Source organism: Podarcis muralis, chromosome Z (assembly GCF_964188315.1).
Source record: "Podarcis muralis chromosome Z, rPodMur119.hap1.1, whole genome shotgun sequence".
Classification (NCBI taxonomy): domain Eukaryota; kingdom Metazoa; phylum Chordata; class Lepidosauria; order Squamata; family Lacertidae; genus Podarcis; species Podarcis muralis.
Window position 1 is genome coordinate 44979538 of NC_135673.1, and position 72089 is coordinate 45051626.

The window sequence follows — 72089 nt, forward strand, 5'->3', positions numbered from 1 at the left end:
CAATGGTAATTCACACACAAAAATTGTTAGACAATTAATGCATTAAAATCCTTGGTCTCTGTTCAACCTGCAAAATGATTGTATTGAATTTCTTGATGAATTGTATGATGTATAGTGAGAAATACAGTTATTTACTATGGAGCTGTTAGCTTGGCATTTAAGGTGAATAATCATGTGTTGTTGTTCTCATCAGAGTATATATAATATAGCCTTGATCTCATTATCTTCGTGCCTACATTTTACTGCCACACAGTATTGCTTAAAATAGCTGTTGTCTCAGAGGAGCCGAAATTCTTGGAATCACAGGTGAAAATCAGCTCTGTGCAAGTCAAAAGCTTCCTATGATTCCATCACCATTGAACCAATAAATGGGTACTAGTCTAGATTCTTTCTGTTTGGGATAGAAGCTTTGCATTTGGATTTGAAATGGTTAGATCTGATTTATATCTCTTTTTTCATCACGAGAGCTGCAGGTAGGTTAGAATGCAATATGTGCAGTTCATTTTCCGTTAGAGCAGAATTAAGTTTCCTAATCATGTTTCAAAGGATCCGCAGATGCTTCCAGACAGAGGGTTTATTGTTAGTTCAGTGGAATATATATATATATATATATTGCAGTGCCCACACAACACTGTTGGCATCAAATTGTCAGCCCGCATTTTCCTCCATTTAATCCACATTTATACCCTTTTAGAAAAAAGAAATATCCAATACATTTAAAAAACACTGTTGCCCATGATGGATTTATGGGTAGGCAAACTAAGGCCCGGGGACAGATCCGGCCCAATCGCCTTCTCAATCCGGCCTGTGGACGGTCCATGAATCAGCGTGTTTTTACAAGAGTAGAATGTCTCCTTTTATTTAAAATGCATCTCTGGGTTATTTGTGGGGCACAGGAATTTGTTCTTCTTCTTTTTTCCCGCAAAATATAGTCTGCCCCCCCCCCCAAGGTCTGAGGGACAGTGGACCTGCCCCCTGCTGAAAAAGTTTGCTCACCCCGATTTATGGTATCTCAGTGGTTCTGTTTGGAAATCAATCTTCCAACTGGATGTGCCCTGAGTTAAGTAAACATTGTTTAGGCTGGAAATAGTGGACATAGGAATAAATAAATAAAAGAATTAGCAATGTTCCTGCACAGGGAAATATTTCTCCCTATCCTGCTTCTAGCATTTTTCATGCAATTGTTCAGGGCTTCTTCAATCCTGGTTTGTGAAGCTGTGAACTCCTCCCCTCTCCCTTGTGCTTTGCACTCCCATCGCACACCACCTTTGCTAGTTGGATCCTGGTTTATATTAGGCCACAACATCCCATTACTTTTGAACCAGGAAATTCTAGCATAATGTTGATTAAGAAACCATGAAAACAGGCCAGGATGTTTTACACAAACACGTATTATTTCGTTAAGCTGGGATGCTGAAATAGAAAGGGGTCATTTGAATTTTGAGCAAAGCCTTATTGGGGAAAGCACCTCACAATCCAATCTATGTTTACTCATTCCAACAGTTTTCAAGGTAGTGTGTCTGGCTCCATCTCCTTTTAACTTCAGGTGGCTGGTTAAGACACAACTTTTCTGGCAGGACTCTCGAGGAGAAAAGTCCTGATTAGATCAATCATAGAATCACAGAATTGTAGAGCGGGAAGGGACCACGAGGGTCATCTAATCCAGCCCCCTGCCCAAGGTGGGGCTCAAACTCACCACCCTGAGATTAAGCGTCTCACGCTCTACCGGCTGAGCTATCCCAGGCCCAATGTATTTGTTCTTTCATGGGCTGTATGATTTTATGGATTTCTTCTTTTTTTTATTTGGTCCTCTTGTGAACTGCCCTGTGGTTACACACCATGGGTAGCATATAAATCATTTAAATAAACAAGTAGAGAGGTTGCTGCTCCCAGGAACATATAGATATGCAGGATTGAAGGAGTGCATCTGATGGGATAAGAGGATTGGTCTTTTTGTGGACTGACAACTAGTTTAGAGACGAGTGGGACACAGAACTTTATACTTATCAGCAGTGGCGTAGCGTGGGGGGTGCAGGGGGGGCCGGCCACACCGGGCGCAACATCTGGGGTTAGGGCAAATCCACAGGTTAGGGGGCGCAAATCCACGGGTTAGGGGGCGCAAATTACTTGCCTTGCCCCGGGTGCTGACAACCCACGCTACGCCACTGCTTATCAGGGCATTGTTAGCAGCAGTGGGTCGTGAGGAGGGGTGCATGGATGCAGAATTGTCAAGCCCATCAGGTTGGGAATGGAGCGTGACAAGGTGGCAGCAAGGTTAGGGGGGCTCCAGATAGATAGCAGCCCCACAGATGCATGCTGCTGACTCCAGAGCTCCCCCAAACTCACCACAGTGCCACGCCACCCCATCCCAATATTCACAGTGCTGCTGCCAGTAGGATGGCGGTACGTCAGCCCCAGGATGTTTCAAGGGATGTGATTCACAAATAATATACTAGGTAATAAGCTGGCCTGCAAGCCAGAAGTTCCCTGTCCTTGGACTAAGAATATAAGAAGGACCTGCTGGATCAAGACAAGGGCCCATCTAGTCCAGCATCCTGTTCTCAGAGTAGCCAACTAGATGCCTATGGGAAGCCAAAAAGCAGACCCTGAATGCAACAACGTTTCCCCCCTTTGTGATTCCCAGCAGGTGGTATTCGGAGGTCTGATCCTGGAGGTCCATGCTTAGGTTCTTAGAAGCACTGCCTGCCATTATAGCTGGACCAGGAGCTTGTTCCTGGTGAGCAGGAGCAGGATTAGCTCATCCACCGTAGCCTCTGTTTCTGAAATTTGCTGAAACCAGAGCAAGAAAGCTGAGGGGTTCAGTCCGCCGAAGCAGGCCATATTCTCCTTCTTCTGCAGTTGGTCAAGGTTACTGTTTGGTTTCTTCTCTCCTGACATATTATCAATTATCTTGCCAGGAGACAGCTCCTCTGGACCTTCCAGATTTTTCTTATAAAATAGGAAACCAACTTTAATTAAACCATCAGTAACTGGACCTAATTATTCTCGACAGTATTTAATTAATGTTTTCATAGGTACCTCACGCAATTAAGATTCCTTTAATAAGACCTTCTGTGACATTAAAATATATGACCTTTATCTTACTTATCGAGCCCACTTTGACAATCCAGATTTGTCATTTTCCCTAAAAGGTGCGGTTTGACTAAATAGAACCAGCCGTGAAATTAATCTGGCAAATTAGACTTGTTTGTTTCTTTTTTTTCCCTCTTCTCAAAGCCTAATCAGCGAACCCTTTTAATTAGCAGTGGTAGTACAACTGTACCACACTATGGTTCTAATTGTTAGCTTTAATAAGGGGGGGGAAGTATATCTATAGGCACCAAAGGATTGTGTGTGTGTGTGTGTGTGTGTGAGTGCATGTTCACACATGTGACAAAAAGTGATAGCCAGCAATATTTTATTAACCATGGTGACAGACTCAATCTTTAAGATATGGAAAATAATGGACTGTCCTATTAACAATATCTGGCAATCGTTTGAAATTTGATGGTGTTCTAAGAGCTTTTGTTTTCTCTGCTAATTGAATCGTTAACTTCTTCACAAAGTTGAAGCTGGTTCCTGTGTGCTCATGTATATCATCCAGGGTCTGTTCGTGATTTAGCGGTTGATGACTTGCACTGGGACTTGTAGACCACCTCCAGTCGTATCTGCACTGGGAAAACTTTTTCAACCCAGCTCCTGGGCAACCCTTTGAGGGCCAGTGGTGAGCAGGGCCAGAGCCAAAAGTGGATGGAGCAATGAATGTAACGTTTACAGTAGATTAGATGCTATGCACACACCCCTCTCTATCCTGCATCTGGACAAGTAAGATGCATTATCAGAAATCAATGACACATTCCAGCCAGGGAAATTCCAGCCTGGGAAATAGGAGACTGCAGGGAGATATGATAGGCACCTTCAGATATCTCAAGGGTTGCCACATGGAAGATGGAGCAAGTTTGTTTTCTCCTGCTCTGGATGGTAGGACTCCAACCAATGGATTCAAATTACAAGAAAGGAGAATCCAACTAAACCTCAGAAATAACTTTCTGACAGTAAGTGCTATTAGACAGTGGAACGGTCTCCCTTGGGAGGTGGCGGACTCTCCTTCATTGGAGATTTTAAAGCGCAGGTTGGATGGCCATTTGTCATTGACATTTTAGCTGAGAGTCCTGCATTGCAGAGGGTTGGACTAGATGACCCTTAGGGTCCCATCCAACTCTACAGTTCTATGATTCTGTGAAATGCACTTGCAAGTGTGAAGCCAGTGAGGATATGTGGCCTGGGGAATCCTGGGTAGTGCAGCTTGTTAAGGATGCTAAGAGTTGTTAGGAGACCAGAGCTACAGTTCCCAGACTTCCCTGGGAAAAGGCATTAACTGTTAAACCACTCTGGGAATTGTAGCTCTGTGAGGGGAATGGGGTATCCTAGCAACCCTTAAAATAATACAATTCCCAGGATTGTTGATGGTGGTGGGAGTGGGGTGGGGATAAAGTACAATACTGCTTTAAATTCAGATGGGGATAAGAAGGCAAATAACCACCTAAAACTGGAACACAAATCCATTGATTTACCAGAGGTTATTTTTACAGGTAGGTAGCCGTGTTGGTCTGCCGTAGTTGAAACAAAATTAAAAAAAATCCTTCCAGTAGCACCTTAGAGACCAACTAAGTTTGTTATTGGTATGAGCTTTCGTGTGCATGCACACTTCTTAAAATACACTGAAACAGAAGTCACCAAACCCTTATATATAGTGAGAGGGTGGAGGGGTATTACTCAGAAGGGTGGTGGGAATGGGTGATTGGCTGATAGGTGTGGTAAAGCTGTTGACGACTGTTAATGACTGCAATTGTTCTTACAGGAAAAAGCAAGGGGTGAGATGGCTAAAAATTTGTTGTTTAGTCGTTTAGTCGTGTCCGACTCTTCGTGACCCCATAGACCAGAGCACGCCAGGCACTTCTGTCTTCCACTGCCTCCCGCAGTTTGGTCAGACTCATGTTTGTAGCTTCGAGAACACCGTCCAACCATCTCGTCCTCTGTCGTCCCCTTCTCCTTGTGCCCTCCCTCTTTCCCAACATCAGGGTCTTTTCCAGGGAGTCTTCTCTTCTCATGAGGTGGCCAAAGTATTGGAGTCTCAGCTTCAGGATCTGTCCTTCCAGTGAGCACTCAGGGCTGATTTCCTTCAGAATGGAGAGGTTTGATCTTCTTGCAGTCCATGGGACTCTCAAGAGTCTCCTCCAGCACCATAATTCAAAAGCATCAATTCTTTGGCGATCAGCCTTCTTTATGGTCCAGCTCTCACTTCCATACATCACTACTGGGAAAACCATGGCTTTAACTATACGGACCTTTGTTGGCTAAAAATAGCTTTATCCATTGTCTGTTATTCAGACCAGGTCTCTCCATGGTTTTAAGTTTGGTAATAAGTTGCAATTCAGCAACTTCTCTTTACAGTCTATTTCTGAAATTCTGAGCCAAGTCAGCCCTGGTGGGCAGGGGGGAGGGGGACTATAGTCCAACAACATCCAAGGGGCCACAAGTTACCTATCCCTGTGTAGTAGTAGATTTTTTGGACTACAGCTGTTGGCCATGCTGGCTGGGGCTAATAGGAGTTGTGGTCTGACAAAATTTGGAGAGCACAAAATTGGCTGCTGAATATAGACAGATAGACCCAAGTCAGACCTAGGGTCCAAATGCAGCCCCCAACCCTCACAAATCCTGTTTCATATTTTCAAATCCATGTGAAGGCTACCAGCTTGTGAATCTGCTCAAAGAGTAGGCTTCCCTGTTGCCCCCTGTTGCAATAACACATACAGAGAGATACTTGTTGAGGAAAAATAACAAATTGTTTATTATAGGAAATGCATGATTTGGACTAGATATATTTTTTTACTTCTGTGTTGAGCCAGATTTGCTGGAGAAAACACAGGTGGCCCTTTTTGTGTGTTCAGACCCAGAGACCTCCCCCCTAAATAAATTCACACTTGACTCAAATTTTAGTTTTGGTTTTTGGCAGAATTTAGGCCACAACTTTATTGATTACAGAAGGTGACTGGTTGCATAGGCTCTGGTTCGACTAGCTCCCTGCACCCTTGCAGGCAGCACTGACCCAGGGCACCAGCATAGGTCAGCCAAGGGTGAACACCTGGGCAGGCGAAAAGCCGGGAACAGACTATGTTCACCACCCAGATGCCCCCCTGGACTCAGGCACGGGCACAACCCCCACTCAGGGGTTGACCAAACCAGCTGAGTCCCTGGATTCCTTTAACATAGGGATGGTGAGACCACTCTCCCATCCCTATCACCTGAACCAGTGCCTATCTGATTTGCTACGCGGCAGACGATTTGCTACGCGGCAGGCAAAACCCAAATGGCAACAGCCAATCAGCCAGATGGGGAAATTCCTGCCATGCCCCAGTCCCAACAACAGTCGACACATGACCGCATAGCAAGGGCAGTCACAAAATGCCCTAAAATTATGGAGAGGTGGATGGGTGTTCCGATGCACAAACCGAAAGAGGAAGCTCTGGGTCACGTGCATGGGTATATATTGGTCCCTCGATCCGTTTAGGCTGCACCCCATTGGCCAGATTGAACCCAACATTGAGGGACCTACCAATCAGGTGTTGTGACTAACCAATCCAACCCACCCACAACACAGGAGGTCAGTCTCCAGGTCTCACCGCGACACATGCCCTCTTATAGGGGGGGCACGATTTGCCCCTTTCCAAGATGTCCTTGTGGCTTTAGGTCCAATAGAGAAGTCTGAGAGGGGTGCAGAAGCTAGAGAGAATTCTGCAATCTGAGAATAACAGTCTTAATATCAAAGTACATGCCAGCACAAAGGGCAAAGGGACAGAGATGGTTTAGAAATCTGGGGGTTTCCTATTGTATATGCAAACCCTTTACTGCACCCCTATTTCCAAATAATATATTCCTTGAGTGTTTTTGCCTGGCTGCAATGTGTCCTTGAAGTCTGATCAGTGGCGTAGCGTGGGTTGTCAGCACCCGGGGCAAGGCAAGTAATTTGCGCCCCCTAACCCGTGGATTTGCGCCCCCTAACCTGTGGATTTGCCCTAACCCCAGATGTTGCGCCCGGTGTGGCCGCCCCCCCTGCACCCCCCACGCTACGCCACTGAGTCTGATTATGCCTCTTCTTGCCTGAATGTACAAACTAACCTACAGCAGAAAGGTAAAATTTACATTTAGTGCTCCAACCACTCTTGGCTCTACCCCTACTCACCAATAGCATGTGACCCTCAGAAGGTGGTCCTAAATCTGAATAAGATTCCCCACCTCTGAGATATTGGACGGATACTTCTAGTTTCTTAAACCACAGCCTTCTGTTAAGTCCACCTTAGGAAACTCTTAATTTCAGCAGTTACAAACCATGGTTTGCAATCATTAGGTCTAAAGTGTGCATAAAAGCAAATATTATGGGGTTCAAGAATTTAAAATAAAAGTGCATTTCAGGTTTCAGAAGTTTGCAGGCATGAAACAAATTTAGGAATAAAACCCAGTGTGGGGGGGGGGGGCTACTCAGTCATGACTTGCTTGCAGTTCACAGGCCAAGGTTAAAGGGATTACAGAGAGGTTCGTGTCAACAGCATCTGCTAGTTAGCTTGCTGAATGCTGGGTTAATGAGTGAGGTTGTCACAGCATCCCAGAGAGACCTCCTGCCTTAGGCAGGTGCTTAAGATGCTATTAATTGAGGTTGACTGAAGGGGAGGTAGCTGCTATTCCTTTGCATTTGAAGCCTTGCATAGAAACTCTCTGCAGACCAAGAGAGGTAACTCCCTGCCATCAGTATGACATGGTTCATACCTTATATGCCTTGCTTATAGGGTTGCAACCTTTATATCTTGTCATGTGCCTTTGACAGTTGTAAGCATAGATTGTGCTCTTGCCACATCTGTGTGTGTCTGCACACACAAAGATTCAGTACAGTGGTACCTTGGGATACAGACGCTTCAGGTTACAGACTCCGCTAACCCAGAAATAGTGCTTCGGGTTAAGAACTTTGCTTCAGGATGAGAACAGAAATCGTGCGGCCACGGCGGCAGCAGGAGGCCCCATTAGCTAAAGTGGTACCTCAGGTTAAGAACAGTTTCAGGTTAAAAATGGGCCTCCAGAACGAATTATGTTCTTAACCCGAGGTACCACTGTATCAGGAATATATTCCTAATACTGAATCTTTGTATTCCATACTCTTTATATTTTGGGATCTGGTTTTTTTGGGGGGGGGGTTATACTTAAAAAACAATTTAAAAATATTATTTTATTCTGAAAATCTGAATCTCTCAAACAAACTTAACATGCCCAACATGATTATTAAAAATAAGATGCTAGATTCCCCCCTCATCCACCTCTAAATAGAAAAAAAAATAAAAAATAAAGCAGCAGCTCCACAAAATTCAAATGTAGCAGTGGAGGAAGAATAGTGCAATGATTAGAGTGCTGGGCTAGGGGGACCTGGGAGACCAGGGTTCAAATTCTCACGCAGCCACCCAACTCACTAGGTGACCTCGGACCAATCACTATCCCTCAGCCTAACCTACCTTGCATGACTGTTCCGAGGATAAAAATGGGGAGAGGAAGAACCTTGTATGCCACCTTGAACTCCTTGCAGAAAAGGTGGAATGGAAATGTAAACAATATGGATAAATATGCATATAGTGCCAAACAATAATAATGAGCAAAACAAAAAGCAGCAGCTCATGGAATGGGAATATAAGAAGAGCTGGATCAGGCCAGTGGCCCACCTAGTCCAGCATCCTGTTCTCACAGTGGCCAACTAGATGCTTGCGGGAAAGCAGCAAGCAGGACTTGAGTGCAACACCACTCTGCCCATCTTTGGATCCAAGTAACTGGTCTTCAGAGGCATGATGCCTCTGACAGCAGTCAGAGAACATAGCCATCATAGCTAGTAGCCATTAATAGCTCTATCGTCTACTAATTTGTCTAATCCTCTTTTTAAGTCATCCAAATGTTTTCCTAAAAAGCTGGAGAAGACACCAAATGCATACAGCATCAGGCAGCTCTCCCTGGGGGGTGGGGGCATTCCATAAAGCTTATGACTCCACAGAAAAGGCTCCCGGCAGACAGCAGTCCAAATTAGAGCCAGCAAGGGCAAGCAGAGTAAGACCTGAGATGCTGAATGGAACACATGAATGGAGCACATCTTTGGGAGCAGCTAGCCTTTTAGGTCCCATTTAGAGCTGGGCCAGTCAACAAAGTGCCCTCTAGATGTTCTAATCTAGGCTACAATTCTCATTAGTCCCAGTTAGGCCAATGGTAGAGGATGAATGGAGTTGCAGTTCAATGGCATCAGGAAGGCACCATGTTGGCTACCCTTGATTAAGAGGTTTAAAGTTAAGAAGCAGCAGTGAGCCCAGTAGCAAACAACTATGTAAATATGCTTCATTCAACTAGTCCTGTCCCAGCCTGTACCTAGCGAATGCATTGTGTACCAGCTGGAGTTTCTGGATGCTTTTCAAGCCAAGCTCAGAGGCTCCTGGGAAGTGAAATAACCATGCCCAGGTCTGATATCTATGCATCTACTGAAGTGGTGATACCATTAACAATTGTGTGGGACACTGGCCTCCAAGACTCAAAGGCCCGGGATCCACCTTCAGCAATGGGATTTCAAAGCATACATACCAGTTTTCATAGGAATGTAGAAAGGTGGCTTACACAGAGTCAGACAGCCAGTCCAGGTAAGTCGGTATTATCTACAGCGACCAGCAGCAGCTGTCAAGGGTTTAACAAACTTTACTTTGAGAAATAGACACTGTACATGTTTGCTCATGACTAATGGTGCTCTGAACAGTGCAGTGTGCAAAATGTTCCTCTCGCTGCACAGACTGTTTCTGCCATGGTATTCTGTCTGTTTCTGTATATGCGTTTCCTGCATCGGAAGGATGGAGGTGTGACTCCTGGAACTAATCAAGTCCTGTTGAGGCAGAGGCAGCACTTACGTCAAGACATCTGCAATCCCATCCAAGGAAAATGAGCAGAAATTGAGAAAAATGGGAGGTCTAGCTCATTGCAATTATCTTCTGCTCTATCATATATATTTTGTTCTTATTAGCACTGCAGACAAAAGGCAGGCTGCCTATTTTATTAAAATGAAGCTGAGTAAAGTATTTCCAAAAAGAAAAAGGGAAATGGTAACAGAAAAGAATTACTAGATTCTTGTTGTATTTTCTCTGGCAATGATAAAGATGAAGATGATATTGATTCTAATAATAATAATAACTCTCTCTTTTGGCACTTGAGATGTATATTTTTAGAACCCATGTTATTTATGTGATTTTATGTTGTCTTAAACTGCTTTATAATGTTGTGTTTTAATTGTTCTAACCCACTTGGGACCTCGGTGTGAAGGATGAGTGAACAACAAGAACAACTAATAATAATAAAAATAATGAGGAGGAGGAGGATAATAATCTGATGATGATTATCATAATTCTAATAAGTTATTATGCTGGTTGTACTGCCATCAATATAATAATAATACTAATAACCTTTTCCTTCCCTGGGGCAACGAGGCTTAAGCGGAAGAACTGCCAAGTAAAAACTGGTTAATGACTGTCAACACTCTGGCAATGGATTTGCGAACCACCCAGATCTTGGGAGACTTTGGAGACTGCTCCACCAGTCACCTTGGCAACCTGCAGCTGAGAGAGTTGCACCTTGAGGTCATCTAGCTCCTTCAACAGTTCTTCTTTCTTCTTCCTTCATATGTAAGTCATGGGCTTTGATCTTGGCCATGGTGTCCACAGTCCCAGGCTACCAACGCGAAAAGCTTGCTGATTCTTAATTCACCACCTTGGAGCAGCAAAGCTGAAAGAGAATGAAGAGGACAAAGATCTAGATACGTAGAACAAAAGGTCCAGGAACAGAGAACTTCTCTTTCCCTCATTCCCTCTCCCTTGGAGCAGTGGTGTGGATTGGGCAGAGAGGAAGAGGCAAGCAAATGAGCAGTGGTGGTGTAAATGAGAAGGTAGGGCTCCTTAGGGAAGGGGTTTCAGTGAGTGCATCATGCCTCACCCTGACCCACCAAAATGATGAATCCCTGTAGCTAATACTGCTGCCTTCCATACCTACCAGGCAAAACAAATAAACAAACCAGCAAAGCAGTTAGAGGAGCTAATCCTTTTGCTTTTGGGTCAAGAAAAGAGAAGAGAGCTCCACACAAAGTCTAGTCAAGTGGGTTGGAAGAATAATTGTTGGTGGTGGGATGTTTACACAGTAAAGGAAATGTAACTAGCAACACAACATACAGTCCAGCTCTCTCAGTGTACCAGGAATTCTCCCTAAGTTCTGCTCCATCTAAAACTACTACAACAACAATGCACTGATACTGGAGTGGTGAACTTTTTCTGCCAGAGGGCCACATCCCCATCTGGGTAACCTCCCAGGGGCCATGCACCAGTGGTGGGTGGGGCCAGAGGCAAAAGTGGGTGGGACAATGAATATAAATCTTGGCTTTGTACTGTAGGGTAGTTTCTACAAGCATTCACATACACTCCTCTCTGCCTTCCATTCAGAGAAGCAAGAAGCATGGACAGAGTTCCAGCCATGCAGGAGCACTCAAGGAGGGTACAGGGGTGTGTTCTGGGAAGGGGTTTGTGGCCTGAGGAGAATCCTGAGGGACAAATGGGGAAGCCTAAAGGGTCCACCACACCCCTGGACAAAAATGTCTCAATCTTAGCAAATAGATGCTTTTAAAAAATACAATTGCTTTTTTAAAAGATGCAGGTGTCAAGCACCATTTCTTTTAAAGTAAGGCAGAGGTTTTCAATCTCTTTGGGTCTACGACTCCCTTGACCAACTACATTCTTCCTGAGGCACCCTTGTGGGGCTCAGGAACCCAGCCACCCCTTGTCTGCAGAGCCAGCAGCCTCTCACCCATTTTCAAACCCCCTCCCTTGTAGAGTGTTCCCTCAGCCTCCTCTCCTCTCCCCTCTCCTTGGGAGTCCTCTGGGCAGCTGCTGTCACCACCCATGGTCTCTGAGCTGCCCCCCGTGCCCCAAAGAGAGGTACCTCCTCACACTGCCCCACAGTGGCCTGGGAAGCAATCCCCTGGCCAGTGCCAGAGGCACCATTCCCCTGGGGAGCTTGTAGCCAGGGCTGCCGCAACAAACAGCTGTGCAAGCCTTTGGGAGGCAGAAACACAAGAGGACGCAAGAGGAAGGATGGAAGCAAAGAGGGACAGAGGCCAGTGTTGCCCGTGGCACTCCTGACCATCATTCAAGGCACCTCAGGGTGCCATAGCACAATGCTTGAAAACCACTGTTTTAAGGCATTTCATTCTTTTCTCGCTCTCATAGGAGGTGGGAAGACCTCTTCTAAGACCTCTGGAAGGCATAAATGCATCATCCAAAAGGATGACTCCCCCACCCTTTTAGAAGTGGGTTTTCTCCCCATGTAAACATTCCCTGGCTTTAATGAATGTATTAATCAATTAATGGTCTAGATATCGCATGATCAGCTGACTAAAGTGGGGGCAAGAAAGCTCAGATACTGGGAGCACAGCACAAATGTGCAGACTCCCAGACCATCCTATTGAGGCCCTCTCCAGGTCACGGCATTCACCATCCCTGTTCACACCATCTTCAAGTGCTTTCCCTTGGCAGAAAAGTGCCCTCAAACCATCGTGGTGCCTTTTTCCTGTCTGAATGGAGGAGGGAGAGGTGGTGATAAGAGACAGGTGGCAGGATGTGGGGAAACTACTAACTCTTGCATGATGGGAACACAATCTACTGCACAGAGGAAAGAGTCACATCTGTTGCTCCACGCCCTTTCCCCTCTGGCCCCACCCACATATGAAAATGTGGCGCTTGGATTGAAATTTATTCTCTGCTCCTGGACTGAAGCTATGAGCAGGTGTTCTTCCTCTTGTACCATCATATGAGGAAGGAGAGCAGAGAGTAATCCACAGGCTGCAACTCAGCCTTGTCCCAGGTGTTAGGAAGAATACGGTATATTCCCTCCCCATACAATTTAGAATGCTGAACTTCCAGACCTCTACAAGCAGGGGAGGGCTGTAGTTCTGCAATAGAGAACCTGCCTTGCATGCAGAAGGTCTCCAGGTAGTGCTAGGGGAGTCCTGTCTGAAGCCGTGGGAACCAGCTGCCCGTTGGCAAAAACAATACTGAGCTGGAAGGACTATTGGTTTGACCATGGGCAGATTCCTACGTTGCTAAGTAGACAAGGGTCCCTGCTGCAGACAGGCAGCTCTAAAAACACAAAAAGGCTGAAAGGCCAGCAGCAGTGATGTGAGGAAGCAGGCAAAGCCAGGGAGGACAGTACTGCAAGCCACTTTGCATGCCTGGAAGGGGAAAAACCTGAAGTGGGTGCAAAATTTTTTAACCTGGGTTTCATAGGCTTTGTTGACCCATATTAACCTGAGCACCAAGACCAAGTTTGCACATCACTAGTTCTAGCTAGTCACTAGCTAGCGGGACCAGTGATCAGGAATGATGGGAGTTGTAGTCCAACAACAGCTGGTGACAAAAGCTTGAGAAACACTGGGCTAGAGCATTGAACTAAGACTGGAAGACCAAGGATTGAATCCCTGCTCAGTCATGAACATTGCTGGATGACTTTGGGCCAGTCAGCCTGACCTACCTCACAGGGTTGTTGTGAGAGGAAAGGTGGACTATAAATGCAGAAAATAAAATAAAATAACAAACATTTTCCAAAGCATTGATTTTGCTTTCTGTTTCCTTTCTGTTTCTCAATGCAGGTAGTAAAACAGGCTTGTAGAAGGAGCAGGATAACTTGGTGATGAAGCAAGAGAGGGAGATAGAGGGAATGCAAGGGATTAGGGGGCTTAATGTACTAGCAAGAAGCTGATCAATAGTGACAATTCTCACAGTGCTTAATCAAACATTAAAGGCAAGTGGCAAGGCAGACAGTCAGTGGCTCTGGTTCCTGAACAATAAAAGCAAACAGACTGTCTTGTCAGGACATGTCAATTTATGGCAGGCTCCCTCGATGCCTCTCACTGAACGGAGTTTGGCTTATACAGGCAGCGAAGGGGCCAGGCAGCAGGATGACTTCAACGGGGCTTTGAGAAAATCCTTATGCCTTTCCAAAAATTACTCATTTTAAGTGTCTTTCTGGGAATTACAGCTGGCCAGCTACTTGCTGTGACACCTCCTTCTTGCTTGTTCCCAGGTGAGCTGTGAAAACAAGAAGATTATTGAACTGTGGCCACCAGCCTTCATTCCCGACTGATGGGCCATTTGTCAAGCAAATCGGCTCCAAGACCTATCAGTGTACTTCCGAATACTATTCTGTGGGAAGCATTTAAGAATCTAAGAAGATCCTGGCTGCAGGATCAGGCCAGTGGCCAATCTAGTCCAGAATCTTGTTCTCACAGTGGCCAAACACCACCACCTTCATGTTAACCTGTTTCAGTATTTTAACTTCTGTATGTTTGAAAGGTGGGTTGTAGATTTTCCTTATTTTACTGTTTCTTTAAAATCACTTTGAGGGTTGTTGTTGAATTACAATAAAGCAATATACAATGTTTAGCAAATAACTAAACAAACAAATAATCAAATGTTCTATAAAACCCAGACATAGGCCTTATCAGCATTATATATTTTAAGCAGTATCATACTGCTCTTACTGTTTGCACCGCAACACTTTAGGACCCTTATAGGATGTTACTTTTCACAGCTGGAATTCAACATCGTGCAATTAAAGTGGACCCGGAGCTCTTGCACAACAAACCATCTTCCCCTATTGTTCAACGTAATGTTGCATAACCTCCCCACAAACCTATCTGCAAACTTTGTACAGACAAATAAAAGCAAATGCTCAGTGAACAGGACATCTGGACGTGGCGTTGGACAAGGATGGGGGCTCCATTGTTGGACTCCAATTCCCATCAGCCCCAGCCAGCATGGCCAATGGGAGTTGGAGTCCAAATACCATCAGCAGTATTATATTTGTGACATTTTTTTTTTATCCCATCCTTCCTCCAAGGAACTCAAGATGGCTTACCTAATTCTGTGAGATAGGTTAGGGAGAAAGAGAAAGAAAGAGTACCAAGATCAGTCAATGAGCTTCGTGGCCATCTGGAGCGTTTGGATTGACTGACCAGAAGTGTATATTGGATGAGGATCTTCAATCAGAAATAAAAGGATCCTCAGTTTTGTCCTGTCTTGAGAAACCAAACTTAAAGCAAGTTAAGGCAAGAGAATTTTAGCCATGCCAAAAGGAAAATAAATAAATGATGGCTGGGTTCCTCCTATCTGCATAACAACTGAATGCAAATATGAGCTTAATGGGTGCATACATAAACAAATAACTAATGGCTCATTTCGTTATTTCCAGGTGTTAAAACTCTGTATGGGCGGCAAATTCATATGCAAAGTATGATTTCATTAGCATGTTTTATGCATTACCCCTGGGGACATCTACAGGTAGAGGAATGAGGGGAACAGGAATCTGCTTTTCTTTCTCCACTCTTTTTATCCTAAATGGGTTTTTAGGGATAAATCAAGTGCAGTTAGAAGTATATTTAAGGTTGAAATCAAAAGCACACTTTTTAGAGAGAAGGTCCCAATCAATTGCACAGGCTTTCTGTTGAGTATTTGTTGGGGAAATATTGGAACAGGTGTCCCCCACAATACCCAAGGGTCCAGCTTGGATGGCCAAAATAAGCCTGACCTCAGTTTCTTTATTAAACTTTATTATCTTTATTAAACCCATTGCAATGCAGTTTGGCCTCGCCCCAAGTAAGGGAGTTACAACAGCATTATTTATGCACTTTTCAAGCAAAGACAATTCTCAGCTTGCTCAGCACTCATACACATTTCGTTCTATAATTTCAATAATTTCCCTGCCACATGTATAGGACTGGGCTGTAGGCATACTTTAAAAAGCCTAGGAGATTTGCTTTCTGCTCCCAAATGAGAAAGAAAGAAAGAAAGAAAGAAAGAAAGAAAGAAAGAAAGAAAGAAAGAAAGAAAGAGAAAGAAAGAAAGAAAGAAAGAAAGAAAGAAAGAAAGAAAGAAAGAAAAAAAACTGCATTTGTAAATGGGTCATTCCGCGCCAAATCACCTGGTGCCATGTGCTCTCATGACTCAGATTTTCTTCTGAAAAAAATTATGTGTAGATACCTATGATATAACCTCAAAGAATATTTTAAGATTTTTTTGGTCCAAAATTGGGCACAGGAGAATTTTTTGAAAATTTCATTTTTTGCGTGATTTAGGCTAATGCAATTTCTGTGTCAGTGTAGAAAAAAAACCTCCTGTTTTGCTTATTTTTCAACTGATTGGGCTTATTTTGGTATCAAAATAAAGCTAATTGTGGTCTCTTTCCAAATAAGGTATAAAAATGGCATTAAGTGCCAAACAAAATGGTCACTGACCATTCAAAGTGAATTTTTGTCATTTTATTCCCGGTAGATTCAATAAGCCATAGCATGCAAACCACAACTAACACATGTTTCATACTTGTTTTGTAGAATGGGCTAACCATGTACTTGTTATGTTTTAAAAATAAGGAGAGTGTTTTTTGCGGTTATAAAATAAATTGATTTTGAAATATTTTTTTACACAAAAAAAATTACCTTTTTGGGGCAGATTTAACGTCTCTTTGGGCCAGAAATAACTCACACATTCATGAGAATAGTTAAAGTGTACCCTCTTATGTTACAATGTAATCTGAAGTAATTTTAATATTAAGTTTTATTGATTATTTAATAAAAACAAAATACGTCTCAGAGCCCTTGTTCATTTTATTGTGTAAAACACTTCTGCAATGATATGGTTAAAGCTATTTTGTTTCCCATACATATAATATGGCCAATGATGCTGTGTGTGTGAAACTGGATTTTACAATTTAATATCCAACCAAATAAAGCAATGTAACATCATATAAACAAAAAAGAACACACACACACACACACACACACACACACACACACAATGACTTCCCTCAACTTTCCCTTCCGGTTCTTGAAATATTTATTACTTCTGCTTAATTTTTTTCTTATTTTTCTTATTTTATACCTCAATATACTTAAATTCTTACCATTTTTATACCAAATTTTCTTTCGTAATTACATCTTGCACTCAATTACATTCCATATTATTATTTCTTGACCTTTAAACTTATTTTCTTACTTGTAAGTGTTTAATCAAACCCTGCTAGTGAGTCCACTTCTTTACAGTATTTCTGTAAATACATCATAAAGGGTTCCCATGCTTTTTTAAAATCTTCATTGCCATTATTTCTGATTCTTTCTGTAAGTTTTGCCATTTCTGCATATTCCATAAGTTTGGCTTGCCATTCTTCTTTCCTTGGTAGCTCGTCCTCTTTCCATTTTGGGGCTAGGAGAGTCCTAGCCACTGTTGTAGCATACATTACAACTTCTTCCGCTCTTTTAGTAATTCCTGTCCTATTACACTTAGCAGAAATGCTTCTGGTTTTTTAACAAAAGTTATTTTAAACTTCTTCTTCAATTCATTATACAGTGGAACCTCTACTTATGTGCACCTCTTGTTACATATCCTTCGGGATACGCACACAGCAAACCCAGAAGTATACAGTGGTACCTCGGGTTACAGACACTTCAGGTTACAAACTCCGCTAACCCAGAAATAGTACCTCGGGTTAAGAACTTTGCTTCAGGATGAAAACAGAAATCGTGCAGCAGTGGCGCGGCAGCAGCAGGAGGCCCCATTAGCTAAAGTGGTGCTTCAGGTTAAGAACAATTTCAGGTTAAGAATGGACCTCTGGAACAAATTAAGTACTTAACCCGAGGTACCACTGTATTTCTGGGTGTCGCTCGCTCACATGCATTTGCATCTACACACAGAACAGGCACCCCCAGTTGTGAAAACCTCAGGATCCAACCGGAGCTCCAGAACGGATCCCTTCTGCAACCAGAGGCACCACTGTGTATCATTTCCCAGAAATTTCTGATTATTTTACAATTCCACCACATGTGATAAAGCGTACCTTCTTTCTCTTTACACTTCTAGCATTTATTGGCACTAGTTCTATACATTTTTTCAAGCTTAACAGGAGTTAAATACAATCGGTACATCATTTTCATATAATTTTCTTTCAGAGGTGTGCAAGCAGTAAATTTTAAATTGACGTTCCATAATTTCCCCCAATCTTTCATTTGTATAATGTGTCCTAAATCTTGTGCCCATTTAATCACTACACATTTAACCTCTTCATCTTTGGTTTCCCATTCTAACAATAAATTATACAATTTCTTCACTATTTTAGTGTTACCCTCTACAATTTCTCTTTGAAATCTACATAGAATATAGCTAAATTCTTTCTTTTTACGGTAACTTCTTTAAAAACCTCATTTACTTGAAAATATTGCAACCAAGCATTAACATGATCTTGAATCTCTTCAAAATATTTCAATCTTAATTTCCTTTCTATTTCTATTAAAAGATCTCTATATGTAAGCCATTTTTCTCTCCGGTTTATTTTTTTAATTGATGTTGCTTCCATTGGTGACAACTGCCACAGATCTTTGGTTCTAATAAATTGGTCTTGTCTACTCAACCCACAGAGACTCTCTTCACATGCAGAGGAAGTCCATCACTGAGGGTGTGAGACCCATTCGGCTGCCCTCACCTGGTTTACCTGGCAAGTCAAAGCCATTTCCCAGGGTGAGGCCGCTGTCACATGCTGCCAACATCTAGGAGCCCCAGGTGAGAGCTGAGTGCAGGGTGGGGACCAAAGGTGGACAAACTACCCCAGAAGGATCACAAGTGCACAATGTGTCCCCCACCAGAGATTCTATCCTTCCCCAACACCCCATACACACCATACGTATAATAGAAAAGACTTTGCAAAGCTGGTACCCTCCAAATGTTTTGGATTACATAGGAACATAGGAAGCTGCCTCAGATCAAGTTAGACCATCGGTCCATTGAGCTCAGTTTTGTCTAAACTGACCATAACTGCGTCTGGTCTTAACCAGACCCCCTTTCTCCCTTTTTGAACCTGCCTCACATTCTTCAACCCCCCCCCCCCCCCACTTCCTTTTGTTCTCTTTTTGTATTGCATTTCCAAAACTGGATTGCAAACCTTGGCTGAGATGTAAAGGGCTTTCCACAAACACACCACTCTTAATATCGTGAGGGGGAAGTCTTTCAAAAGCAGTCCACGATATGCTGTAGGATTGAAGGTCTGTTGCTAAGCAAACAAACAGGAAAAAGTACCAAACATATTTGCACAGACACCTTGAGCATGATAAAATATCTACTTAAATCCATGTACATACAGTTAATTACAAAATTTGTTCCGGAAATTATACATTTCTTCTTTTTTTGGTATTTGGTCTATTCACTTCTAGAATGAGAAATACATCCATTATTTTATCTATCAATTCATCAATAGCACTTGTCTTTGGTAAATTATAGGTGCATTTTCTATCATATTTTGCACTGGCATTGCCACAGTGCTCCCTCTTCTGGCATCACTCAGTATCTTCTTCCTTTACCAAGGCTATGTAAAATTAGCTAAAAATGAAGCAAGGTCCTTGTCCTATCCCTTGCTGCTTTTCAAGTCACGTTCTTACCTTGCTGTACAGGCCAGAGAAGTGGTGGGAATGTCATCATCTGATGCACATTACCTATCTCCCTGCCCTGAGCTTCAGTTCACTGAAGCTGTCTTCTGAGCATGTGCAATGGCTGTCTCAAATGTACACACCTCAGCTTAACTGCAGCTTCTTCTTTTTCAAATTGGGAACTTGCATCAAACAGCAGGATTTCTCAAGTAGCTGAAGGATAGGTATGGCTTGAGACTAGTGGCATGTGTACTCAGCTTCTTCAAACACCAGTGGTGAGAGCATGCTAGAGTCAGCAAGCAATTATGTGCATACAACCCTAGCTGACAGTTCACCAGACAATTAAAGGGCTTCATAGGGGATGAACCATAGTGCACTGTATGTAGAAAGTCACAGGTTCAATCCCAGGAGTCTCCAGGAAGGGCTGGGAATAGTTCTTGCCTCAAACCCTGGAGCATCTCTGCCTGAGTAGAAAATTCTGAGCTAGGTAGACCAATAGTCTGACTTGGTATAAGATATCTTCCTGTGTTGGAACATGTGTTATACCAAGTTGGACCATTGGTCCAGATAGCTCAGGATTGTCTGCACTGATGACAGCAGCTCTCCAGGGTTTCAGATGGGAGACATTCACAGCTCCATCTGGAAGTGCTAGGGAAAACATGCGAAACAGACACTCTGCCACTGAGCCACAGCCCTTCTCCTCACACAAGCAATTAATATGCACCAGATGTGTGTATCTGAAGAAGTGTGCATGCACACGAAAGCTCATACCAAGAACTAACTTAGTTGGTCTTTAAGGTGCTACTGGAAGGAATTTTTTTTGTTCAGATGTGCAATGTCAGAGGAACACGGGAAGCTGTATTACACAGAGTCAGACCCTTCATCCATCTAGGCCAATATTGTCTACACTGCCAAAGAGTGACTCTCCAGAGTTTCAAACCAGGTCCCTCCCAGTCCTGAGGGCTTCTATAAGCAAAGCAGATGCCACTGACTAAGACTTCCCCTAGAAAGTCACCACCCGCTTTTTTTGCTTTTTACTTTTGTATGTGTTAGATAGAGAGTAGTTTGTTCTTTTTATATTCTATTTGCACAATTATGTATTTTTCGTTTCTTTTGTGTTTGTTCTCCCCCCCTCGCATTTGTATCTTGTATATTGCTAATAAAACTAAAAAAAGTCATGATGCATTTTATTACAAATGAAAAAGAGTCATTGAAACCAGAAGCGTACATACTTTTTTTTAAAAAAACAATTTTTTATTAAAGATTTTCTTGGTTTACAAAAGTACATGCCTTTTTTTCAAGTTGTACAGTCTTTTCTACAGATCAGTTGCATTTGTTATGAGACATTAGTGTTCAGTAAAGTATAAGGTCAGGAAGAAGGGGGGGGTGAAATTTATATTTTTTACAGTGTACGTGTGGGGTTTTGTGTCAGCTTCAACTAGATATGTTCTCTTTCTATTTGCTTGTTACATTCCCTTGGTAGTGAGAGAGGTTGAGAGCTCAGGGTGTTGCTGGTTGTCTGTGGTTGACTGCAATGGGGTTTGTTTGCATTTGGTGGTGGTGGGGCTTATTGGGTCAGGTAAACCAGATTAATTCAATATGCAGTTGACGGGTTCTTATTGTTGTCATGTTGGGTTGTGTATGTGATAAAGAGGGGCCATACTGGGGTGAAGGCATCCAAGAACTGTACATACTCAATCACTTTGCAGTTGTTTTCTTGGCCTTGAGTTTTTCTACGTCGTGCGTTTGTGTGACCCACATTTGATCTTCAGCTATTTTTTGAGACGAAACATTGGGACTAAACAGCTAACCTCTGCTGTTTTGCCCAACTCTCTACAAGCAAGCGGCAGTTTGAGGAAGATTTGACCACAATGTCCAGAGGAGATAAAAGACCCTCAAAGGCAAACATATATTATGGGCAATGTGATTTTCTTTGGACCATATCAGTGAGGTCTTCTCATCTGGGCATCCCAGGACCTCCACACACACTGCCTCAGGCTTGAGCCACAGGAGAGATAACTTCAGTGCTGCTAACGCAACAGTTTGACTTGAAACTACCACTACCCCTGCAAGACACACTCCATTGCCTCTGGAGACACAGATTGGTGCCAACAATTGTGGTCGTTGTTTCATTGAAGATGAAATGCAGGTGACAAATGAAAAAATTTAAACCACTCCTTAGAGCTTCCTTAGAGCTTCAGCTTGCCAGATACGGAAATGAGGCGTATGGGATGTGATTTGCCCAGGGCTATACAGTGGTATCTTGGTTTACAAACTTAATTCATTCCAGAAGTCCATTCTTTTTTTCTTTTTTTTTATGTTTATAATGATATAATTTATTTTTTATTTTTTTATAAATATTTTATTAAGTTTTCTTTCAGATATTCAGAAATTTACAGAATAAAAAGTAGAAAGTAAAAGTAAGAAAAAGAAAGTATTCATAAATTCCAACTTTCCAAAATACTTTGACAATTCCAATTGGACTTCCCCACATCTTCCGAATTCTGCGTTCTTTGCAATTGTAACATCAGCAATTTGTTACCTTATTTCATGTCTTACTGTATCTTTCAAATACTATGTTTCCACATTTAAAATACTGTATCTCAGTTATTTGTACCCTATAAATAAACATAGTATGGTTACTTCATGTTGTCTACCTCATCTTTCTTATAGCTTAATTTCCAATTCACCTATTCAAGTTGCTGAAGCAAAAATTTCCAAATCGTACACATTCTTAACATTCATACAACTTATAATGTTTTTGCAAATAGTCCTTAAATTTTTTCCAGTCCTCCTCCATTATTTCTTCTCCCAAATCGCGGATTCTGCCAGTCATTTCAGCCAGTTCCATATAGTCCATCAACTGCGTCTGCCATTCTTCCAGCGTGGGTAAATCTGGTGTCTTCCAGTGCTTTGCAATGAGAATTCTTGCTGCTGTAGTAGCATACATAAACAAAGTTCTATCCTTCTTTAACACTTTCTGGTCCACCATGCCCAGGAGGAAGGCCTCTGGTTTCTTGGGAAAGGTATACCTAAATACCTTTTTTAGCTCATTGTGTATCATTTCCCAGAAGGCCTTCACTTTTGGGCAGGTCCACCAGAGGTGAAAGAATGTCCCTTCAGCCTCCTTACATTTCCAGCATTTATTGTCAGACAAATGGTATATCTTAGCAAGCTTGACTGGGGTCATGTACCACCGGTATATCATTTTCATAATGTTTTCCTTCAAGGCATTACATGCCGTGAATTTCATTCCGGTGTTCCATAACCTTTCCCAGTCCTCAAACATAATGTTATGCCCAATGTCCTGCGCCCACTTTATCATGGCAGATTTTACTGTCTCATCCTGTGTATTCCATTTAAGCAGCAAGTTGTACATTCTAGAAAATATCTTAGTCTTTGGTTCTAACAATTCCGTATCTAATTTCGATTTTTCCACCTGGAAACCAACTTTTTTATCTATTTTAAACACCTCTTGAATTTGAGCATAATGTAACCAGTCTTGCACCTTATTTTTTAATTTCTCCTGGCTCTGCAGCCTCCAATTGTCTCCAATTTTTTCAATTATTTCCCAATATTTCGGCCAGTAGGCCTCCATGTTGGGTCTTTTTTGAGCCTTGGCCTCCATCGGTGATAGCCACCTCGGGGTCTCCAGAAGTCCATTCTTAAACCAAAGCATTCTTAAACCAAGGTGTGCTTTCCCATAGCAGCGGAGGACTGAATTTATACTCAACAGGAAGTAGAACATGTTCTGCTTCCAAGGCAAAGTTCACAAACCAAAACACCTACTTTGGGGTTTGCAGCATTCTTAATCCAAGTTGTTCATAAACTAAACTGTTCTTAAACCAAGGTACCACTGTATAGGGTGGGACACGGGTGCTGCTGCGAGTTAAACCACAGAGCCTAGGACTTGCCAATCAGAAGGTCGGCGGTTTGAATACCTGTGACGGGGTGAGCTCCCGTCGCTCAGTTGCTGCTCCTGCCAACCTAGCAGTTCGAAAGCACATCAAAGTGCAAGTAGATAAATAGGTACGGCTCCAGCGGGAAGGTAAACGGTGTTTCCGTGTGCTGCTCTGGTTCGCCAGAAGCGGCTTAGTCATGCTGGCCACCTGACCCAGAAGCTGTACGCCGGCTCCCTTGGCCAATAAAGCGAGATGAGCACCGCAACCCCAGAGTCGGCCACGACAGGACCTAATGGTCAGGGGTCCCTTTACCTTTACCACTGTATAGCAAAGCCAAGCAGAAGCTGTATTTCACGCAGGGAAACCAAGATATAGGTGGAACTGTGTCCAAGTCACCTGAATTCCAATCCAAGTCCCAACACAGCTCACTTTGCTGCTGATTCTGCAGCATTGTCTCCCCCACTTCTAGGTACACCAAGACCAATGGCAACTTTGAAACTGTATGTTACACGTTTATTCAGTACTCTGGAAATGACAGGTTTGCCCTCTCACCACCAGCTACCTGTGGCTCACTCTGGGACAAGCTGTTAAAACAGAGAGTAGAAAACACCTAACTGCTGTAATCAGTCCTAATCTGTTTGTAAGCTGAAGTGTTTGACTGTACTTTCACATTGTATATACATGGAATTTTTCTTTGGAGGTTGGGTAACGTTCAGATTGTTTGCTATAGGCATTATTTGAAACTGGAAAAGAAAGCAATTTAAAAATTATTCTACAACAAGAATGGCAATGTATGATATATTATTATTATTATTATTATTATTATTATTATTAATTTCACAGCATTCATTCATTTAATTTTTTAGTTAATTTCTATCTGAAGGAGCCTGGGGTGGAAAACAGATACGCAATTTAAAAGCAAACCAAATGCACTTTGAAACTCATATTCTAAAAATAATGACAGTGAAAAACTTCTAAAAGCAATTTCAGCTGGAAACATACTTCCATCCAATGATGTCAGGGTTGCCAGGAACAGAATTCTTCAGGCACAAGATGCCCAGGAATGTTTTCAAATTCACCCTGAAATTTAATATTGATAGAGAAAGGTGCACCTCCCCAGGGAGGCCATTCCACAACTGGGGAGCCACCACTGACAAGGCCCATGACCCGACTTTCGCCTTGCTAACTTTTCAGCTTGCAATTCCAGAATCTGGAGATTCCCCAGGCTTGAATCAGGAAAGCCTTTACTGTCCCCCTGAGTGATTACCTCTATACAGGAACCCAGCAGGGCTTCCTTCTGGATAAATGCAGAGGAATATGCTGTTGGTTGTGTATCTGGAAGTCCCTAATGTGAACCTCTACTCTGCTATGAATAGCTGCCCTGAGGATTTCAGGATTATTAATAAACAATGTCAGTCCTAAACCCATGAAGCAAAAGAAAAGAAAAGCAATTTTCTCCAGCCATTAATGGCTCCTCATCATCCTGGGGAAAAGTGACAAGTGGGGTGCCACAGGGTTATGTTCAGGGCCCATTGTTGTTCAACATCTTTATAAACAACTTGGACAAAGAAATGGAAGCGATGTTCATCAAATTTGTAGATGACACCAAACAGGAACAAAAAAAATTCCTTCCAGTAGCACCTTAAAGACCAACTAAGTTAGTTCTTGGTATGAGCTTTCGTGTGCATGCACACTTCTTCAGATACCTTCAGTGTATCTGAAGAAGTGTGCATGCACACGAAAGCTCATACCAAGAACTAACTTAGTTGGTCTTTAAGGTGCTACTGGAAGGAATTTTTTTTTGTTTTGACTATGGCAGACCAACACGGCTACCTATCTGTAACCAAACAGGAAGAGGTAGCTAATGCTGCAGAAGACAGAATCAGGATTCAAAATGAATTTAACAGATTGGAGAACTGGGTCCAAGCTAACAAAATTAATTTCAGTAGGGACAAAAGTCAGGTTCTGCACTTAGGAAGGAAGAGCCAGATGCACAAATATAAGATGGGGAACACCTGGCTTGCCAGAAGTGCATGTGAAAAGGAACTAGGGGTCTTAGTGGAGCTTAATATGTGTCAACAGTATGGTGGTGGTGCAGCAACAGCAGCAGCAGCAGCAAAAAAAAGCTAATCCGATTCTAGGTTGCATCAACAGAGGTATTGTGTCCAGATCAAGGGAAGTAATAGTATGACTCTGTTCTGACCTGCCCAAACCACACCTGGAGTACTGTGTCCAGTTCTGGGCACCACAATTTAAGAAAGGATACTGACAAACTAGAAGGTGTGCAGAAGAGAGCAACCAAGATGATCAAGGATCTGGAAACGAAGCCTTATGACAAATGGTTGAAGGGGCTGGTTATGTTTAGTCTGGAAAAAAGGAGACTGAGAAGAGATATCATATCTCAATGATATATCACATGGAAGAGAAGACAAACTTGTTTTCTTCTGCTCTGGAGGGAAGGACTCGAACCATTGGATTCAAGGTACAAGAAAGGAGATTCTGACTAACACCAGGAAGAACTTTCTGAGCTATTTGACAGTGAAGCATTCTGCCTTGGGAAGTGGCTCTTTTGCTGTATGCAACCCATCTAAGAAACCCAGGCATGGAACCTCTGTTCCCCATCACCGCCACAAGATAACAAAAAGTAAGAGGAGCAGCAGAGACCATCTGGTTGAATGCTCCAGCCTAGGTTTTTAATGGCGCAACAGTTTATACCAGGCTGTGTTCTTTCTCTCTCCAAACCCACCCACCCGGTTCAACCACCCCATCCTTCTGTGAAATGAACAGCTGTAATTGAAAAGGAAAGTCTCTTCCCCAGTTTATAGGGAGAGGTGCTGTTAAGAGCTGTAGCCATCTCATTCGCTTCCTATTGCAGGGGCAGGCTTCTATTGTCTGTCTTTTAGAGCTAATTTCTTCCCTGATCAAAAGGCCCACATCACTGAAAAGGTAGTAATGACTATTCATTTGCTTGCAACCTCCATTCTGTGGGCTGCCTCATGCTTTATTTAGAGAACTGCTTTTCCCCACCACCATCACAACCACACTTTTCTCTCTTTTGCTTAAAAAGAAAAGGAGGCAGGAGTTCGTTTATAGCCTCTCTAATGTCAATTAAAGTAGGCTATATTATTTCTCCCTTAGAGAACCCTTTACAGGATCTCAGTTTGCTATGATGTTGGGGGAGGCTCACTTGGGAAACAATACATAATCCACTGTTCCCCACCCACAGTATGTGGACTGACATGTATTGAGAGGGGAATATGTCATGAATGAAGAGAGTTCACTTACAACCCACCGGCAAGTTAGATCTGTACAATTAGCAATTTCTGATTTCACTAATAATAATCAGAAATAATAATAATAATAATAATAATAATAATAATAATAATAATAACAACAACAACAACGAGGTGAGTCTTTATTGCTAGGAAATATTGTGGGTTGTTCAGTGCAAAAACAAAATAGAAATCGTGGGGGGGGGGGTGAGCTTTCCCATAAAAGGGTTCTTATAAATTATGGGTGGATAATGTTTTGGAAGGGGGGGTTGTTTAGAAGGGGGGAAAGCTGCATGTCTCTTCTTGCTTTATTCTGATCTGAAGAGAAAACAGTAATTTATCAGTATGGCAACAATCAAAAGTAAGCGAACCATTTGGAAGGAAAGCAATGTCACAGGAGTGGGGGAAGCAATCACTCGAAATCACTTTGAGTTTTGAATGCATAGGCACACAAATTGTGTAGCAAAAATGGACAGCACAGAAATGAAAGTTGAGTTCCATTTGCACACAGGGAAAATGGCATTGCATTGCACTTACTTCAGATATAAAAATAATAATTAAAAACACACAAAAACAGGTGACAAGTTTCTTTTATGTACAATTCCCAACCAAAGGTAATTTATTTATCCAGAAATGTTCAGTGGCATTTATTTCTATACTAGGCTCTACCTGTAGGTGAACTCAACCATGCCATGGCATTTGGACAAAAGTTCCCTCTGCTTCAGTTTAACGTGTTTTTCATTGCCAGCAGCCAAATTAGTTACACCAACAAATAATTGGCCAGTGGGTGGAGGGAGAGCACTAGGGTTGCCAGATTTCTAAATGGCCCTTATAGCTATGCCTCTAGCAGCAGTTTAATGGCAAGTGGTAAAAGGCATTGCCGTGCTGTACAAAGGTTTGGCACATTGATTTCTGCAGATCAAACTAGGGCAAGCCTGTCAGGTTTTCTTTCTGAACAGTTGGCATTCTAAGCGATGGAGTCTTATTTAGCACTGCCCTGTTTGGCCTGATTTTTTTTCCTATTTAATATTTATTTATAAAATTCCTGGACATCTGAGGGAGAAACTAATGAAGGCAGGGACATGTTAACTCAACATTTATTGTAACTCTGTGTGAGTTGTGGTTCTTCAGGGCTATGGAGCATTGCTAGATGACAAATAAAAACTTTGTGGGTGGGTGGAGTGATATGGGCAATGTTTTTTTTTTTGTGCAAGCTGGAAGGTGCTTTGCAAATAAATAATAAAATTTAATTATTTTCTGTACACTGTAGAGGGATTTGTTCACACAAACACTTGGGTATATATGTATATAGTCAATTTTTTAAAAAGCATCTAAATAAATATAAAGGCTCCCAGATCAGCTTACGTACAATCAGTTCAAACAAGACTGTCTCTGCTCATAGACTTACAATCTTAAAAAAGCAACAACACAAAAGGGAAAAGTAACAGGGACAGAAAAAGCAAACTGAGGCATAGAAAAAGCTCAGGGGATAGAAGTGCCTGTTGAAACTAGTCTTTAAACTGAAATGAAAGTATGAAGTATGCAGCTGGAGATTCAAACAATCGCAGAATTGCAGAGTAGGAAGGCATGCGGAGGGTCATCTAGCCCAACTCCTGCAATGCAGGAATCTCAACTAAAGCATCATGACAGTTGGCAATCCAGCCTCTGCTAACAAAGTCGTCCACTGCTGAACAGCTCTTGCTGTCAGAAAGCTCTTCCTGATGTTTAGTCAGAATCTCCTTTTTTGTACCAATCTTTCATATGACACTCCTTAAGATATTTGAAGATGGCTATCATATCTCAGTGTCCTCTTTGCCAAGCTAAACATACCCAGCTCCTTCAACTGTTCCTCATAAGGCTTGGTTTTCAGACCCTTGATCTTATTGGTTGCTCTCTTCTGCATACATTCCAGCTTGTCAATATCCTTCTTAAATTGTGGTGCTCAGAACTGGACACAGTACTCCAGGTGTGCTCTGGCTAAGTCAGAACAGAGTGGTACTACTGCTTCCCTTGATCTGGACACTGGACTTTTACTAATGCAGCCTAGAATAGCACTAGCTTTTTCATTCAGTGTACTCATGTTAAGTCTGTAGTCTACTCTACAAAGTCCCATCGATCTATTTCACATATGCTAGTGGCAAGCCAGGTGTCCCCATCTTATATTTGTGCAGCTGGTACTTCCTGCCTAAGTGTAGGACGTTACATTTGTCCATATCGAAATTCATTATCTTACTTTTTGCCAAATTCTCCAATCTGTTAAGGTCATCTTGAATCCCAATTCTATCTTATTCAGCATTAGCTGCCTCTTCTAGTTTGGTGTCATCTGCAAATTTAATGAACTTCCTCTCAACTCCTTCATCCAAGTTATTTATAAAGATGTTAAACAATGCTGGGCCCAGGACAGAACCTTGCAGCACCCCACCTGTCACTTTTTCCCAGGATGATGAGAAACCATTAGTGAGCACTATTTAGGTTCGGTCAGTCGGCCAGCTAAAAATCCACCTAACAGGCAGCACATACCTAGGCTCCATCGCACCCTTAGCAAGGAGCTATATTGGCACACCCCACCCATCACTTCTAGAGCAGTGGAGGAGTGGTGTCAGAGTCTGCAGAGGGTGGTTGATGTCAGGGACTGATGATGATGAATAGGAGTGATTGGTTGCAGAGTCTGTGACAGGGAGCAGTTCAGGCTCTGAGACTGGAGGGAGGGCTGTATGTCAAGGGACTGCTGAAGAATCCACAGAGTCTTTCTCTCCTGCTATGACAAGCTCCCCTTCCCCAAGTCTCCAAGTAATGAGTAATGAGAACAGCAGAGTAATGAGAACAGCAGAACATGGGCTAGAGGTGCCCAATACAGTTTGAGGCCTGCTTAGGAAACATCCAGGAGAGGAGGAGCCTTTAGAGAGGATGGGAGGCAGGGACCTTTAGTTCTGGCAACTGTTCCATAGGGGCAAGACCTACTGGGAAGTGTTTGTTTCCTTGAATAGTTAACTTCACTGATAATGGAGATCTGGTTCCTTTATTGCTGATCTGCATCTGACTCAAGACCTGACAGGCAGGCTCCTAGACACCCCAAAGCAGAGTGGAAAGGTGCAGTTTTTGTCGCCGACCCGCTCCTGGCCTGCACCCTTGGAAGGGGTCAACCTGACCAACACCTAAGTATGCCCCTGCTAACAGGAATCTCTCATTGGTCTGTCTTAGTTTTGTTGTTGCTGCTGCTTCTGTTATTGCTGTTGGCTGGATCTAGATGAGTAGCAGAGGATATTTTATTTATTAGTTATCTTTCCTCTTTTTCCCGTGTGTGTGAGATAAATATGTATTTCAGGAGACTAATATCACTATCCGTGTTTAGAAGGTTGTATAACCTTCTAGAACAATTATGTTATCCAAGGATGCTAAGGCAGACTTGGGTCATCCTTTCCTTTTATGTTTCCCTCTTAACAAGAAAATCACTTGGTGCTTCGTGCCTGAGCCCAACTGAATGAGTCACATAATTTTGCTTGTTCAACCTACCCAAACAATCAGAAGGCAGGACTTTTGCTGATTATGAGTCAGTGAATGAATGAATGCATGGAAGGAGTCTGTAAAATGTATGAAGAACATGTGAAGAGAATGCATCCCAACAGCCCTTCAATTACGTATGATATTAGCTAGTTATTTGATTTCATTGATGACTTGACTGACCTCAGCTGCCTTGTTTATTGTGTTGATACTCAGACATGCCAGCCATACAATAAAGACGGGATAAAGGAGAAGACCTATGTCCTTCTCCACAGACAAGCTCAGCAAGCAAGCAAATAGACACAGTGGTTAAGGGGGTTTTGAGGGAAGGGTTTTTACAACAGGGTGTACAGCGTTCTGTAGTGAAAGTTTTGTATTGTAGACTTCTGTTTATTCTTGTTAGTCTGTATTTGAGACAAAATCTGTTAGAATTCCAAGGGACTTTCTCAGTTTAAATCTCAAAGAAGAAAGGATATGCCTTCTGCAGGTATTTTAGTTTAATTGTCTTTGCTTAGATAGTTCTACATTTGTTCCTCACTCCCGGGATTTTTCAGTTCTGCTTTACCACAGTCCCTGTATGTATCCCTCTCTGAGGGTTTTTCCAATGTTATTTCTTGGAGGCAGTCACGGTGAAGAATTAAATGAATATGAAAGAAAGAAAGAGAATCACTCTCAGGCTGTTTAAGTAAACGAGAAAATAAAGTTTACTCACATTAAACGTCTTGCCAGGATTCAGTGGTGAAATTCAGGCAGGCAATAATCCTTAAAAGTTACAAAAGTCCAGTTCAAAATGAGTGAACTCTCTGGATGAGAGCTCACAGACAACTTGCTCCATTGCAGGTGGGAGAAGTGTACAGTGGCAGGAAGGAAGAGGTTAGGGATTAAACCATTGTATTTTTTCTGCCACCAAGTTTGGGGATATGGCATCACAGAGTCTCCTCTCTACAAGTTCTGAAATTCCATGGTGCCATTGCTCGTTTTTGACTGTCAAGCAATCATGCATTTGGCTGCAGATCTTCCCACATGTTTGAGTTTGGGAGATTATTTTCCCCTCCTAAAAATCTTGAGGACACACTCAATGTTTCACCTTTGTTGTCCCACCTCCAGTCCGAGGAACCTTCAGGAGGGAGCAGTGGCCATGGGCATTATGTGGATGTATGAGCTTAAGAGTCATGAGAGTGGAGAGTATGTGTGTATGAACTTAACAGTGCTGATTTTTAGTTTTTGGATGCTATTTTGTCAATGTTGCTAATATAGTTTTATAGATTTAAAATGTGTTGATTTGTCGGTTATATAATATAACTTCTGCTTTAATTCTGATTAATTTTTTTGTTTAGTTGCTGCATAGTTGTTGTTGTTTGTTTATTATTATTATTATTGTTATTATTATTATTATTATTATTATTATTATTATTATTATTATTATTAGCCCACCCATCTGGCTGGGTTTCCCTAGCCACTCTGGCAGCTCACAGCATACAGTGGTACCTTGGTTCTTGAACTTAATCCATTCTGGGAGTCCATTTGACTCCTGGAACCGTTCGAAAACCAAGGTGTGGCTTCTGAGTGGCTGCAGGAGCTTCCCTGCACTCAATCAGAAGACTCAGAAGCCACATCAGATGTTCAGTTTCCAAACAATGTTCACAAACCAGAACAGAACTTATGGGTTTGCGGCATTCGGGAGCCGATTGGTTTCACAACAAGCCGTTCGGGAACCAAGGTACCACTGTATATCAGAACATACTAAAACATCAAACATTAAAAACTTCTCAATAGTTAACAGTGTTTTATATAGTAATGGTTTCACATATGTTGTATTTGTGATATTCTATATGATTTATACTGTATTTGTATAAATACAGTATAAATACATAAATTTGTATAAAGTTCTATTATGTTCTATCATGTTATTGTTGTTTCTGAGCTGCTTTGGGATTCATTTGAATGAAAATCACCAAAAATATATATTAAATCTAATCAATAGCAAACAGAACGTTCATGCCTGCCCCTGCTAACATCAGTGCAGGGAAGGGAGTTCTAGTTTATCAGCTGAGTAAGAAACAGATGTAAGTCCTGTTCATAGGTTCTGATTTTGGGTGTCTTCTCTGCTCCTCATTTCAGAAACGACAACAACCACAACCCTGCCCACCCAGAATACCACGGCTATCCCACTGCAAGCTCCTTGAGGTCAGGGACTTAGTTTCATTTTTCCTTCCTTAATGACCATGTGTAAAAGGATAAATGACAATCATGTTACTTCACATTTAGTTTGGTGGTCTAGAAATGGAGCAGAATTACGTGCTGGAGTGGGCTTGCTTTAGGTCAACCAAGAAGAGCTGTGCTGGGTTAGCCCAATGGGCTGTATAGACCAGCATCCTGCTCTCACAGTGGCCAGTGAGAAGCCTTTGGGAAACCCACAAACTTCCCAAGAGCACTTTCCCCCTCCTGTGGTTTCCATCAACTGGTATTCAGAAGCATTGTACTGCCTCCGACCCAGGAAGCAGAGCAGAGCCATTGTGGCCGAGTAGCCATTGGTAGCCCTATCCCCAAATAGCCATCCAGGATGGAGGCCTCCGCTGCCTTATGTGGGAACAACCCCTGCGTTGCAGGGAATTGGACTAGATGACCCTCTGGGGGTCCCTCCCAACTCTGCAAGCCTATGATTCTAACTAGTTCCACAGTTTTACTATGTGCTGCTACATGAAGCATTTTGTTTTACCCATCCTGAATATTCCAAAATTCAGCTTCTCTGGAAGTTCACCAGGTCTAGTGACATGAGAGAGGCAGGATAAACTTTTCTGTATTATTATTATTATTATTATTATCATCATTTGAATTTGAATTTATATACCAGCCTATACCGGGAGGTCTCAGGGCAGCTCACAGAATAGAATCAAAATATAAAACCACAAAATACACAATCAAAATAAAAACAACAACCCAATAACCCCTCCCCACAACCCACATTTTAAAAAGGCATAGGATGTCAAATCCACCACTTTATCCACTGGAAAAGACCTTCCCTGAAACCCTGAAGTGATTAGTCTCTGCCAACCTGTGTAGACCTTGCTAAGCTAGATGGACCAATGTTCTGACTGACTATAAAGCCGTTTGCTTATATTATTGTGCGTTCTACGTTGCTGTGTGCTGATCTTGACTTCCCTGGAACTCACTCCCTAAGAACTAAATGGAACGAAACACATCGAGGTGTACTTCTGCGCTACACTGAGCGCGCGCACGTTCAGGAAGGGGTTAACTTCTCAGGCTTTGCTCATCGACCCTCCCCCCCCCCCAAGGGAAGAGTCACCTAGCACAGATATGGGTGGGTTGAGCTGCAGAATGGATCGATTAAACATTCACGGCTGCATCTTCCGTTGAATAATAGCGGGTGGGGTGGGGTGTGGCTTGTTCTGTAGTGGCCTTACACGGGAGTAAGTTCCTCTGTGTTCGGTGGGGCTCATCTCTGAGTGGCAACCGAGGAGAGGAGAGGCTGCGAGAAGGTGTTTCCGATTTACCTGCTATCAGTTCGTAGCTGCGAGAAGAAAAATTATTTTGTGAATGAATATCGGCTGAAATTAGGAAATTAGAGAGAGAGAATAAAATTTTCAGAAAGCATGTCAAATGTTTTGCGTTGTTGTGAAAAGGGTGTTTAAAATAATGAGTTGTTGTTGTTGCTGCTGCTGCTGCTGTTAATTAAACTATGAGGATGATATCATAGCAGTTCCCAGAACGGGTTACAACATAAAATAAAATATTAAAACTTGTAGAACAATTTACAATCAGAATACGGCGCAAAAAGGAGCAACTAAACTTTGCAAAAAGCCATGAAAGAATCACCTTAATCCTATCTATTTAGAAGCATTTAAAAAAACGAAAGCTGGGAACTTGCTGAGAACTAGAGGGGCTCCTCTCCTCACGAGCTTTCTTGCCCTCCCCGATTCAGCCTCCCCCCCCAAAAAAAAAATACACCAACTAATTTGAAAGTACTGTATTAATTGGTAGACACCTTCGGGATGTTTTAAAGCGTGGATAACTTCTCTGTGGGATTTAAATCAGGATCAATATAAGGTTGCAGTTTCATGAGCATTGATTTGGAAATAAAACCCACTGGTCTGAACCCAGTGGGGGATTTACTTCCGAATTAGTATGAAGACGGTGGGTCTGCCTCCCTACCTCCAGTTCATTCAGCTGATGTGGCTGTTGCTATATTATTATGCTTAACAGCATCACTTGGAATGTAAACAGGGACGTGTGAATCCTGCCCAATCCATACGAAGGAAGAGGGAGCAGAAACGTGTGCAACTACTCATGGGCGTAGCCAAGGGTGGGCAGGGAGGGGCAGCTGCCCCCCCCCCATCAATCAATAGAAATCAATAAAAATGCATAGCTAACTGAGGTTCTGTTCCCTCCCCCCCCCCCCAGGACTCCACCAACAAAAATCCTGGCTACGCCCATGACATCACTTTGGAGAAATGTACCTAAATGCAATAAAATAATTTGAAGGAGGAGAATAATAATAATGGTGGTTCTTTATTCAGATCAGAGAATTTTGTGCTTCAGAATCCGAAAGTTGCCGACTAATTTCAGTTGGGATCTTTCAACTTGTTAAAAAAAAACCTTGTCGGGATGCAAGGAGAGTCAGCTTCCCTAGGCTGATGACTAGCAGTAAAAAAGAGACCGCTCGTGATAAAATCCCCTCTCCTGGGATGGGGGTGCAGGGATCTTTTGCTACCCTTGTTTTATTTTCTTGGAACACAGTAGTCTACTGGTCCATTGGGCTCAGTACCGTCGGCCAAGAAATTCATACCTATCCATTCCTAAGGAAATCAGCCCTGAGTGCTCACTGGAAGGACAGATCCTGACGCTGAGGCTCCAAGACTTTGGCCACCTCATGAGAAGAGAAGACTCCCTGGAAAAGACCCTGATGTTGGGAAAGATGGAGGGCACAAGGAGAAGGGGACGACAGAGGTCGAGATGATTGGACAGTGTTCTCAAAAATACCAACATGAGTTTGACCAAACTGCGGGAGGCAGTGGAAGACAGGAGTGCCTGGCGTGCTCTGGTCCAGAGGGTCACGAAAAGTCGGACACACTAAGCAACAACAACCTTCGGCCATGGCTAACTGTGGCTTTCCAGGATGTTAGGCAGGAGTCGCTCACCCAGCCCTCCCTGGAACTGGCGGGGATCGATCTTGAGACCCTCTGTATGCAATGCAGATGCTCCGCCACTGAGCTACGGCTCTTCCCCGTTGCTTTCCCTGTTCGCTTTCCTCGGCCATCTGGAACACCAGAGTTGTGAATGGTTTGGGAAATGTGAGGGTTTGCGGCGGGGTGGGGGTGGGCGGCGCGGAGTGTGAGATCAGAGATGGGGAGGGAGGCTCCCCCTGCTCTGTAGCTTCCCGATGCCGGGGAGGCGCTCTTTCCCCACACAACCGTCGTATTCTGGGCATAACTCTAGAGCCTGTTCCGTCTGTGACCATGCAGCCGCCTGGCTAACAGAACAGCCCCGCGAGGGCTGCGCCTCGACCATGTGCATTTCCTAACAGCAAGGCCAATTTTTTGTTTGTTGGGTGGGTTGTAAACTGCTTTGGGGAGGGTTTACAATCAAGCGGTATATAAATTTTATGAAATAAATAAATTATATAGACATGGGCATAGCCAGGCTTTTATGGGGGGGCAGAACATCAGATTTGTGTTGATTTGTATTGATTTTGATTGATTGAGGGGGCAGCTGCCCCCGTCCCCGTCCCCCGCTAGGCCCATGTATACAGATCGCTGAAATATATATTCAATAAAATGTAAATGTAAAATATGTCAGATGTTTCCATAAACCTCCAGTAAAATTATTAATAGTCAGTAACTGTGGCGAGGGAGAGGAGATCCCCACACTGGACGAAGAGAATCAGCACTTCTCAGAATGTAAGCAGTTGCAACAATGTTTGCTTTCCTCTGCCCTCCTCCTTCATTTTTCCTTTTGTGTCATGTCTGTCAGATCGTGAGCCTATGAGCAGAGTTTCTCCTATACTTAATGTTCAGCGCTTAATAAACGTAAAGTGGCTTATAAACGATTATAACAACGGTTATTTCCACGAGCGTAAAAGCAGGAGCCGTGAATGGAGACTATCTTATCCTCTGGATCCTCTACTCTTTATGCGGAAGTAAATGAATGGCCTTTGCTTCTAGGAAAAGTTTGGAATGAGACTGATTAATCGATTTGTGGTGTTACTTGTTAATTCCGTACTGGGATTGCAGATCCTTGCGGATCCTTGATCCGCCACTCTCAAAACAGGACCCTGTCTTTCAAGCGCTCCATGGCAAACAGAAATCATTTGGCAAAACAAAAAAAAATTCCTTCCAGTAGCACCTTAAAGACCAACTAAGTTAGTTCTTGGTATGAGCTTTCGTGTGCATGCACACTTCTTCAGATACACCTTCAGATACACTTCTTCAGATGTGTATCTTCTTCAGATACACCTTCAGATACACTTCTTCAGATGTGTATCTGAAGAAGTGTGCATGCACACGAAAGCTCATACCAAGAACTAACTTAGTTGGTCTTTAAGGTGCTACTGGAGGGAATTTTTTTTGTGTTGACTATGGCAGACCAACACGGCTACCTATCTGTAACAGAAATCATTTGGGTGAAGCTTTCCTCTTGACTCCAGCTCTATAGGCTTGGGTCGAGCGAGGTGAACCTGGTGGACTTGTGCCTGTTTATGAGTTTCTTCATTCATTTAGCAATATTTTTTATTATTACGTAACCAAGCATTAATTAATTATACAAACGTTGAAAGATAGGTGTCTTTAAAGTGTCTAGGACTGTCTTCAAGAAAAGCTTTAAGAAAGGCTTCAGGAAACCGCAGGAAGAGGTCAGATGCAACAGCCGGAGGCATTCCGAAGTTATCTCACATTTGTTAAGCAAGTCTGCATTTTCAATCCGCATGGGAGCGAGTTTATTTGCTGTCTATACTGGAGAGCTATTCCCTTGACCCAACTCTTCCCATTCACAGGCGTGTGCCCTGTGTTTGCTAGTCTCCTGTCCTGTGTCAGTTCTAACTACCCATTTTCCCACTTACCTCCATGTGAGTAGCAGGTCTTACATAGTGCTTACCCACCCAGAAGTGCTCGGGAAAACACACGAAGGAAAATCCATATCCCACTAAACCGAGTGACAGCTTTGCAACTAATGCAGGGCCGCTCAGAATACTATTACTATTTTTTTAAAAAAATAACAATATCAATAATAATAAAGGAGGCTTTTCCAGGGGGGCTTTACTCCCCCTTCCTCTCCCCCTTCCACCCATTTTTTTGTTGACGCTTTGAGATGGGGGGGAGGGAGGAAGCCGTTTTTTTGCCCTAAAACTCTCTGCTTTCTTAACTGGATAAGGGACATTCAGCCCTGGAGCTTACTACTGCTGCAGTTGACCGGAATAGGACTACTCTAAAGTTAGTGGCTCCTTGTCTGGCTCTCGCTAAACGTGCCCCACTAGGAGAGAAAAAAAGGGGGACTTGCGTTGGCAAGTTGCACAACGGAACGATTTGCTTAGCCAAGAAGAAGATCTTCCGTCCAAGTTGGGGTTGTGGGGAGGAGAGAAGCGAAGCGACGCTGTGCCTTTAAGGTTTGTGCGCTCAGCCTGAAATGGTGTGGGCCTCGCAGGTGTGTGCGCGGGGGGTGGGTGTGAGAGAAGAGAAAAGGGGAGGCCCCCTTGATTGACAGTCCCAGCGAACTGGTCCTTCCAGCCGCCCCCACAAAAGTTTCTTTTCTCCGTCAGCCAGCGCTGCTGGGTGGTTGCCATGAAAACGGATTCTCCCCCCCCCCCGCACTCCCCCGCGCCAAAAAGAGAAATTGAGAGTGTGTGTGCGCGCGGGGGGGCGCCCCTCCCCCAAGCAGCCGAGTGGAAAAACTGAATTGGGGAGATACATTCAGAAAGCGGTATAAGGTGGGACAGATATGTGGGCAGCAGCAAACTTTGGTTTGTTTTGCCCCGCCTCCCCCAGCCCCCCCCCCTCACCAAGGTCCCTCTGTTACTTTCCAGGGGAGAGAGAGAGACCGTGGTCTCATTGCTGCTTGTTTATCCCCAAGGGGAAGAGGGAGGCGGGCCTTTTTCTCATGAGATTTGGGAAACTCAGGAACTGTTCTGTCCCGTCCCGTCCCCCCCCCCAATCACACATACACGCTCTTCTTTCTCTCCCACCCCAAATGCTTTATTGCTCCCGCGTCCCAGGAGGCGGCTCATTCAGCCTTCTTCCTTCCAAGAAACCCACTCTCCAGTATTCCCTCCTTCAGTTTTCCAAAGTTTGTTCTCTGTACCATCATGCAGCACACAGTGCATCCGCCTCTGCCAGTTTGCTCTGCGTTTCTCCCCAAGGATGCCAACTTTTCCCCCTGGCAGGGTTCCTGTGCGGCTCCCTCTAATTCAGTTGCATTTTCTTCTCTCTGTCTTTTTTTTTTTCTTTTTGGAAACTCAGAATGGAAAGTGGTTTTTCCTTCTTCGTTCCTACCATCCTTCCTCTCCACTGAAAAATGGAAGAGGGAGAGGGAAAAACAAACTCGCAAGCTCGAATTGGCGGCAAGGTTACTTGAGTAAGCCCCTCGGCTGAATTCTAGCATCGCAGTAATAATACGTTCGCTCGTAAGCAAGACTCTGCTTATTAAACTCGAGTCCTTACTCCGAAGTTAAATGTTGCTCCCCTGTCCAAGAGGGTGTTTTAGGGATACCTACACAGGAAAAAGTACTTGGCGTCTGCAGTGAGTGTGCACAGGATCCGAGCTGCAGAACACACACACACACCGGTTTTCTTCTCAAATTGTGTGTGTGCGTGCGTGTGCATGCATGCCTGTGAAAACGGGGTGGAAAGGGGAAATAGTGCTTGGGTATATCTTTTTTTAAAAAAAACTTTATTCAGTTACCCACTCAATATTCCCGATGGAGGAAGAAAAGGACTGGCATTGGTATCCCACAGCTATAAATGCCCACATTGGGGGGGGTGAGGCGAGAGGGGGGCATAGAGGAAAAATGAACCCTCTAAAAGTTGCAACTTTGGACGGGGCGCGCGGGTGAGTGGGAAGAAGGGAGGGGAGCAGCTTGGGAACCTGGTCAATTCCCCCTGCGTCAGGGGCCTGTCGAGGTCTGCGCTCTGATTGGCCGGCGGCTTCTCATTTATAGGCCGTCAATCAAATGGCCCGCAGAGAAAAGCTACAGCGGATAGGGCCGGAGAGCTTGGTGAGCTGGCAGCAGTTGGAGAAGAGAGCCGTCCGAAGAAAGAGCAGATCCGAAGAGGGGCTCGTTCCGCTGCCGGAGAAGTTAGTAGCCAGGGTCTCCGAGACTCTTTTTGAACTTAAAAGTCTTTTCCCCTGCCCTCCTCCTCTTTCTTCTTGTAAGTCTAATATATTTCTTTTCCCACCCGGCAGCCAAGCTGGCGCATCTCCTGCCTGCCCCAGCCATGTACAGCATACTAGAGAGCGAGTTGAAGGCGCCCCAGCCTAACCCCGGAGGAGGTTCGGCCGGGAACGGCGCTCCGGGAGGCAACGGCAAGGGTGGCGGCGGCGGAGGAGGAGGAGGAGGAGGAGGAACCGGAGCCACGGACCAGGACCGGGTCAAGCGGCCGATGAACGCGTTCATGGTGTGGTCGCGGGGCCAGCGGCGCAAGATGGCTCAGGAAAACCCCAAGATGCACAACTCTGAGATCTCCAAGCGCCTGGGCGCGGACTGGAAGCTGCTGAGCGACGCGGAAAAGCGCCCCTTCATCGACGAGGCCAAGCGGCTCCGCGCCGTCCACATGAAGGAATACCCGGATTATAAATACCGGCCACGTCGGAAGACCAAGACGCTGCTCAAGAAGGACAAGTACTCTCTGCCGGGCAACCTGCTGGCCCCGGGAAGCGCCGGCGGAGGCGGCGTCAGCAGCCCCGTCGGGGTCGGGCAGCGCCTGGACTCCTACGCGCACATGAACGGCTGGCCCAACGGCGCCTACGCCTCGCTGATGCCCGAGCAACTGGGCTACAGCCAGCACCCGGCCATGAGCAACGCGCAGCTTCAGCCCATGCACCGCTACGATGTGAGCGGCCTCCAGTACAGCCCCATCATGTCCAGCGCTCAACCCTACATGAGCGCGGCAGCCTCCACTTACACCATGTCTCCAGTTGCTGCGGCGGCGGCGGCTGCCGCTTACGGCCAGCAACCGTCGGGGCACTCGATGAGCTTGGGGACGATGGGTTCCGTGGTGAAATCTGAGCCCAGCTCGCCGCCACCGGCCATCACCTCGCACTCCCAGCGGGCCTGCCTTGGAGATTTGAGGGATATGATCAGCATGTACCTTCCGCCCGGGGGCGACGCGGCCGACCCGTCGACACTGCAGGGCACCCGGCTACACGGCGTCCACCAGCACTACCCGAGCGCCGGGACTGCTGTCAACGGCACCGTGCCACTAACTCACATCTAGCCGTGTTCCCCTCGGATCGCCCTCTACCACCGCTTCCTCAAAACGCTGGCACCGAACGTCTCGCCTACGGTTTGGTAGCAGGAGAGGTGGTTTGAGGGCAGAGGGGGGTGTCGCTGGCTCTCCATCTTAACCAGCGAGTCTTTTGGACGCTTCTTCCCAAGGCAAATCCTATGCGGACGTCTCCCCAGGCATCTTGACTCTCGTTGTAGGTGGCTTCTCCCACTCTGAATTCCCACACCATTGAAGTTTATGGCTTTGGGGTGGGAGAGGCGCGGGAGAACTCCAAAGGAAGGTAAAGCGAACTTTACCCAACTAAACAACTCAAAGGAACTTTAGATGTGTGAATAAAACACAAAAGGGGAGTTGCACGTCTGCATAGAGCACAATTTTCTGCTCACCTTGGAAGAAGCCGCTGTGAAATATCAAACATACTTCCTTATAGATATACAAGTTTTTTCGGGGGGGGGGGTTCTTTAAAAGTTTTTTTGGGGGTGGGTGGGTTGGGAGAGCAACGTGGCCAACTGGCCTCGGTCTTAAATGTTTACATTTTGTCTTTTACTGTTCGGGGGCGAGTTGTTTTGTTTCTTTGCCCCCTTCCTCTTGCCTGGAGTTCTTTAAATCTGTCTGGAGTCTTTTAATTTTTAAGATATTTAAATATATGTAACCCCGGCCCCACCTTCCCGCTTTTAAATATATAGATATATATATATATATACAAATTGCTATGTGGGTCCCCGGGTTGATTTCAGAACATCAGTTTTACTCGGAAGTTAAGCAAGTTTGTCTGTCCTTTTTTTAGGCTCAAGTTTACTTTGGAGTAAACTTGCTTCGCGGGGGGGGCGGGCGGGTAGAAATATCCTGCTTTGATGGGAGCCTTTGGGTAACCCGATTGCCAGCTGGCTGTGTGAAACTGGAAAAGAATTTCAAATTTATAAAATACTTTCTTTGCTGTTGCAAATAATGTGATTTTAATCTTTTGAGGGAAAATGAAAAGAATTCGCTGATAACGGGAGAGGAGGGGACGTCTTCTGGTTGTCTCCGTGGCGCTTGTAAATTTCTGTAAATTCCCCTGCCTTTTCTGTTTTGTGGATTTAATCGTGGGATAGTTTGGCGAACAGAACATATCAACCCCACGAAACAGGTCATTTAGATTTTTTTAATATTTTATTTTGTTGTGTCCTCTGGTTTCTTTGAAGAGAACATGTCTCTTGCCCCCTCCCCCGTCCCTCTCCTTCCTCCCCTCAAAGAAAGAACTTTAAGAGAGATCAATAAATTTTATAACAGGCGCTTTGGATGTGTGTTTGGTATTTCTTGTTTAAAGCGGCGAAAAAGTTTCTGAAGCTGGCAACTGCGCCTTGTTCACGCTGGTACTACTCTGGAGTAAGTGTCTTTAACGGGTTGCGGCTGGGCTAGGGTTTGGGGGACAACCTACGTTGATCCGCGCTTCCGTACCCCAGTGCATGCTTTAATTCCGGAGTAAATCTGTCTGAAGGGTGGAATCCGAAGTATATTTAATGAGGGGTTAAGTCACCACGGGATAATTTTTGCTTCATTAAAATTGTGCTTAGGATAGCGGGCTGCAAGTTTTGCTTTGGAATTTCAGTCCGACCCTATCCGTGAGATTGGATCGCCGCTCGGTTCAAAAGGATTTACTCCCAAGTAAGCGTGCGGTGGACAGCAGCCTTAACCAAGAAAAGTTATTGCTCTTTATGGTTTATGGGGGATTAGGGAACTTTCTGCAGGGCTGTTGCAAAGTTACTGAGGCCGGATGGACGCCAGAAACGTCAGCAGTACCTCCAGGATTGCAGGTTCCGAGAGGAGCATAAATTGTATGGGAAAGGGCAAAGGCTGCGGTCCTAACCCACATTAGCGAGCCAGTCCAGTTGCGCACAGGCTTGAGAGTGAACCTTGGAAAGCATGGCGCTGCAAATCTGTGTCGAAAGCCCCCCCCCCCCCAATCTGGGTTTGTTATCATTCTGCTAGCAAACCCTAGAAATCCCATTAAAGTCTGTGGGACGTCGACCTTCCAAAGGACCTGAGACCGACGCAAGGCAGCAAAGCACCTGAAGTTGACGAAGGAGGTTTGAACTTTACGCATGGCGTTTTGATACTGACTTAAGTGTTTATTAATCAGGTTTAAAACGCTGCTTCCGAGTTGAACGTAAACACAAGGGGGGGGGAGTTTCAACGAAGTTAAAACAAAAACAAAAAACTTCAACGTGGATGTTCGGAGCGGGCTGAAATCCTTGCGTCCAGCTCTTTCCTTAAGAGGCTTCTCCCCGCCGCCCTTCTTTAAACCGCGCTTTTGACAGTTGTTCCCCGCTTCTTCCCCGGTTCATAATTCAAATGCCAAAAGACCTTAATTTGGTTTACATGTAAACGCCATTTAAAATTCTGCCCTCCTCACCTTTAAAAAAATAAAGTTCAGACATTACGCGGAGATTGCAGCAGCAACCTTAACGCAAAGTCTCTGTTAAAACCGGAGTGATGAGAGCCTTTACTCTTGTGAAAACGCCTGGGAGCGGGCTGCGCTCGCTTTCTTTTTTTAACGTTCCATGTGGAATCTTCAATTTACGTCTAACTTTTATTCAAAAACTTTTTTTTTACAATTCCAGGATTTAATTATTTGTTCGGGCAGGGGGCGGATATCTTCGTAAAAGAACTCTGCCCCTGACATTAGTTCCTTAAAGGTCTACAGAAGAGTAAATGGTTTTAAGCTTGATGTGTTACCGTGCCATCCTTAGACTTATAATAATAATAATACTGTACTTCTCATTACCGGAATTCTGATGGAGTCCAGCTTGGAGTCAGGAAGCGCATCGGGAAGTGACTGCTTTAAAAGTAGACGGCGCCGAGGACTGGGCGCACACTGGCCTTTTTTACATATAGATACCGATCCCTTTTGCCTGTTCGCTTGGTAGTAAATGCGCAGAGGCTTGCTTCTCCCGGTTGCGACTACGATCGCAGCATTCATCTGTGACCATAAATACAGCTGATTTGGCATTAAATCCTATTGACCTGTTTTCACATTAAACAGGCAGGAGGGGATCGGGGTCTTTTTGCAGCGACCCTTCTTCGGGGAGAGCAAAGTCCCTCTCATTTCGGTCAGGCTTGCTCCCAAGGAAGTGTATTTAGGACCGCTTTTTAAAAGTTTTGTGTTGGGGCGGGGAGCGCACGGGGAAGAACTGAAGTTCGGCAATTTTCCAATTTGGACACGAGAAAGCCGATAGAATGTTATGCTGAGGTCTTTCTCCCCACATTCCCCTAAGAACGTTCTCTTCTGACACTTGTTGCTTCCTACAACCGATTCTTTCCCCTGCCAGCGCGCTCGCGCTCAACTTCCCCGAAGAAACTGCGCCCTCTGGATCCTCTTCATTCTCTCTCCTCAGATTCTTCCTCTTAAGCCCGGGAGTAATCTGAGAGAGAGCCTTGTTCAAGGGCGGAAAAACCGTGTCTTGCTCTGAAATATTTACAAATGTGTGAATCCGGTTGGAGGAACCTTAATTAGACTCTATTAAAAATTAATTAGGGGATAGGACGCCTGCAAGCTCTAAATAATTGAACCTCTTTAATTGTGCTTGCAAATCATCGTATTTCATTGGTTTAGTTTGTTTTAGGTACTTTGAGCTTTTAAACATGTTGCATTAAAAAAACAAAAACCCCAACACATCTTCAGAATCAAGTCTCTCTTTCTAAGATGTAATAATAATTTTGCAAATGACTGCTTTTAAAATCCGGTCTCAACCTGCACCTTACTTTCCTTCCGCCGGCTCCCCCCCCCCCCCCCCCGCTGCTTATGTGGTACCATCCGTGCACATGTAGATTAATTTCAACTAGGAGAAAGGGGGATAATGGATGGGTCCCTGCCCCGAAACAGGTTACACTTAAAATCAATCGGTGGGAAAGAGAGGGAAAGGAATTGTCTCTGCAACTACGTTTTCTTTTTCTTTTTTTTAATTACTCAATTTATTATCAGTTTGAGGTCCGGATTAGTAGTACAATACAAAGGTTGGGATTACCGCCCACCTCCACAAGAAGACGAATTTCTCTTTCCAACAAGCGATCACTTTGGTCGAATCCGTTTGTTCTCTTGACGGGCTCTACCTCAGCACCTGTTCGGATTGGCCGGGTGTAATACTATTTAGCTTTGAAACTTTAGCATTCGGTTCATTCCATAAAATGGGTTTAAAATTATCTTTGTTTTGATTCGTTTTGATAGATCTTTATTAATCTTTCTCGGAGTAATAAGATTTTGACGGGAACAGGAAATCCCACGGGGTTCATAAGGGGTTTAGGGTCACTTTGCACACTGCGCATTTTTAACTAGGAGGGAAGTTCTGCTAACTTGCAAACAAACATGATTTCCATAGGTATCCATCTCTTTTTTTTTTTAGGGGAGGGGAAGAACCCTTCTTAACAGGCATGGCAATGTATATCTGGTTCTTTCGTTAATTTGGTTTTTTAAAAAATAAAATAAAATCGATCAGCCATCCTGCATGTTTTTAGACCAACCATTACCTGCATTGCAGGGGGTCGGAATAGACGTCCTTCAGGGGTCCCTTCCAAGTCGACAATTCTATCCTTTACTCTGTCTCTCTCCACGTATCAATCTGGGGCTATACGCTTTATGCTTCTGATGAAGGGTCCCTAAAGGGTTACGCCGAAACGAATGTGTGTTATAAAAGTCTTTATGGTGCCTTTATCCTCTGCCTTACTTTTGGACCAAGTTTCCTGATGGGGGGGAGGGGCTTTTCTATTGCACCTGTAATTAGTGGGATATATAACACTTGGATGCTGGGGGCGGAGCGGAGAAGAGACACTGGATTTGGTTCTGTTGCTTTCTTTCCATCATGTCCCCTGGCTTCCACATTTAAAGGAATTGGCTTTGCACTCCGAATTCTGCTACCTGCAAAACCTGTAAAATTAGCTCTCGTTTAAAAGCAGCAAGAGACCCTTTACCCGAAAACAGTCAGAAAGAGAGATGGGGGGGGTGTCTTTTTGTTTAATTTTCCTGTTTATCTTGCATAACGTTTAAATTTCTGTGTAATGCACTTGAAAGATGCTAACTTCAATCTACCACCGCTCTTTTAAAAATTGAAATAAATGCATCCCGGATTTTGAACTGAACTTAAAATTCCCAAGGACGTAGGCAGATGGGTGCAGCTCCGGGCTTGATCTTCTGTGGCAAATCTGGAACTTCTTTGGGGGTCGGGGGTCGACACTTTCTCCTGCCTGCCTCCCCCCATAAAATAAAAAAGGCTAGAAATGTGGGCCGAGAAACTACAAAGAAAACCCCCTCTGCCAAACTTCGTTGCGATTAGGAGAGCATGAAAGAGAGAGACAGAGAGAGAGGAAGAGAACGAACTTTGGAAAAGTTGCGCGCCCGCTCGGCGACTCTGGAAATCCATTTTCCCTTGAAATTATTAATGGATAAATTGAACGGGTATGGGAGCGGGTGGAAGCTTTTCTCTTTTTAAATTGCTACTCTAACTCACCTACCCTGGCCGTAGAACTAACACACAAACAGAAATGCAACCCCTTTTTATCCCCGTAGATGCAACAATTCTTTTTCCTTCTCGCCTCTTGGCACGGATTAAAAACCCTGCGAAAATCCAATGGAGTTTGATTCAACTTCTAAGGGAAGAGCAGAGATCCGTTATCCTTGAAAAGAAGAGAGGTTGGTTTCAGAGCAAATAGTTTGCCTCTTTTGATTTCCCTCTTTTTCAAACTCTTTTAAGGCGCGCGAATTCAGGTCGAGACTGAGTTGATCAATCTTCTTTTGGTGAGGAGGCTGCAGTAAACTGGGTTTTTGAGAACCTCCGTCCCCTTCCCCCGATTTGATCGCCCTAGCACTTTAGCATAAGCAAGGTAGCCCGCTTGGGGATAACGTGGAGAGACACCAGCTAACCCAAGCAGAGATGAGCCGCATATTTGCAAGGACGCGGAAAGAACAGCCTCCTGTTGCTTTTACTGCCCTTCGCAAAAAATAAAATAAATAGGGAATCTGCCCAACCCACCGGTTGCCAAGTTTGGTTTTAAAAACTCGGATTATACAGCATAGCTATGTTTCTCCATGTCATGGAGTCTTCAGCTGAGACAGGGTGGGAATAAGCAGGAATCATTAAACTTTTCAGACTCAGGGCCACATTGCCTTGCAGGCAATTTTCTGGTGGCTGCATGTGGTGCCAGAGGCAGAAGCGGGCAAAGGTATACATGTAAACTTTTATCATTTAACAGTAGGCTACTATTAGTGCATTGCTCTCCTCCATCCAGGCAAGCAAAATGCACTATCCCAAGTCCAAAGCCCTATTTCAGCCAGGCAAAAAATAATACCCAGGAATGGGGCAAAGCAAGGTCCGTGAGGGGTGGGGCCTGGAGACAGTTCTGAGGACCAGGTGGAGAGGCTTGAAGGGCCACACTTGGCTTCTGGGCCTGAGGTTCTCCATCCTTGGGCTCCAGGGAAGCAATCTTTTCTCTGTTTTTGGGTGGGAAGTTTGCAGGCTAGTCAGAGTGCAATCACATTCCTCCTATAGGGTTATTTTCTGTGTACAGCACTGCATACATCACTACTAGCATCAACTGTATGTCCTAGAGCAGCTTAGCTGGTAAAAGAGGTCTCTGCCCCAATTAACTTACAATCAAAGACATTCAACCTGGGTAATATTAGTTAGATAGCCTCATCAAAACCAAATGAAAAATTATGCTTCTTGTTCTAGCATCATGAGACAGCCGAGCTCAGATAATATATTAGTGCGCCACTAAAAAGAAGCAAATCATATAAGTATTTTTAGTATGATTTTTAGGAATACCATGTGATTTATTTATTTTTTAACTTTTATTGGTCTTTAAACCTGGAACAGTCTAGGTCAAATCTGGAAAGAACCGAGCAATGACTTACTCACTTTTGAATCAAGCACCCACAGGACAAAGTCTCACCACATTCATTGGGGCATACGTACTTCTATGAAAAATGAAGCCATGGAATGCAACCCTATCCTTGCATTATCAGAAGTAACTCTTACATTTGAAGCTATGGGGGGAGTTGTCATCAACAGAACTTTCATTAAAGAAGTGAACATAAGGGAAATAAGAGAGGAAAATTAAGCCTGTAAAATAAATGCCCTTGCTTTTGCTTTTTTAAGTGTTCTGTGTTCTGAAAACTGTGGATTTCAATAAGAGAGGAATGCCAACATACTTTTGACAAAGGAAAGAAGAATCCAATAAAAGTGCATGCATGCGTTGGCAGAGGGAATCTGCTGGAAGCCAAAGAGATCCCTTTTGCCACAGAGCTGGTGAAGGATGAAAATCTCTCTTCCTCCCTCTCTCTGTCACTCACTCATAGAAACAGAGTGCTGCCTTATGCCTACACAGGCCAGTGGTCCATATAGCTTGGTATTGTCTACACTGACCAGCAGCAACCCTGCAGGAAGGAGTCTCTTCTGAAGTTGCTTTTGGGGATTGAATCTGCACATAAAGCAGGTGCTCTTTTCCCTATGACCTTTCCCCCCTGTAGTTCCATCATTGTTTCCCCAAATTATACTGCACATTGAGTGTAATTTCTTTGACACAACCAAGTCTGAAAACTGAAGCACAGTAAACAACTTACAGTATCTGGTGGATTCCATCTTTCCCTGCTGCATTCTCCTCACTTTTCACTTCTGTCACAGGGCCAAGAGGGAAAGGCACATTGCAGCCTGCTTAGCTGTCCATTGAAGTTTAGTGTTCAGAACATAAGAGCTCCTCATTCAGAAGTCTGCTATTCATTAAATGTATAAAGCGGTGTTTGGCTCTTTATTAAGACATGCTGCTTGGGGGCTGTTGGAAAGTAGAGTCCAGCAACATCAGGGAGACCACAGGTTCAGTATAGCCTACAAGGGCTGGGGTCTGCATCTGCCTGACATGATTCAGAGTGGGCCCCTTCCCACCCCCAGCAATGGCCTTTGATTTCAACTTCAGAAAGGTAAGGTTGATTTGACCGTCCAGACTCCCATTCTGGATGCAGATCCTCACTCACCCTTTGTTCCTGTTGCAGATTATTTATTCCCCCCTTGTTCCTGATGTAGCTATCTGCTCCCCACTTCTTCTCTGGTGTAGACCTTTTGTGGTTTGCCTCAGGTACCAAAATGTATTGGGCCAGCCCAGGCTCCAGTACCACAAAAGCCCCTCTGCCACCATTAATACATGCCAACTATCCACACGACTTCCTCATCTCATGGACTGCTGCCAACACTGCTCCTTAAGCCTTTATCAGCCTGGTGCTGTTCAACTCCTCTTAGCCCTGGCAAGCGCAGGCAGTGGCCAGGGATGATTGGAGATAGAGACCAGTCACATTGGGAGGGTCACAATTTGGGCTATCAGAACATAAGAAATGCTCTGCTAGATTAGACCACAAGCCTTCTGTAAAGTTTGGCTTCCCACAGTGGCCACTCAGATGCCTCCAAAAAGCCCAGAAGTGAGGAATTAATAGGTTAGGAGACATCCTTTATAGGGCAGGGCTGGGCAACAGTTGAACATGGCATTGTGGATGTGCCAGAGGTAAAGGGTGAGGAAAAACAATAGACAGTGTATGGAAGACTACATTCAAGTCGTGACCTCCCTCGGTCACATTTGGCTGCTGGGCCCGAAGTTCTATTTCCACTTTGTGGGACATGGCCCGACACCCTGCTCAATGTCATACATTTAAAATATTTAATGCCCATTATTCTGTGGGACAGCAACCCCAGAGCAGCTTAATGAAGAATGTAACATCTGCTATTCGGTAGGCGTTCGGTAGGCTATCCGGGTTCAAACTAAACAAAATCAAAACAAAGATCCTGATAAAAAATCTAGATGAACAACTAAGAAACAAAATAGAACTGGATTCCGGGATAAAAGTATCGAAAAAGGTTAAATATTTGGGTATTTGGATTACCCCAAAAAGTATAAACCTGGTGGAGGATAACTACAATAAGATCTGGAGAGAATGTAAAAGGGATCTAGACAGTTGGAGTAGACTACAACTCTCATGGGAAGGGAGAATGGCCGCCATTAAAATGAATATCTTGCCAAAAATGATATTCCTATTCCAAAATATCCCAGTAATTAGGGGCACAACGATGTTCAAAGATTGGCAGAGGACCTTGTCCAGATTTATCTGGCAAGGCAAAAGGGCTAGAATTAAATATAAGTTACTCACCGACAGAAGAGAGAGAGGAGGCTTCGCAGTACCGAACCTGCAACTATACTATGAGGCTTCATGCCTCTGTTGGATTAAGGAATGGATAGTCTTAGATAACACCGACCTATTGGATTTAGAGGGGTTCGACGCCAGGTTCGGGTGGCATGCGTACTTATGGCAGGAGAAAGGGAGAGTCCATAAAGGTTTTTCCAACCATATCATAAGAGGAGCACTACTGGAGGTGTGGAACAGATGTAAAAACTTAGTAGAAAAGGACACCCCATGGTGGCTGTCACCTATTGATATTCTAGTAATTAAAAAATTAAATATGGAAGGCAAAAGGTGGACGTATGCTGATCTCCTGAAAAGAACAGACAAAGGTTGGGAAGTCAGACCTTATGAGGAATTAAAGGATAAACTAACGGGGTGGATGCAATACCACCAAATTAACGCCGTTTGGAGGGAACACAAAAAAGTCGGAATGAGTAAGAATAAATCCAAGTTCCAGCTAGAAATAATAGAGGGGAAATCTAAACTGCTAACTAAAATGTATAACCAACTATTAGACTGGGATACAATGGATGAGGAAATCAAAGAAGTAATGGTTAAGTGGGCCATAGACCTAGGACACCCTATAGAATATGAAAGGTGGACAAAACTCTGGAATAAAGATATGAAATTTTCAGCTTGTGTCAGACTTCGGGAAAACATGGAAAAGATGATGTACCGATGGTACATCACACCAACGAAATTAGCTAAAATGTATAAAACCGAGGAGAAGACTTGCTGGAAATGCAAGAGGAAGGAGGGAGACTTCTTCCATATGTGGTGGTCCTGCGAAGAAGTTAAAAGATTTTGGGGGTTGGTCTACGATGAGTTGAAAAAGATCCTAAAGTATAACTTTCCCAAAAAGCCCGAGGCATTCCTCTTAGGAATGGTGGGGGAAGAAATCAAAAAAGACGACCAAACCCTCTTTCAATATGCAACAGTATCCGCAAGGATACTGTTAGCACAGAATTGGAGAAAAGCCAACGTTCCAATGATTAGTGAATGGCAAACTAAACTAATTGAATATATGGATACAGCAATAATGACACAGAAGATCAGGCAACAGAAGAATACCAAATTTATTAACGATTGGAATAAATTTCTCTCATACATGGAACGGACCTTGGGAAATGACAAAATCACAGTAGGCATAATATAAAAATCGCGAGGTGAGAACAATGATTAGATAAAGACACTGCTGAACGTAATATTGAGTTACCGCTCGCTCGAGGTGGTGGGAAGTCAACAATGTTATAGATTTGTACAATGTTTGAGTGTATAGTCAGCAAGGAATCCAATTGTGTTTTTGTATATTCTGTTTTCCTTTAGGTTTTCATGTTTTTCTTTTTTTCTTTTATGGATGATGTATATATGTTTTTAACTGCTGGAATATAATAAAGTTATTTTAAAATTAAAAAAAAAACAAAAAAAAAAACATCATCAATCAACATAACGCCCTTGGCTGCCAAAAAGATTTTTAAAAAGCCCAAATGACTCATGGTAGAGCATGAGACTCATGGTGTCCGTATTGTGGGTTTGAGCCTCATGTTGGACCAAGGATTCCTGCATTGCAGTGGGTTAGACTAGATGACCCTTGGTGTGCCTTCCAACCTTACAATTATGTGATTCTATGACTTCAACAAGCAGGGGCACTTGCAAACTAAGAGCACTGGACAAGGTCGCTGGACTGTACCAAAGGGTACAGCATCCTGGTCTCACAGTGGCCACTCAGATCCCCGTGGGCAGCCTGGAAGCTTGACATGAGCACCACAGTATTACCCATCTGTGATTCCTGGCAACTGGTATTCAGAAGCATGCTGCCTCTGACATGGGAGGTAGAACACAGTCATGAGGTTTAGCAGCCTCATCCTCCATGAATTTGCCTAATCCTCTTTTAAAGCCATCCAAATTGGTGGCCATCATGACTTCCTGGGGGAATGAGCTCCATAGTTTACATGCTGCATGGAGAAGTACTTTGCAGTACTAATGACCAGCAAATGCCTGAGTGAAAAGGCAAGACTTCAGCTGGTGCCTAAATTTCAAAGGAGCCATTGCCAGCTATATTGTGAAGGGAAGGGAGGTTCCCTGACCAGGGCACCATTGCTGAGAAGCATGTATCATTTATCAGGCTCTGTCTGCACTGTACATTTAAAGCAGTATCACACCACTTTAAAAAGTCACAGCTTCCCGCAAAGAACAGTGGGAACTGCAGTTCGCCAGTAATGCTGGGAGTTAGTAGGAGACCCTTGTTTCCTTCCCAGAACTACAATTCCCAAAGTTCCCAGAGAAAAGGGATTGGTTGTGAAACCCATCTGAGAACTGCAGCTCTGTGAAAGGAATATGATGGACAAGTTCCATAATAAAAGTTGTACTATTCAGAGGGAATAGAATAAAAGAATTTAGAATTGAGGAGCTGGAAGGGACCCCAAGGATCAACTAGTCCAACCCCTTCAATGCAGGGATCCTGCCCACAGCCACCTGTAGGTCGCTTGAACCACCAAACACAAACAGCCAGATGCACTGACCCATTGTTTTTGGGACTTAACTCCCTGACCATGCTAGATGGGCCTGATAAAAACTGGAGTCCAGCAACTTTTGGAGGGCCAGTGGTTCCCTAGATGGACTGCAGTAGCCTCATTCAGCAAACTGATCCCTGAGTTCTTAAAGCTGGGAATAAGCAATGCTGAAAAAGTTCGAGCACCTTGCCATTTGAAGTTTGAAGGCTTTTTGCCTTCTCTGAGTATCTTCATTTGTTTCCTGAGCTGCTTAGCATACATTCTTTCAAAGCCCCAGCAAAATAGTTCCTTTGCTCTGTGATTGCACCATACCTCCTGGATTCTCCCAGCCGAACCTGTATGGGGATCATCCCTTTCATAAATCACTGCTCACAGTTTGTGGTCTCGGCTCTGCATATTCTCATACGTATATGGAGCAGTAAAGAGCATGGCTTTGCCAATGCAGAAGGGCTGCATTTATTTATTTATTTTTGTGTGGCAGAGATGGCAGATGTGACATTCTCGGAGACCACTTGATATTCCAGTTATTGCTTTGCAAATGGATTCCTGTTGTGGACAGCCAGATTCTATAACATTGTACCACTTAGCAGTAAAGGATGCTAAAGGATTCAGTACCTCTTATCAGGGGGGATGGAGAATGTGTGACCCTCTGGAGGTTATTGGACCCCCGTTCTTATCATCCTGGACCACTGACCATGATGACTGCAACTGGTGGGAATTGGCATCCATCAACATCTGGAGCAACACAGAATTTCCTTGCTTTTACTCATGTTCGGTTGCATACAAGACCGAAAGTGATGTTACACACAAGTGTGGATTTTTTTGTTTCTTCTACAGCTTTTGAAAATGCAGTTGTTTTCTTTGGGGATGAAAATGTGAACAATTTTTAAAAGCACACCTGGATTCTTGAAAGCACAAATTTAGGGTGTACAAAGTTAACAACTGCTGACTTTCCAAAACTTGAACATAACATACAGTATATTGTACTTTGGAACTCACCTGGATAGAGGTAACCTCCCATCTGGATGATTATTATTTTAATAATATTTTTATTAAGTTTCCCAAAATTACACATCAAATTCCGATTAAAAAAAATTCTTTTCTGTTTTTGACTTCCCACCCCATTTTCTGTGATGTTCTTCTTAACCCCCTTTGTTGCAACCTATATTGACTCTTTTTTTATCATAATCATAACATGGTAAAGATATATATATATTATCATGATCATAACAACTGGATTAATGTGAACACATTATACGTGAGGCTGTCCTTAAATTCAGGCCAGAAGCTTCACTGAGTGTAGAATTTGGCTGTTATGATTTTGACAGGAATACAAAGAATCTTCATTTAAAACCTGCTCTTAAAGCTCTGTGTTGGCTGTCTATGTGCTTTTGAGCCCAATTTAAAGTGCTGATGCCTACATTTCAAGCTCATAACAACTTGGGATCCAAATAGCTGAAGGTGTTGTGACTGGTAGGGCAGAAGGCAGGGTGGCGCCAGAGCCAATGACAAGCAGCCCATTATATTTTTGTCCCCATCCTCTTGCCTGCTCATAGGCGCCGACTCCATGGGGCTTGAGGGGGCCCGAGCCCCCTCAAAAATTCGTTTGGGGGGGCTCCGCCCCCCCAATAATCTCCGGCGCCCCTCTAGCAGAGCGCCATCGCCGCCCCTCCCCTAGCCCAAAATGCACAGGGAGGGGCGGGCTGCATGCCTCCTGCCCTCCCTCCCGAGCAAAAGCTCCACCCAATTTCCTTTGGAGCTGATTAATAGGCGCAGCACGCTCTCCCCTATTCGCTCACGAGGAGGCGGCGCCACTTTATTTGCATATTCATGAGCTTATTTATTATTCATGAGCTTTCCCGGGCCCCCCCAATATTTTTTATAAGTCCGCGTCCCTGTGCCTGCTTAACTTTACAAGGAGCTCCTTACTGAGACTAAGGAGATGGAAGAAGCTGGCAGCCAGGGCCACCACTCCCCCAGCTAGCTATAAGTAAGAAGGTCAGCAGGCAGAGGCTGACTGAGAGCAGACTGTATTGGGTGGGGCTGTGCCCCCAATTACCCAAATGGAGTAGCTTCCACTGCTAAAGTCCTTATTTGGAGACTGGTGATACTTCATCAAGTATATTGTACATGGATGGTGATGTTCTGGCAACTTAAACATCCATGCTTGAATGGTTAAGTTCACTTGATATGAAATGAGAGGTACTGCCAGGAAGTTCATAGTATTCACCCTGGAAAGGCCTTCTCTTGGTGTTTTGAAGCTGGTTCTCATTATGTAACAGTCAAGGAAAGTACTTGGCACATGCTCAACAGCATTTTCATCATCCCTCCCAAAGGCCTACAGGTCTAGGGGCAAAGTGAGACTAGCGGGCTCCACTGATGATAACCTCTCAACCAAAAAGTCCACAAATGTCTAGTGGTGTTTAAAAAATGTGGATATAGCAAGGACAATACTACATAGCCTTTGAAAAGTGCTGGGGTAGGAAGAGAGAAACAAGTGGGGGCCACCAGTTCCCCCAAATGTCTTGTCTGTGTAATGGAGGAAGAGCAGGAAGAGAAATAATGGAGACAGGGCCTGTAATAATAGAGTTTAAAAATAGTTTATCACCTTGAAGACTTTTGGGTTTTGCTGCCAAGAGTGATAGAAAGCTGGAAAAAGGAACAGAATGGTCGGTCCCCCCCACCTCCCAAGTGGCATATTATTATTCAACAGGAGAAGCTCCACAAATCCTTGCGCAAATCTGTTATTTGAAGTACCTGCACACAGGGTGCGTGGGGGGAGGTTTGTTGCGTGCAGTGAGCAAGGCCAATAGCAATTGCTTGATATTTCCACATCAAATAACTATTTATTCATTTGTGTGTTCGTGTGCATGTTTTATTGGTTTTGCAAAAGGCACAAACTCCTTAATAAGCAGTTCCCCTGCCCACCCCTCCCTCACAGCACAAATTCCTATGAATAAACAGTATTCCAAAGTTTCAAATGTGGATGTGGTTGAGTAGCCCTGCAATTGATGTTCTGTTGAGTATGTGATGAAAGGTTACCATGTCTCTGTAAAATTCTCCTCTCTTTCCAGCTGTTTTATGTCATATTAATGAATATGTGCTCAGTTGGTTAGAGCGTGGTGATAATGCCAAGGCTGCAGGTTCAATCCCTGTATGGGGCAGCTGCATATTCCTGCATTGAGGGGGCTGGACTAGAGGATCCACAGGGTCCATTCCACCACTACAATTCAAATGATTCTATGTATCACTCCTTCTTCTCAAAGGAGCCCAAAGGAGCAAACAGATACCGAATTTCAAAATGAAAGCAAAGCAAAAGCATTCTAAAACATTATAAAACCATCTAAAAGCAGTTTCACCTGAAAACATTGTAAAAATGGTTAAAAACATCCTTCCAACCAGTGATCTTGGGGTTAAGCCACCAAATGCTTGGTTAAACAGGAAGGTTTTCAAATTCATCATAAAAGTTAACTATGATAGGGACAGTCAGCTCATTAGGGAGGGCATTCCACAAATGGGGAGCCACCACTGAAAAGGTCCTGTCATGGGTCAGCACCAACAAGGGGAGGGAAAGTGGGAAGATGATACCAGAATAGACTTAAAGGTAAAGGGACCCCCGACCATTAGGTCCAGTTGTGACCAACTCTGGGGTTGTGGCGCTCATCTCGCTTTACTGACCGAGGGAGCCGGCATACAGCTTCTGGGTCATGTGGCCAGCATGACTAAGCAGCTTCTGGAGAACCAGAGCAGCACACAGAAACACCATTTACCTTCCCACTGGAGCGGGACCTATTTATCTACTTGCACTTTGACGTGCTTTCGAACTGCTAGGTTGGCAGGAGCAGGGACCGAGCAACGGGAGCTCACCCCATTGCAGGGATTCGAACTGCCAACCTTCTGATCGGCAAGCCCAGGCTCTGTGGTTTAGACCACAGTGCCACCCATGTCCCTGGAATAGACTTAGGAGGACATAAAACCCTGAGGGTCCATGGGGCCACCATCAGAGAATTGGGACCAGTGAGGGTTGTGATCTTGGGTCATGGCACTGAATCATTGAATTGTAGAGTTGGAAGGGACATCAAGGGCCATTTAGTCCAAACCACTGCAGTTCAGGAATCTTTGGCCTAATGTGGGACTTGAACCTGTAACCCCGAGAGTCTCATGCTCTACCGAAAGAGCTAACCCAAAGAATGGACTACACAGAGTCCTAAGGTTCAGAAGGAGAGGCCACATTTACCCCTTGGTTCTCAGGTTCCCAACCCTTGTTGTATACTAGTCCATGTATAAGCATAGACAAAATCATCCTGATAACTAAATAAGCTTGTGCTCTGTTACAATATTCTAGCTCTTGTCGCTGAATGTTCAGTTTCAATCGCTTTTAAATTACACATTAGTTCTCTTATTTCCAGAGAAATATACACTAGGGTTCAGTTAATTGCTAATGTTAACTTCCCAAGCCTACTTTTTACTATTCTATCCGATGACTGCAGAAATGCATAGTCAGTTGGCATGTAGTTTGACAGCAGGTTTCTTTCTAAATTGTGTTAAAATTACATGTTGTGCCTTGTCCCCTCCTGAAAAAGTAAGTTCCTAATCCCTTTGGATAGTGGCAAAAAGGCTTGGAGTCATACCAATGTTTCTAGATCTCAAAACCAAAAGACGAATTTAAATAGAAGTGTCAATCCATTGTTTTGCAAATTCAGGGGAGAGCTCTCAGCTTCAGTGGGAGAGTTAAGCACCATTCTGCTGTCCTGAGCAAAATATGACTCAAGGGGTTCAGTTTGTTTGTTACACATTTCTGCCCCTGCAACTGTGATTATATAGCTGGGAAATGGTGTCACAGGATTTGCCTCCGCTGTGCTGCATTCGTTGAATCAGCGAACGGCTGCAAAATTCCAGGAGGCTACTCTTTTCACCGTTCAATGACCATGTAATTGGCTGCGCGGTTCATTCAACCTTTTCATTCTTCTGGAAGGGAGTATTCCTACCCAAGTTTAGTGGTTAACTTCTACAGATTTCTGCACCATGAACTGAATCTTAAGTATTTACCCTGTCCCTTTGCTTCTTCTGTATTTGCAAATAGAGGCCACAACATGCTGTTTCCAGAGAAGAGGTTTGCATTATCATAATACCGGTTTCCAGATATGAAAAGGCACCCTTTTAAGTCTCTGAATAATGTCTGGAATTATTTTCATCAGGGGTCTGTTGTTGTTTTCTTCCAACAAGCTTTCATCACAGTGGAAGCTCCCTTACATGGAGTCAATGGCTGGTCTGTTGAGTTCAGGATTGCCTCATAGAATCATATAATTGTAGAGTCGCAAGGGACCACCAAAGGTCATCTAGTCCAATTCCCTGCTATGCAAGAATCTCGGCAAGAGTAGACGTGACAGATCTGCAATGGCTGGCTGTGGTTTGCTGGGATTTCAGACAGGTGTCTTTTGCAGCCCTATCTAGATATGTCCTTTCTACGACATGAAGAGAAAGCTGGGCATACCTAGATATGTCACAGATTGAACCTAGCACCTTTCACATGCTCCTTCGGGGCTGGCCAAGTAGTGAGGGGGCACCACAGGGCTGCTGTGACAACCCATGCCAGTGCCTGCATTCCTCCACTGAGGCACCCAGAGAAGCCTGCATGCCTTCCCTTCCCAGAATGGCAGAGAAGTGGCCTGGAGAGCAATGAGATAGGAGCCTAGGTGGGTGGGCTCCTAGCCACTCTGAGCCAGAGTAGAGAGGCATGATTTTTGTGTCCCTCCCCCAGGCCTGTGCCCTTTGTGGGGGACAACATAGCCAATCCCACTTGGGTACTCGGTGCAGCATCAGGGCAGACTTTTGGATCAGGGAGAGGGAGAGATTCCATCTCTCTCTACAGGCTCTCTGCCCAGTTGAGTAGGGCACAGAGTTTCTGGCACAGTTTGTTCTTGGCATCAGACATAGGGACAGATTAGGGATTCTGCTGCCCAGCAATCTCCCTGCCTGAGCTAACAGAGCTGGTCTCAGAAGTGGTGTTGAGGACTCTCAGAGCTGGTTTTGGAGGACTTTCAACCTCCAGGCTAAAGCAGTTAGCTCTGTGGTGGCTCAGGACTTCATGGCCGCCATGACAACTATGGAGCTGTCCCAACAATTTATCGGTCCAGTGAATGTGGCAGGCTGCACTCTGGACCTTGTTTTCTCAACTGGGCAGGAAGAGAATGATCTGAAACTGGGGGATATTGACACCAGTCAGATATCAGATCACTTCCTGCTGAGATTTAGGCTCTTAGCACTTTTGCCCCTCTGCAGAGGTGGGGGGGGGGGCTATGAATCATAGAATCAAAGAATTTTAAAATTGGAATGGAGGATGGTCCACCCTCAGAAGCTGATGGATCCAATGGGTTCCCAGACAGATCTAGATCCATTTCAAATATATAGATTGGCATTTACAGAGATGTTTTGCTTTCTTCTCTTAGGGTCAACCTACACGTTCCTCTTTGTATTATGTGTACACAATATGAAGGCATTGTGTAGTGCATGGCTTTCAAAGATTATTTAGACAGATTTATGGATGATAATGCTATCAACAGCTACTGGCCATGATGGCTTTGCTCCACCTCCACTGTTGGAGGCAGCATGCTCTGAATTTCAGTTGCTGGGAACCACAGGGTAGCAGCGTGCTGTTGCTCTCTGGTCCTTCTTGTGGGCTTCCCACAGTGGTTTCCAAACTTTTTCAAAGAGGGCCAGAGTTGTTGATGAAGTGAAGGGCTGTGAGGGCCAACCAAAGTTGTTGACCTTTTTTAAAGGATTGAAGCTGTTGAGCTTTTTTTTTAGGACTTTACTCCAGGAAATAAACTGCCATGGGGGCCAGATTAAACCAACCAGATTAGGCCCCAAAAACGGATTTTGGATATGCCTGCATTAAAATATCTGGTTGGCCAGTTTGAGAGGTGGAAGCTTAAATAGATGGGTCTGATGTAGAGGGCTCTCATGTTCCTGGGTCTTGGTCCCTTCTTGGTCTTGGCATTCCTTTTTCCTCTGTGCTTTCCCCCCAACAAGAACCTTCCCATGACCTTTGCTTATCTAGCTCTAGCAGCTGTCCAGATATCTTCTGCTTCCTGAAGCAGCTCCACCCTATTCTGATGCTGCCAGTGCAAAGGTGTGTTCTATGTAAGAACTCCCCCAGGGCATAAGAATTAAAGAAGGGCCCTGGCCCATGAAGTTCAAGATACATACTGGCCAGCCAGGTACCTATGGCAGTTCTGCAAGCATAATCCTTTTATATTCTGCTGAGCTAAATTTAATCATCTTTATCACCACTTGTTCAAAGTCACTAATGGTTCAGCTGTTGAATTTCAGTACAATGGTCCTAAATGGCTGGGCATTTCTGCCTCCAGGGCTTTGAGCTTGGAAGTATAGCTTCTGAAACCAAGGTCAGTGAGCTATCAAAGTTGTAGGACAATTCAAGAATTGCCCCAGGTTGACTTTCAAGCCTCACATTCCTAGAAATCATGTAATCTTAAGAACACCCATTTCACTTTGATTAGCCACAAGGAAGGACCTCCTTTACAATGGCAGGGCAGGAATGGTTTGAATTGGTGGAGGAAGGAATTATTTATTTATGTCTCTGATCTGGAGCTTATCTAATCCTAAACATAAAGAGGGCTAGTAAAATGCTTCTGCCCAGTGGGACTGGTAGATTTATTAATTTTATTCCCCCCCCCCCGTCCTTCTTCAAAGTCACACATGGCTCTTTTTGTTTCTACGCCCTTCTCTTAGGCTCACAACTACCCTAAGAGATGCTGACTGTTCTAGCATCACCCAGTGGCATTTGAACCCAGGTCTCCCTAATCCCAGTTTTACACACCACACTGGCTCTCAGACTGAAGCAATTGCATGAAGGAAAATGGTTGTTGAGCCCAGGGTGGCAAACAATATGTAATAAAGCAATAAGAAGATATTAAAACATATTTAAAACAATTCCAATTCCAATGCAGATTGGGAAATATGTCAATTTAAAAGCCTTGAATAATTATTATTATTATTATTATTATTATTATTATTATTATTATTATTATTTGTCCAGTATGCTGAAAATGATAACTTTTTCAGGTGGTAAAATAGGAAGTGAACAAACCTAAACTTTCTGCCTACATTACTTATTCTTCCATGTGTGACATTCACAATGCTGAAGTGATGAAATTCAATGTGGTTGATTGCAGAAACTTGTCCCTTTCATCTGAAGGGGGAAGGAGCTATTTACCCTGGTGCAGAGGAGAACGTCTCCTGAAAATGAAGGAGAGCCTCAGAAGTGAAGCTCCTTTTGTAAAGACCCCGGGGAGGGTTGGATGACAAATCGCTCATTATCTGCCTTATCCCATATGCAGAAGAATTTCCATAAGGAAAGTAGAAAAGAGAAGGTTCTAGACATCAGGGACAACCTGGAATTGTACAGTCCACCTAACCATGGAGAAGCAAGGTTCTTCTTTGGAGACCACTTGTAGCTGAATAATATTCTCTTCCATGAACACGGTTTTAACAGTGAGTCCGTTAGTGACTGTGGAGGCCAATTCTGGATCCACACGTCCTTCCACAGTGGGGACATTGGTTTTCGGGTAGGAGTTGGTCATGGTGTGGATTTGCCAAATGTGCCTTCCTCTTAGCATGTTTTTTCCTGTGTCCTGAGTTCAAGTGTCTTCAAAGCCCATGATACCTTTGGTAAAGGCTGTTCTCCAATTGGAGCACTCGCAGGCAAGTGTTTCCCAATTGTTGGTGTTTATACTACATTTTTTAAAACTTGCCTTGAGGAAGTCTTTAAACCTCTTTGGTTGACCACCAGCATTACACTTTCCATTTTTAAGTTTGGAATAGAGCAGTTGCTTTGGAAGATGATAATCAGGCATCCACACAACTTGACCAGTCCAATGAAGTTGATGTTAAAGAATAATTGCTTCAACACTGGTGATCTTTGCTTCTTCCAGTAAACTGATATTAGTTCGCCTGTCTTCCCAAGTGATGTGTAAAAAATTTTCAGAGACACTGTTGATTGAATCTTTTGAGGAGTCGGAGATGGCATTTATAAGTGGTCCATGTTTCACAAGCATACAGTAAGGCTGGTAGTACAATAGCTTTGTAAACAAGCATTTTGGTTTCCCTGCGAATGTCCCTCTCCTCAAACACTCTGCACTTCAATCGGGAGAAAGCCACACTTGCAGAGCTCAGGCGATGCTGGATTTCGGCATCAATGGTGGCCCTTGTGGTAGGAGACTGCCCAGGTAGGAGAAGTGATTGACACTTTCCAGCGTTACATCATTGAGTTGGATTTGTTGCAAGGTTCTAACCATCACTTGAAAAGGCGTTTGCAGAATCTGTACAACTATTTCATTTGCACTGCACCTTGGGCTCATGAATGTTACTCATGCAATACTCAGGTCATCATAACTGGATCAGACCAAAGGCCAATCGAGTCCAGCATTCTGTTCTCACAGTGGCCAACCAGGTGCCCTAAAGAGAAGCCCTCAAGTGGGACCTGAGTGCATCAGCATTCTGCTACACACCTGTGATTTCCAGCAACTGGTATTCAGAGGCATACTGCCTCCCCCAGCATCAACAGAGCATAGCCATTGTGGTCTCGGCGGAGTTGCCAAAACCCCCCAAAACATAGCCACTGTTGTTAGTAGTCATTGGTAGTAGACTTATCCTCTGTGAGTAAACTCCTTTTAAAGCCGTATCTTGGGGTAGTGAGTTCCCCAGCTTAACTCTGAGCTGTGTGAAAAAGGCCCCTCTTTTGCCTGTCCTGAATCTCCCAGTGTTCAGCTCCCAACATTCACACACACTTTGGGTTCCAGCATTATGAGAGAGACTTTTTCTTCACTGTGTTTACATTTTAGACACCTCTTATCCTGTCCTTCCTTGCTCACTTTCTTTTCTAAACCAAAAGGCGACTGAATCAGGAGCTAATTCTGCATGGGGCAATGAGGGTGAGGAGGTGGGTGTTGATGTAACAATAAGGTGCACACAATCATATGGGGGTATTGAAAGGGGGGAGCAGTTCTGAAGGCAGAATAAAGTTAGCATGAACTTATCAATATTTCACCATTGCAACCATAACTAAACCCAGTGAAAAAGTCTGAATAGGTGGTCTACACAAATAGGTGGCATGACAAAATGTGCTTCTGGACTGAACCATCCCAGACTGCTTAACAGAGGGACGGGGTGGGGGGTCATATATTTGATTGTTTCCCTTTTTTTCTTTAATCCTAGCTCATAAAAAAACCTAGCATGCCAGATTCCTTAGTTTTCTGAGTGCATGAAGTATTTTTTGTGGGGAGGAGCATGCAGTCACCTGCTTGTAGTGGTAAAAATCCAGGAATGATTCCCGCCCCCAATGTGATCCTCATGCAGACCAGCTCAGAGGATGCGATTCATTCGCCTGCCTTTTAAAAATAGTTTGCCCATTTAAAATCTTTAACCTCAAAGATCAGGCAGCCTTCAGATTACTGCAATATGATCTCTACATAGAGCATGCTGTGAAAAGGGGGGCAGCTGTATGTAGCTCAGGGCTAGATTATCAGCTTTGCAAGTGGAAGGTCTCAGGTTCAATCCCCAGCATTTCTAGGTAAAGGTAAAGGACCCCTGACTGTAAAGTCCAGTCATGGACGACTCTGGGGTTGCATGTGGCCAGCATGACTAAGTCCAGAGCAGTGCACGGAAACGCTGTTTACCTTCCCGCCCTTCTCACTGCAGCGGTACCTATTTATCTACTTGCACTTTGATGTGCTTTCGAACTGCGAGGTTGGCAGAAGCTGGGACCAAGCAACGGGAGCTCACCCCGTTGCGGGGATTCGAACTGCCAACCTTCTGATTGGCAAGCCCTAGGCTCTGTGGTTTAACCCACAGCGCCACACGCGTCTCCAGATAGGATTGCCTAAAAACCTGGAGAGCCATTGCCAGTCAGTGCAGGCAATAATGAGGCAGATCAGTGGTTTTCAAAAGGTGTGGCAGGAGAGGATGGCAAGTGTGGTGGAAAGATTCAAGGACAGTCAAAGAAACATTTAAATATTTCAATGTAGGTCAGTGTAGTATAGTATCAGTTATATATACATAGATAGATAGATAACCAGAAACTTTATCCACACCTCTATTCAAAGAGCATTGGCTATTCTTCTACAGTTCTCCACAACATATTGTTGTGAGCAGGGATTTTCAGCTCTGGCTAATATGAACGATCAAAAAAGAGAAAGGCTTATTTGTATTGATGATAATTTGTTTGACTTAAATTAGATCTTGCAAAAGCAAGCACACACCTCTCATTGAGTTTGTATACACACTTCAGGTACGTATGTAAGAGGCTTGTTTATAAATATATTTTGGGAATGATTCGTGTTCTTAGGTAGGTGCATTGGTTTACACTTTCTGGACGCTCCCTGATCATATCATAAAGTAGGTCTGTTCTGTGTTATAAACTGGGTGCTCCTAGGAGTTCTTTCTTTTTGTTTTCCAATGTATTTCTTTATCAATTAAATAATCGGTGTGCTGCAAGCAAATTTTTATTCTGAAAGTGTGGTGGGCAGAGGGAACTGCAATATTAACACCTTTTCCCCTCATGCATCAAATCCAGCTCTCTATGTGTGGGGTGACAGCATGTCTAGTCACATGAGACCCGCTGACAAATTTCGCCGAGAGTAATGCTGTAGGCCAAAATTATGAGGAAAAAATGACGAATTAGCAATGGCAACTAATCAATACATGACACAGTACGGAATCCATGAGGCTGATAATGCAACAATTTCCCTCTTTCGTCCAAATAAATTATTAGAGCTACAGCATTGGCTCTTATTTCCACAGATACAATTCTCTCCCCCCCCCCCCATCCTTTTGCTTCCAACACAGATGACAAATTCTGGAATTGTATAGATTTTAACTCTAATATCATCAGAGGCCAACATAACACAATTCTTGAAGGGCAGAACAGCTGGAGCGCTACTCGCCCTTTATTGGTTTTGAAAGGATTGTCCCTTGTTCCAGATTATTGCAGGTCTGTAGAACCACATGAAAAGCCCTTGGTGGCAGACTCCATGTGGAGGTTGCAATGTCTACCTGCCTCTTATAACGTCTGGATGCTTTTAAATACTTTTCCATAATCAAAAGTTATGATTTTAAATTCCTTCCCCACACAAAGCACAAATGGCACGCAAACTGAATGTGAGATCAGCAATGCAAGAGAAATGCTAGAATTGAGGCAAATGGGAAGTATGTCCAGCAATGTATTCTTTTTCTGTTGAAGCTGTAATCCACATCAGTTTTGTACTGGTGAAATCCTTTATATTTGCAGATGTCTGTGTACGATTAAATTATATTCCTCTGGTATTGGAATTAGTGGCAAGTGTATTTTGTGGGCCCTTATGGTCACGAAGAGACTTGGACTGTGTATATATGAAAACACAGCCAGGTTGTTCTTTTTCTTAATTCAGATCAAGGCTGTTTTGGAGGAACATGCATCAAAGCATGGTATTTAATAGGAAACAATAAAATACAATAGAGAAATGGGTTGTGGCTAATGTCATGTGTTCAGTGTTTCTCAGACCAACAGTGAGAATATATTGGTTGCAGAGTAAGCAGGAGTTTGCACAGAACCTTATATTTTTTGAGTGGGAAGATAAATACTCACAACTTATAATTCAATGGTCTGAGGACCTTACTGCCCTGACTATGTTTTTGCTCAGATGTGGAAATGTTTTCACATCCTCCTTGCCCCTTGGCAAAATAATAAATAAACAAGTGCTTTGCATCCAGTCATTCCATGTCAGCTTACAACTTGGTAAACATTCATCCTTCAGCTTCACCTAATGGTGAGGAAAGGGTACCAGCAAGCTTCCAACAAGGTTGACACCTTGTGTGTTGGAGTAATTGGAAATGAGGAAGGGGTTAATTTCCTTCATGTGCATAAATAAACCATGGGTGAGCTAAGCCAACAGGCACAAGGTCAGCCAAGCCAGTTGCTACATTGGCCCACTGTCGACTGTATAAGTGATTAAGGCATGTCAGCTCATTTGAACCAAGATCAGTGAGTGAATCTGACGGTGTGAGTCAGAGCCTGTGTTACATCCTGAATTGCTGGAGCAATGGAGATACTTGTATACATCTGTATCTGAATGTGTGTATGTATCTGCAATGTGTGTATGTATCTGCAAAGCGTACAAGCTGTATGTATATAGCATAATCCGGATCTGTTTTACTGAAGCCTTATCTTCTGCAACAGTAAACTATTTCAACCGTAAGTTTCCACTGTGTGGGGACAACAATTGGGGGCAACATCCACTGTATGGGAATCTAACCTCATATCCCTAACAGTGTGGTCTTCCAGAACTTGTTGGTTTCCCAACTTCCATAAACCCCACCCAGCTGAATTCATATTGCGTAAGTTTCAGTCTAACAACATTTGTAGGACACTGAGGTAGCCACCCCATTTTTGTTTCCTCCAAGCTGTTCAGAGAATGAGAAGAACCCTCGTGTGGTCTTCTGGAAGGTACCTGGTAGGCTGCCTTGAGAACAGGATGCTGGACTAGATGGGCCTTTGGCCTGATCCAGCAGAGCTCTTCTTACGTTCTTATGTTTGCTTGCCTTCTGTCTGAAGAAGGCAGTCAACTGCCTGGTAGCTTTGCTGATCCTTTGTAGAGCTCCCATTTGGAGATGCTCATTATGACAAAGTTTGACAGCTTCTGCTATAAATGAATTTCCTTTCAAACAGCAACATGGATGGCCATGTCTTCACACTTGAGCTCACCTGAGGACATTTAATATGCCCTGACAGCTCAGTGAATGTCTTTCTCTTCCTCTGTCCTTTTTCTTTGCAGATATGGGAAGGGGCTAGTATCAACATTATCCAGCTCAGAGGAAGAAGCCTTTCTTTGTGAATGCATAAATATCAGTGCTGTTATGTACCACACTGATCTTAGATCAAGAGCTGTATCCCTTTACAGGAGTAGTTGCATCAGCCAGTAATGCTATATCATACATCACCCTTAACAGGTGAACAGCATGTCCGTATCATGTACAACCTGAATGAGAAGTTGACCTACATTTAACTCCAATGTCAGGGGCATTTTCTGTTGTGTAGTTTCTGTTCTTCTTGGCCTGATTGAAATATTTTCAAACCTACATAGACCACAGAATTACAATGGTTTTTTAAAGTTCCCACTGCTCTCTGCAGAACCTGACAAAAAAAAAAAAAAGGGACCTCAGCAGGATACTTCTGAATGCCCGTTCTTGATAATCACAGGTGGGGAGAGTGGTCTTGTGCTTGGGTCCTGGTTGTGGGCTTCTGGTTGGCCACTGTGAGAACAGGATGCTTCCAGCAGACCTCTTCTCATGCTTTATTGATAAGTACACCTTAGGTAAAGGGGACCCTTGACCATTAGGTCCAGTCGTGACTGACTCTGGGGTTGCGGCGCTCATCTCGCTCTGTTGGCCGAGGGAGCCGGCGTACAGCTTCCGGGTCATGTGGCCAGCATGACCAAGCCACTTCTGGTGAACCAGAGCAGCGCATGGAAATGGCGTTTACCTTCCTGCTGGAGCGGTACCTATTTATCTACTTGCACTTTGACGTGCTTTCGAACTGCTAGGTGGGTAGGAGCTGGGACCGAGCAAAGGGAGCTCACCCCGTTGCGGGGATTCAAACCGCCGACCCTCAATGGTCCCAATTCTCTGATGGTGGCCCCATGGACCCTCAGGGTTTTATGTCCTCCTAAGTCTATTCCAGGGACGTGGGTGGCACTGTGGTCTAAACCACAGTGCCTAGGACTTGCCGATCAGAAGGTCGGCGGTTCGAATCCCCAATGTCGAAGGCAGTGTGCCTCAAAATACTGGTTCCCAGGCATCACAAATGGGGACAGTGCTGTTCTGTTTGTGGGCTTCTCATGGGCATCTGATAGGCAACTGTGAGAACAGGAAGTTGGACTAGATGGAACAATGGCCAATCTAGACCTCTTCGGAGGAAAAACTTGGAATCCTATGGACATCCCTTCTCCAGTTAAAGATCTTGAGGAACCTGAACTAGTATAGAGGCAACCTGAGGACACACACTCATATAGGAAATGCTTTGCTTGGATTCTCAATAACTCCTCTGACCACATCTCGATCCTTGTGCCTTGACCCCCACATTGGTCTCCTAGGTCTTAGGAATGAAGATGGCAACAGACAGCAATGGGTAGACCAATAAATTGAGGGGGCACCATCCTGTCCTTTATCTCAAGTTGCCTTTGGCTCCCCCTTCCCTTCACATCTATCTTAGGAACTTTAAAAGAATGTGTCATTTTAAAGGGCTTGTCCATACCAAAATTTACTGTGTGCTTGCAGCTGTTTTCATCCCCATTTAATCTGCATAGTCTACATGACGTTACCCTCAAACAATGCCAGTCTCAATGCTTTCCCCCTGTAAATTTGGGCTTATCTGATATGGAGATAATGCAATAAATTGGGGAAATGCAGCTCCAAACTATTTCACTCAGGATCACAGACTATAGTAAGCCTGCAACACATGAGCCTTGCCTGCATTCAGCTTTATGCACTTGGCAAATAAATGAATGAATGAATGAATGAAATTAAAAGGGAGCAGGGGGCACACATCCAGGACAAAAGACTTTGACAATCTCTCTCTCTCTCTCTCTCTCTCTCTCTCTCTCTCTCTCTTTTAAAAAAATTATCTTTATTGGTTTTGCAGATTTTACAAATTTCACCATCACAATACATAATACATACCTTATTCCTTTTAACCTTAATATTTTAACTCTAAACAAGTTTGTACTTCCCTCCCTCCTTCTTTTGGTTTCTCTATATTTTCTTTATATTTACGCATTTGTCATGTTTACATTCTATGTGCACTTAATACTATAGAATAATACTATTCAAAATTTCATTAAATATACATCCTTCAATTGTTGTAGTATATTTGTTCAATATTCTTAAATCCAAAACAAATGATTTTTAATAAACATTATGAGGTCTATTTCAGTCCCACGAGTGTCTTTATTTGTGTATAGCTCTTTTCTATGTGTGTTGTAAATTTCATCCAATCTCTTTGGAATGTTTATTCGCCCTGTTCTCTGATTTTTGCAGTCAATTTTGCTATTTCTGTGTACTCCATGAGTTTCCGCTGCCATTCTTCAACTGTGGGTATTTCATGTTGCTTCCATTTCTGTGCGAGTAGTAGTCTCGCCACGGTAGTAGCATAAAGGAACAGTTTCTGGTGACTATTATATCATCTCCAACCATACCTAGCAAGAATGCCTCTGGGGTGTTTTTTGGGGAAAGTGTACCTAAAAATCTTTTTTCACTCATTATATATATATTTTCCCAGAAGGTTTTGATTTTTTCACATAACCACCAAATGTAGAAAAAGTTTCCTTCCTTTGATTCACATTTCCAACAGTTCTTATTTCTCATTCTATACATCTAGCTAGCCTGGCTGGGGTAAGATACCACCTATACATCATTTTTAATATATTTTCCTTCAGGGTCACACAAGTGGTAAATTTTAATCCTATGTCCATAGCTTTAACCATTTATCATATACAATGTTATAACCTATGCCAATTACCCACTTTGTCATTACCTCTTTAATTTCTTCATCCTTTGTATGCCACTCCAGCAGAAACTCATAAATTCTAGGCAATGTTTTTGTACTTTGTGTGTAGTCAAAATACATAGGGTGCAATGGCAGGTGAGATTGTCAAAGCGCAAAAAGACTTTGACGATCTCACCTGCCATTGCACCCTATGTATTTTGACTACACATGATTTTGGATTTTGGCTCAATCCCTGGAACATAACCCCCACATAAATTGAGAAATAACTGCATTTGCTTCCATGTGCTTTGCACACTCCTCGGTTGGAAAATGTTATTTTAAAAGCAAGGTGCATCTGCAGCTTTGCACATGTCCAGTTGACACTGAAGTGGCATAACAGAACCAACAAATATGAAGGTGGGGACAAACAGAAAAGGGAACAGAGACTGGAATGAAGGGGAAAGGCTGAAGTTGCTCCTGCCTGACAAATTCAGAAACATGTAAGTGTGGATTACTTTGCTATAATTCATGTGTAGACAACCTAAGGCCCAGGGGCCAGATCCAGCCCAATCGCCTTCTCAGTCCAGCCTGTGGACAGTCTAGGAATCAGCGTGTTTTTACATGAGTAGAATGTGCCCTTTTATTTAAAATGCATCTCTAGGTTATTTGTAAGGTAAAGGTACCCCTGCCCATACGGGCCAGTCTTGCCAGACTCTAGGGCTGTGCGCTCATCTCACTCTATAGGCCGGGAGCCAGCGCTGTCCGGAGACACTTCCGGGTCACGTGGCCAGCGTGACATCGCTGCTCTGGCAAGCCAGCGCAGCACACGGAACACCGCTTACCTTCCCGCTGGTAAGCGGTCCCTATTTATCTACTTGCACCTGGGGGTGCTTTCGAACTGCTAGGTTGGCAGGCGCTGGGACCGAGCAACGGGAGCGCACCCCGCTGCGGGGATTCGAACCGCCGACCATGCGATCGGCAAGTCCTAGGCACTGAGGCTTTAACCCACAGCGCCACCCGCTGTGGTTATTTGTAGGGCATAGGAATTCATTCACCCCCCCCCCAAAAAAAATATAGCCCAGCCCTCCACAATGTCTGAGAGACAGTGGGCCGGCCCGCTGCTGAAAAAGTTTGCTGATCCCTGCAGTTCAAATGCAGGGGCAGAAGATTTGCAGCTAAATAATGCTCAGATGTGTGTGGACAAGCCTTAACTGTGCCTGCACTCTTTGTCCTGACTGCTTTCATATTCCTCATCCCCACAACTGTTTCTGCTTAGGAGCCTGCCTTTCTTATGATGGCTTTCCCTGCAACTCCGTAAAAACACTAAAGGCCACTGTACAGTTGCCCTGAGGTTCCTGTCCACCTGGCTGCTTTTGCTGAGAGAGAGGATGCTTTGCAAGAAGAAAGTGTGCTTCTTTGACTAGTTTTAGTAAATTGCAGCAAAGAGGTGTATTTGGCTGGTTGGGTGGATAAGGCAGATAGAGCTTCTGGAAGAGAACAGGAGGGTGAAGATATGGGGTTTTAATGCAAGGTGAGCACAAATGGTCAATGGTAATAAATGCTTATGTAAAGGCTATTAAATATTAACTCTGAACTCATTACTGCCCCATGGGTAAACATTGGTTCCTAGGGTCTCTAATTGGACGGTGTTCTGCAATTCTAGGCGGGAGAGAATAATGTGCCAAACTCCCACCTGTTCTGATAAATAGGGATATCATTAGCAACGTGAAGCAGGTGATCACGACTCCCCTCATTTCCCCACCCCTGTAAATTATACTAAATAACCATAATGCTGCAATTTACCAGCTCAAAGTTCACCCCATTCAGAGAGCCATCCATAGTCAACAGTTTAAAGAAAAAGAGCCCGCTGGGAAAATAGGGGCCTAATCAGATGCCATAAAAACCGGCGGATCTGATGAGCCCCATTTCTACCCCCACCCCCCAATTCATTTTCCTTTGTAAGGAGGTCCTAATGAAGCAAAGCACCTAAGGAGAGAAAGAAGGGGGGAGAGAGGGGGAGAGAGAGAAGGAAAGGATGAATTAGAACTCTTGTTCCTTGCATTATTCAGACAGGTGGGGGCTGTAATGAGCTCTAAATGAAGTACATTGGAATGGGAGTTTTCCAGGCTGCTTGCATACACACCATGCTCCAATGGCTGGGGCAGACTTATTAAATCCTGTTTCCCCTGCCATCATTGGATTGCGGCATGTCTTCATTGTCCTCAGATGGAACAATCATAACAACTGAAGGAGGCAACGAATCAATCAAATATTGTCCACGGCTGCATAGTTGGGGACTAATTTGTCACCATAAATAAATTAATGGGTGGGGAGCACTTCTGCGCAGCCTGATAGATGAATGCAAGGGTGGGAAACCTGTGGCCTCCATGTTATGAGACTCCATCAGCACCAGCCATCAGGGCCAATGGTCAGGGATGGTGGGAGATGGATTTCAACAATATTTGGAGAGGTGCAGGATCCTCACCTCTTGATTAATGCATAAAGTAGAACCTTCCTCTGTTCCTCCTTTCCTTTCCTTTTACATTTATATTCCACCTTTCCTTCAAAGAGCTCAGTGGCATACACAGTTCTCTTCCTCCCCATTTTAGGTGAGGCTAAGAGTGAGTGGCTGGTCTGAGGTCACCTAGTGAGCTTTATGGCTGAGTGGGGATTTCAACCTGGGTCTCCCATGTCTTAGTCCAACACTCTAACCACTACACTACACTGGTATGTAGTGTAGCCAAAGGTCAGTGCTGTGACGTCCCATAGAGTTCATAACTCTTATATTCCACACTGATATCCTGTGAGATGTGAGATAGTGGTGAGTGTCATATGTGGACCTGAGAGACCCAGATTCAAATCTCCACTCGAGGATCTTCTGTATATGCAAAGCAGATGCTCTTCCCTTCTGGCAGTCTTGTCACTCCAGCCAAACACTGTTGCCCGCCCTCCCCTCCAAGTCAGCTTTCCCAAGATTCTGAATGATATAATTGCAACATCGGCACATTTATTTCAAAGAGGCATAGCTCACCTTATTCCACCTTCAATATAATTTGCAATCAAAAATAATATAACTTAACAATACAGCTCTTGGGGGAGGGAACAGGCAGAGTTCAGCGCAGTCAGCAAATACCAAGATAGACG

General features: G+C 43.9%; 1 protein-coding gene and 1 pseudogene across 1 annotated transcript; both read left to right on the forward strand.

Annotated features, from left to right (window-relative positions):
* Positions 1–30225: 30225 nt before the first annotated feature.
* LOC114589476 (enhancer of rudimentary homolog pseudogene) lies at positions 30226–30545 on the forward strand (annotated as a pseudogene).
* Positions 30546–39419: 8874 nt separating this feature from the next.
* On the forward strand, positions 39420–41973 carry SOX3 (SRY-box transcription factor 3). Its single transcript, XM_028715451.2, has 2 exons — positions 39420–39548; positions 39657–41973. Exon 2 carries the CDS (start codon positions 39689–39691, stop codon positions 40685–40687), a length of 999 nt encoding a protein of 332 aa, XP_028571284.1. The 5' UTR covers positions 39420–39548; positions 39657–39688; the 3' UTR covers positions 40688–41973.
* The last annotated feature ends 30116 nt before the right edge of the window (positions 41974–72089 follow it).

Bases quoted from the DNA above. Each gene is read 5' to 3' on its own strand.
- SOX3 (XM_028715451.2), top strand. From the start codon at position 39,689: ATGTACAGCATACTAGAGAGCGAGTTGAAGGCGCCCCAGCCTAACCCC.